Source organism: Paramormyrops kingsleyae, chromosome 24 (genome assembly GCF_048594095.1).
Source record: "Paramormyrops kingsleyae isolate MSU_618 chromosome 24, PKINGS_0.4, whole genome shotgun sequence".
Taxonomy (NCBI): Eukaryota; Metazoa; Chordata; class Actinopteri; order Osteoglossiformes; family Mormyridae; genus Paramormyrops; species Paramormyrops kingsleyae.
Genome location: NC_132820.1, coordinates 25698178 through 25769421, shown reverse-complemented (window position 1 = coordinate 25769421; position 71244 = coordinate 25698178). Strand labels below are relative to the sequence as shown.

The following is a 71244-nucleotide window of genomic DNA, read 5'->3' as shown; positions in this document are numbered from 1 at the left end:
TGGAGAAGGAACAAAGAAATTGATTTTCCTCTCAGCCAAATTCCCTCCTACTTAAACCATAGAAGATAACGCACAAGAACTATTTCTGTGGTTTTTGTTTTCTTGCCCTATTCATCACAATCGCGGTAGATAAAAATGAAAAATCTGTTAAGTCAAAAACAGTACTGTGTCATGCTATGCAAATATACATCCAGCACCATTGGTCTACAGGGGAGTGGGTGGTACCAGGAGCTGCACAGAAAAGGGTATCACAACTGCCCTAACACCTGTCCGCATATATTAATCATCCAAGGGCAGGACTGGCAATCAAACACAACCCCAACACCATTAAAATATATACCAATCAGGAGAATCATCCAATATGTTTCCAAGAGTTCTTCTGTCAATTTTTTTGATACCAACATGCTATAAAATCACATGTCAGCAGAAAAACCACCTGCACTACAGCTCTCTAATTACCAAGATCAGTTAGAACAGCAAAGCTTCAAAATGAAATAATAAAAAGCTGTAAGGTCCTTTTTGGTCAGAATCTTTCTCATGATGGTGGGTAAATCTGGGATGGCTCTTCTGATCCTCATAACTTCTTGTCCGCATATTACAATGGGGCAGATATGTGGAGGTGGAGACTCATTGACTTAACACCCGATGGCAAGGGTGTCAAACTGCAGTCCTGGAGGGTCAGAGCCCTGTGTAGCTTAGTTCTTTCCCTGTTCCACCATAAACGATTCAGCTCAAGAACTGTGTGGTAATTAGTACAAGGAGATAAATCAGGTGTGTTAAATGAGAGGAAACCCAAAAATGTGCAGGGCTCCGGCCCCCCAGGACTGGAGTTTGACACCTGTGTATTAGACTGACTACTTTAAGTTGAACTGACTTGAAAAAAATAAGTGTGAAAAAATGAAGTAATATTTTAAGTTGATCCAATGTTTCATTTTTTTCAGTGTATGTGCAGGATAGGTTGATTGATGAGTCTAAATTGACCCTGTAGTGTTTGCGGTGTCATTCACTAGTGTCGATCATCTGTGCTGGATGTGTTTTTAAGGTTGTGCTGTGGGGTGCTGTTATGATCGCAGGGCGAGCGAGCCGGAAAGCGGAGCCAGTAGGTAGGGCAAGACGAGGGTTTAATCAGGCGACAGGACTAACAGACTGGGAACAACGCATGACACTACAACGTCAATGACCGGACTGGGGATACAAACAGGAACGCGGACTAAATACACTGAACTAATGACAACAATCCGAAACAGCTGTAAAACACTGGGATTCCACATGAGGTTAACGAGGGGGCGTGGCACACATTAGGATCGGACGGAGCGGGGCATGACAGGTGCACCTGAGCGAACTCTGGGCAACTTGTTCTTTTGTTGGCTGTATTGGGGTGCAGCATATAGGTGTATGCCTTTTGAACAAACCCATGATTTATGTATTTTGATTGCTTAATAAAGTTAAAATATTTTTTATGTTTAACGTGTTATTTGGGGAACTTTCCTTAAGCTCTGACAAAATAAGGGTGGCCTAGTCTAATTGTGGCCTGCTAAAATTAGCTGAATATAACTTGGGCGCAGAAGATTAAAAAAAATATATATATATTTTTAAATTATGACCGCTTCGTAGGGTAACAAAATCTTCAGTTGTTTTTTACAGTACTCGGGGGCATTTTAACATTTTCGACCAATCAGCAAATATTATTTTGACATCATAGCTGGGAAACCAATGAAAAGTGAGACTCAACGTTCTAGATCTTTGGTTACGTAAACATCGGGTTGACACTCCCTATAAAAGAGCTGGGTACTGTTTCACTGCGTTCAGTTGGTGCTTCCAGCAGACATTATTATAATGTGCTGCTCTTGTTCCGTAAATTAAAATCCAAAGAAGAAAAAGAAAAACATCCAACGGAAAAAAAGAACATGCAAAGGGAAAAAAAAACAATCAAGGAAAAAAAAACATCATCCAAAGGAAAAAAAGGACCTGATATGGGTCTTCAGTAGAACTGAAGGGCAAACAAGGTAGGGGGAAATACAAATTTCGTTTGGCCAGAAGCCAAGGTAAGTGTTTTACCCGTTATTTTTTTAAAGCGGTTTTCAAAATGCTGCTTTATAATTGTTAGAGATAGTCAGTGTGACAATTAAGTGACCCAGTCAGCACAAGTACTGTATATCGGTGCGTGCTACGTCGCTGATACGTTAATTCTTGAAAGGTCGACATCTATAGTAGCATTTCAGGCTTTTGCACATTGGCACTGCTTAGCGGCGTTGAAACAGCTCCGTCCAGACGATGCGATCGCGACATTTTCCGTCTCAACAGCGATGAAAACGCTACATCTAAGTGAAACTCCGCGATGATTCCCCGACCCTCTTATTATCCTACGCGAAAATATCCCGACCCTCTTACTATCCTACGCAATGATTCCCCGACCCTCTTATTATCCTACGCGAAAATATCCCGACCCTCTTACTATCCTACGCGGTGATTCCCCGACCCTCTTATTATCCTACGCGAAAATATCCCGACCCTCTTATTATCCTACGCGATGATTCCCCGACCCTCTTACTATCCTACGCGGTGATTCCCCGACCCTCTTATTATCCTACGCGAAAATATCCCGACCCTCTTACTATCCTACGCGATGATTCCCCGACCCTCTTATTATCCTACGATTGCCAATAATTATTTCTACGTTTGCTTTAGTGTTGAACACGTATTAATACTAATATATTTTATTTATAATATATAAAAAATACAAAGGTGTTCGTTAAGAGTTTTTATTTAAAAAAACAAACAAAATATACAATGCACACGTTAAATAAAAAAAATACAGAAAAATAAAAATACTGAAAGAAAAGAACTATCGAACAGGCCTTGTCAGCATGTCACGAGCCACTCTGATGGTTGTTTCAGCTTCGGCCTCATTTGGACTAGACACCATTTATTATACAGTAAAACTGGTCCAAGTCGCCGGCTTGTAACTCGTCTAAGTCGACGCTCAAGCAAAAGTAAATCGGAGCGGCTGTGCGAGGTAATTAAGGGAGCTTCTCCCAGGGTGGCGATCAGGCAGACAGGTCAAGGAACAGCAGGCGATAATCGTGGTCGTGGTCCGTAAGCGAGGGGCGACAGCCGAGAGATCCGTCCGACGAGTGAACACAGGACAGGAGAACAAGCGGGGAGGAGGACAGGAGGAATCGGGCTCAGCAGGACCGGTAGGTCAGGATCGGGAGCTGGACTGAGGGAAGGCACAAAAGGTAAGGATCTTAGACAAGGTAAACTGGCAAGGCATGGGAGAGCAGGGAGACGGAGGACAGAGAAATGCTTGGTAAGGCTTCTTTTCATCAGCGCAATATTTCGCAGTTTGAAGTTCGCAGTTTGAAAATCGAGACTGGCCACTGATCCGTATAGGGCCGCCAGCACCACGTTTAAATCTAACCATGATGCATTGCATCAGGAGCAGAATGCATTGCTTTAAGCCAGCGCTGTAAACCCAAGGCAGAGTGTGGATGAACACTTTCAAACTGGGCTCTAAAACCATCAAAACTAAAGCGGCATATTGAAACAAAGCACCCAAACTTATCGGAAAGTCTTCACCCTGTAGGATTACAAATTTATAAAATGTTTAATCTAGCTTCCAATGTAATAGTATATAAACTAAAAGAGATAGGTACATTGGGTTTTGCATTTTGAGGTAAAGATGGTGACATTCTAAGAAGATCTAGTCTGGTAGCCCAGGTGTCTGAGACATTAACACCAAGTGATGTTGATTACAGCAGCTGCAGTGTTGTGTCAGGGAAGGAAAAGCTGGACTCATGTGTCACACTGTAAAGTTGTTCCCCCACCGGCAGGGATAGGATAGGACACACAGACCAGTGAGGAGCCCAGGGAAGAACCGATTGCAACAGGCATCGGGGCCCAAACCCTGCGGTGAAGATTCCCACATAGGCCTTCCCCATCTATTAGGCCATCCTTACCTCACTGTTCTTTAGGTGTCATGGGATTTAAGAGATAGGGAAAGAAGGAACAACAGTAGACACAGATCGAACAGAGGATACAACCCTAGTGTTTGCAAGTTTTGTACAACAGATCACTAGGACCTAAGGATATAGAGAGACTATCCCAGAGCTTACCCTCAGCACACACAAATTTTTCTGAATTCAGAAGAGCTTTGATCAGCAAAATGCATCAGGAAGGTGTACCATGGGTCAAAGCGCTGCTGGCGGTACTGTGTAGTATGAGAGCATCACCTAACAGATCAGTAGGACTGAGCCCTCATGAGATTATTACTGGACGCCCAATGCCAGGTGTGATTGATCTTAGAAATGCTGAGCTACACCTTGCTTCAGATGCCCTGATCGCTTACTGTGAAAACCTCACAAAGGCAGTACAAATTGCCAGAGAGAGAGTTGAGTCGTGTTGGCAGACTCCACCAGAAGGTGGACACACAATCATCCCTGGTCAGTGGGTCATGATAAAATCGTTTAGAAACAAACCATTAGAGCCTAAGTGGCACAGACCACATCAAGTGATGTTGATTACAGCAGCTGCAGTGTTGTGTCAGGGAAGGAAAAGCTGGACTCATGTGTCACACTGTAAAGTTGTTCCCCCACCGGCAGGGATAGGATAGGACACACGGACCAGTGAGGAGCCCAGGGAAGAACCGATTGCAACAGGCATCGGGGCCCAAACCCTGTGGTGAAGATTCCCACATAGGCCTTCCCCATGTACTAGGCCATCCTTACCTCACTGTTCTTTAGGTGTCACGGGATTTAAGAGATAGGGAAAGAAGGAACAACAGTAGACACAGATCGAACAGAGGATACAACCCTAGTGTTTGCAAGTTTTGTACAACAGATCACTAGGACCTAAGGATATAGAGAGACTATCCCAGAGCTTACCCTCAGCACACACAAATTTTTCTGAATTCAGAAGAGCTTTGATCAGCAAAATGCATCAGGAAGGTGTACCATGGGTCAAAGCGCTGCTGGCGGTACTGTGTAGTATGAGAGCATCACCTAACAGATCAGTAGGACTGAGCCCTCATGAGATTATTACTGGACGCCCAATGCCAGGTGTGATTGATCTTAGAAATGCTGAGCTACACCTTGCTTCAGATGCCCTGATCGCTTACTGTGAAAACCTCACAAAGGCAGTACAAATTGCCAGAGAGAGAGTTGAGTCGTGTTGGCAGACTCCACCAGAAGGTGGACACACAATCATCCCTGGTCAGTGGGTCATGATAAAATCGTTTAGAAACAAACCATTAGAGCCTAAGTGGCACAGACCACATCAAGTGATGTTGATTACAGCAGCTGCAGTGTTGTGTCAGGGAAGGAAAAGCTGGACTCATGTGTCACACTGTAAAGTTGTTCCCCCACCGGCAGGGATAGGATAGGACACACGGACCAGTGAGGAGCCCAGGGAAGAACCGATTGCAACAGGCATCGGGGCCCAAACCCTGTGGTGAAGATTCCCACATAGGCCTTCCCCATGTACTAGGCCATCCTTACCTCACTGTTCTTTAGGTGTCACGGGATTTAAGAGATAGGGAAAGAAGGAACAACAGTAGACACAGATCGAACAGAGGATACAACCCTAGTGTTTGCAAGTTTTGTACAACAGATACTGCTCTGTCGTCTTGTTTTCTTTCCCCAGCAGTGGGGAGCTCGTGCCCTGACCACTCCCTCACTTTTAATGCCCCACAGTTTTTAATTGCAGTTCATACACACACATTCATACACACCCACATGTACACACCTTACACATACACATATTGAGGTAGTCTGAGGGGGGGCCCCGTTTGATCCCCTCCCTATGGGCCAGCGCAGTGTGCCGGGTGTTGCGGGTGGTCCCGGAAGGGTCCGGAGAGTACCCGACACACCCACCGGGACCCTGACCCACAGTGGCACAACCGTAATGATAGTAAGTTGTAAATTTGTATTGTGCTGGTTGGTGTTGCGGTTTATTGTTATTGTTCTTATCACAGTTGCAGCTGCAGTTATCAGTTTTGTTGTTGCTGTTACTGTTGTTGCCGCTCGTTTGTTTTATTTTAGTTTCATTATTATTATTAATTTTTGTTTTTCTTTATTTGTTTTTGTGGTTTTTTTTTGTAATGGAAATTAAAAATAAAGCAGTCCTCCGCAGAGGGGGGGTGGTGGAGGGAATATATAAAAAAAAACTTAAAAATACATCCCAAGCATACCGTCTGCCAGTAGTGGGGTGACATGCCTTGCCTGCTCACCCAGTTTAAATGCACCTGACCATCTATTCCTTTTCTATTCCTCTGACAATACTGACCATCTAGTCCTTTTTTTTGGGGGGGGAATAGGGTGGGGCGTGCAGGATTCCTCCGTCTGCCCGCGGTGCCGAGCTCGTGTCCTGACCTGACTCGTGTTTAATTGCACACACTTCAGTTACACACACACACACATTCATACACACCCACCTGTGTTTTAAAATGATGTGAGGGGGCTATAGGGCTCTCGAAGAAACAAACAGGCACACTTAGGTTCACTCAAAAACCATTGGCATGGATGAGCAGTTAAACGTTTCTGTCTTTCAGAGAGAAGTACAATTGCCATGACTCAACCACCAGATTTGTTAGTCAAAGGTTTTGGACCTTGTACACTACTCATCATACCATGATGCACTTAGTTACTAGTGTTTTTTTTTCCTTTCGAAATGTATTGGAGTGTAATTGTCTTAATGTGCATGGAATACTGGAATTGTACAATGAGTTAAAGATGAAGGCAATATAATAAAAATGCTAACCTTGTATTTTTTCTTCTGTTTTAGTAATTGCTGTCTGATGGCTGTGAGGGATGGGTGGGGCGAGGAAGACTCAGGGACTGGAAGTGGGATTAAAACTGAGGATAACATGCTCATTCTTTTTTGTATTGTTTACAATTTTCCTTCCCTCAGAAAAGAGGAGTTTCCTGCTATATCTATAGAGATTCTGATGCTGCTATTTTTGTTAATAAGTTTGTTGTTCTTTACAAGTTGTATTGTGTTTTTGTTAAGTGTATATTTAAATTTACACAATTCTGTATTCAATAAATGCTAAGTTGAGAAATTTTGTGTATCGTTTGTCATTATTAGTGGGATATTTTAACATGCATATAAAGGGGAAAACGTCTAATTATCGGCCAAAAAAAATCGGCAGCATATTTCGGCCATCGCCTGACCCTGACTCCTAAATATTGGCATCAGCTATTGAAAAACCCATATCGGTCGACCTCCATGAGTCATAGTACATTCAGTCCAATTCATCCATCGAGTTAAGTCACACCCCCACACCCACTTGAGGGGGCACTCTGGCAGATGCGAGGATGGGAATGTTCTTTCCCCTATAACACCCCCTCCAGAAGTACATCTCACTCCAGTTCACATTTGCTCCTGTTCACAATGATGAAGCAGGATTTGTTGGCTGGACAAGTGAAGTTGTCCTGCTGCCGGGTCTCGGTGCTGTTTTTCCACCTAAGCTTGAAGGTGGAAATGTGTTCCATCTTGGTCCCTGGGACTGCAGCATAGCCGAACATCACCAGCAGTGTCGGCCACACCCACCACCAGAACCATCCTATACACATAAAGAAGAACTCACATGCACATTAGTTTTCTCATAACTAACATTTATTAACTGGGAGATGTCGGCAATTTTGGCGCCTGGCTCCATAACATCCACGGTGTTATCTTGTCCCATAGCTATAACTTCTGCAGGTTTAGGTGGTTCGTCTTATTGTTGAACCCACATACCTGTGTTTTTATTCTCTTTACTTATTTCCAGACTCGCTCCCATAATTCTTTACCGCAAACTTCCTTGTTCCTAATTTTCCAATTTTGATTTCTCCACGTAGGCATCCAAACAGGTATACCATTCGCTACTGACTGAGAATCAGTATACAAATAACAATCATAATATGAATTCTAGGTCATAGTAGGACATCGTGTCCTATTGTCATCTGTTCCATTTCTAATAATGTCCAATTACATGCCAGAAGTTGTTTTTTTTCAGATATCTCCTGCTACCCTCCGGAAATTCGGTATTGCTTCAATTTCACTACCTTGTTTGCAAGACATATAGGGAAAGGTTGCATTTTCACCTTCCCCACCAATACCGGTCACGCTGTCACTGTACCTCTGAATTTAAATTGTCCATCCCCCTCCTGCAGAGTGTGAATTACCCTCCATAATTGGGGGGTACTGCCTTCATGACACTTCTATGACCATTACGCTCCGCTACCGCGTCAATACGAATAGTCGCCACCAGGATCAATGTTAAGAGTGCAAGATGCGCTAGGGGTGTTTACTGACATGTATGTAACACACAGTCATGGTCTGGACATGCGACAAAATGAGAATCAATACAGAAGATCTCATTATCCTTATCCCTATCCAAAAGAACTTGGTTTTGATAACTCCCAGGAATTATCCTAGGAGAAGTATACTAGTAAAAGTAATAAGCCTATACATTTACAAACAGCCTGGTCTGGTCCAGCAGTCTGGTGTTATTCCTGCCCTCTCAGTCCCCCCAGCTCCAACAGCCTTCAGAAATACATATTTAAATGTTAGGCTAATATCTGTCTTGATGATGCAGTAGATCTTAAAGTGCAGCCTAATTTCTAACTCACCTCCTGCCATCTCCCTGCTACCTGCTCACTGTCCTCATCCTGCCATCTCCCTGCTACCTGCTCACTGTCCTCATCCTGCCATCTCCCTGCTACCTGCTCACTGTCCTCATCCTGCCATCTCCCTGCTACCTGCTCACTGTCCTCATCCTGCCATCTCCCTGCTACCTGCTCACTGTCCTCATCCTGCCATCTCCCTGCTACCTGCTCACTGTCCTCATCCTGCCATCTCCCTGCTACCTGCTCACTGTCCTCATCCTGCCATCTCCCTGCTACCTGCTCACTGTCCTCATCCTGCCATCTTCCTGCTGCCTGCACACTGTGCTCATCCTGCCATCTCCCTGCTACCTGCTCACTGTGCTCATCCTGCCATCTCCCTGCTACCTGCTCACTGTCCTCATCCTGCCATCTCCCTGCTACCTGCTCACTGTCCTCATCCTGCCATCTCCCTGCTGCCTGCTCACTGTCCTCATCCTGCCATCTCCCTGCTACCTGCTCACTGTCCTCATCCTGCCATCTCCCTGCTGCCTGCTCACTGTCCTCATCCTGCCATCTTCCTGCTGCCTGCTCACTGTCCTCATCCTGCCATCTCCCTGCTGTCTGCTCATATTCAATACTGGATTACTTTTTGCACTAATTCCTAAATTCTTGCTGCTACGTTAAGGAACCTCTACTGTTTCTCCACTACCTCAACTCATCACCTCAACACCATATTATTATGTTATGTTATGTCGTGTTTATCGCACTTTTGTTGTTGCTCTTGTTTGCACACTCGAACGTGCACTATGTTGTAAAATTATTTTGTCAATCTGTCTTGTCTCTGCTAGCCAGCTAACTAGGCCTCTTAGCTAGTTTTAGTTTTTCTGTTAATTTATGTTGTAAATCTATGTTGCATGTAGCACCTTGGTCCTGGAGGAACGTTGTTTCGTTTCACTGTGTACTACCTGTATATGGTTGAAGTGACAATAAAGCCTACTTGACTTGACTTGACTTGACATTTTGAACATTGGCTTTTGGTTCTCTTTCATTTTTCTCTACCTACAGTTTCTGAAAATCTGTAAAATTTAAAATACTTCACACTTTTTACTTGTTTTCAGTTTACATGATAAAGTTAAGCTTACAGATACAGTGGTACCTCAGAACTCGAATATAATCCGTTCAGAACTCCGGATCGAATCCTAAAAAGTTTGAGTTGTGATCGAATTTTCCCCATAAGAAATAATGGAAAACCAATTAATTGGTTCCCGGCCCCAAAAAATGACACCTAAATATGTTTTTTTTTTTTTTTTTTGCATTTAACCACAAAATAAACCAGATAAAACAAGAAGAGCATATACTGTACTAAACACATCATCTGTGTTAATCATTTGTAAAGTAAGAAAATAAATGTATCCAAACAATGTGTCCTGCCTCGATCGTCCCACGCCCCCTCATTAACCCCGTGTGGAATCCCCGTGTGATCAACTGTTTCTGGTTGTTGTCATTAGTCCTCTGTATTTTGTCCATGTTTCAGTTTGTTTTCCCAGCCCAGTCATTGTATTGTCCGTCTGCGGTTTGCCTGCCTTACCTGTAATTAAACCCCGTATTCCCTGATACCCTGACGTCTGTGCCTTTGTCTCCGTTCCATCCCCACTCTGCACAACAATGTTATTATAATTAAACGTATTAATGGTTTATTATCAATATTAAAATAATGAATAAGAAATCTTTATTTTTTTACAGTTTTTTTATTATATAATAATAATTACTGTTACTGTCTATCATTGTCTAAATGAATTTTTACTGTCTAAATACTTGTATTCAGCTAGTGTAAACATGCACGATGCTATCACAGCGAATGCGAGGCTGAGACTGAAACTTTACCCTTTGTTTCCGCTGAGAGACGTGAGGCGTGACTCATTTCCCCACGTGACTCATTTCCCCGCGCGTACAAGTTATCTTAGGTCGGCATTCACGGTTTGACTTCTGAGACTCAGATCGAGCTCTAGGTAATTTTTTTTCGAACTGGTTGGTTCGACTTTTAAGAAATTCGAGTTCTAATGAGTTCGAGAACTGAGGTACCACTGTATTCAGTTTACAATAGCCCAACATAAAGTTTGAAGTGTTTATTTTATTTCTGCAGTGTTTAAAATAAAGCCAGCTAGTTGGATTTTATTGCATGTTGAATCAGTTTTCCCTGCGTGGAACTGTCATAACAAAATACAAAATTGGTAGTTTCCTGATTTTATGCTTAAGATGGTATAATTGTAATTAACCTCATGTAATTTGAAGCACTAACCATTGAATTCTTATTTCTTTTGCAGGAGACTGTGATGAACACTTACAGTTTATCTGATGTTTCTGAATACACTGACTATAGTGATGCAGACTGTGTGCCAGATAGCGACGGAAGCTCCTCCGATGAGTCCAACCAAAGTAGTTCTCTATCTCCTGTTGTCAAGAAATCCCAAAGCGGCCAAAGATTTCCGGAATTATCAAGACAAAAAGAACAGATTCACAATGAGCCTACTAAGACGAGAAAGTCTTCTCAATTGTTAACCCAAGATTTCCCACATAGTGAAGAAAGTGTTTTTGCTTGTAACTCCATCAGCGTGTCATCATCTCAAAGTGTACAGGGCAAATACACCAAGAAGCAGTACTGCTTATTTTGTGGAAAACCATTTTCAAAAATCGCAAGACATTTAGAATCTGGCCATAGTTCTGAGAAAGAAGTTGCAAAAGTTTTACGATTTTCAAAGAATTCAAGAGAACGTCACATCCAGCTAAGCATTCTGAGGAAACGTGGCAATTTTACTCATAATGTAGATGCTGTCAGAGTAGGATCAGGAAACATGGTTGCTTGTTATCGTCCTACGAAGACCAGAAAAGCTAAAGATTACATACATTGCCTTCACTGTCAAGGTCTGTACTCTAAGGACACCCTTTGGAAACATATTAAAATCTGTCCGCAAAATCCAAATCCAGATCCATCGGAAGGTGGTAAAAAATATGTTCGATCATTATGTGCAATGTCTACACCAGTAGGTCTAGATGTTAACCAGAGCTTCAAGGACGTGCTTTGCAACATGGCATATAATGAAATTTCTTCCATAGTTAGGAGTGATAGATGTATCCTCCAGGTGGGACAGCATTTCTTCAATAAAATAGGATCAGACAAGGGCAAGCATGATTACATACGGCAGAAACTTAGAGAGATTGGTAGACTTCTGCAGGAAGCACGAAAGTGCACACCACTGCGCAAGATGGAAGATTTTGTTATACCGTCCAACTTCCCTCATGTGGTTAAAGCCATGAAAGTAGTAGCTGGCTACGATGAAGAAACACATTCATACCAAATTCCATCACTGGCTATGAAACTTGGTCATTCTCTTAAGAAAATTGCAAGCATTGTTGAGAGCAATGCCACAATTGTTGGAGATAATGATCTAGCAAAATCTGCTCGTCGTTACGTTCAAGTACATCAGTCTAAGTGGAGTGAGTGCATTTCTAGCTGTGCCTTAACTACACTAAGGGAAGCAAAGTGGAACACACCTCAGTTGCTGCCCTTTACTCAAGATGTGAAACTGTTGCACTCACACCTGGAAAAAAAGCAAGAAGAAATGCTTAGGCTACTTAAGATTTGTCCTTCACGAGACAGCTACACTGGACTAACCAAGGTTACCCTCACACAGGTCATCCTTTTCAACTGGAGAAGAGAGGGTGAGGTCTCAAAAATGCACATGTCCATCTTTGCATCAAGAAACAAAAAAGAACTTCATGATGATCTTGCCATCTGCATGTCGGACTTTGAAAGAACACTTTATGCGTCTTGAGATTAGGGGCAAGAGAGGTAGGAAGGTTCCTGTTCTTTTAAAACCTTCCATGGTTCATTCCATGGAGCTCCTGATGGAGTTTAGAGAACAATGTGGTGTTCCAACAGAAAACCCTTTTTTGTTTGCTCGACCGGGGGCACTTTTTGCATACCGTGGCAAGGACTGCATACAGCAGTTTGCCAAAGAATGCGGTGCTAAACAACCGGAAGCATTGTCATCCACTAAACTTTGCAAACACATTGCCATGATGTCCAAAGTTTAAAATCCTGAAGAAAATGAAGCAGACCAATTGGCTGACTTTTTGGGCCATGACATCCGTGTCCATAGGGAATATTACCGCTTGCCTGAAGGAACACTTCAGCTGGCAAAAATGAGCAAAGTGTTAATGGCAATGGAAAAAGGAACTCTTTCAGATTTCAAAGGGAAAAAATTGGATGAAATTGAAATCAACCTAGATGGTATGCTAGTATTGTTAAATGTATCTTTAAATGACTGTATAGTCATAAATATTTTTAAACTTAAAGATTTATTTAGAAAAGTTTATTAAATGTTTGTGTTTATAATTAGAAATATAAAGTATCTTTAAATAAGTATATTCAGAAATCTGTTTAAATTAAAAGGTTTATTAATACGTTTCTGAAATGTTTGTGATTATAAAATCGACCCAACAACCATTGATGACTCATCTAGTTCTGAGGAAGAGGAACCTGACAAACAGAATGATGGTCTGCCTGAAGATCATAGGTCTGGTGATGTACAGAATTTGTCTGTTGACTCTACTCTGTCTCACAGTGAAGATGTGGATGTTGGTTGTGGTGGCGGCAAAGCATCATCCAAGCGAACATGGAATGTTGAGGAAGTAAAAGCTGTTGAGAGACATATGATGAACTTCATGAGAATTTGTAGAGTTCCTGGAAAGAAAGAGTGTCTCCAGTGTCTCAGTGCAGAACCTGGAAAAGCAGAACATGGACTGGGGTTAAATTCTATGTAAAAAATAGAATAACAGCATTAAAGAGAAAAGGTATGATGTATTTCAAAGAACAAAAGAGTTTGTTAAGGTTGAATAATAATAGTCTTATTTTTTCAGAACAGTAGAGTTGAGAGCTATACGAGGCTTCATATGTTCACTCAGCCCTCACGTCTTTATATTTCAAACAGCAGCTATTTTTTTAAGTTTTAAAAGCAAGTTATGACTTTATGATTTTCAAATGTATATTCTTATGTCTTGTTTAATGAAAGATGCAATTTTATACCTGTGTGTATACTGTATATGTATACCTACATACGTACATATAGGATGGAAAAAACAGTAAATAAAAAGTTCTTGTTAGTCACAATTTTTTGTCCCTAGTTATCCATTTGTCACGATGGATAATAATAGACTGCTTATTTTCTGCAGCATTTCCATTGCACATTAACACTTCATTCTCCTGATCAGTTCTGTAGATTCATGTGTCCCCCCCCCGTGTTATGAATAGCAAACAACTTAAAAACTGTTCCTAACAATCACAAAATGCATTTGATGCTTCTTGCAAACTGTAAACAGTGAGAATTACATTTTATTGTCAGTTCTTCTTGACAACTGTTTTTTGTCCTCATTTGTGAAAAATGTCCTCAGATTAGTGCTGAACTGGACTTTGTGTGTGTGTGTCACTATGTCCTCAAAATTCACCTAAAAAATACATGACCTCATTTGCAAGGGTTTTTTTCATACTTTTAAAAATGGATTTTTTTGGAAATTTCAACTGATGGGCGTGTAGACGGCATGCGTATCAGCCGTATTTAGCAATAATTTTGGTTCCAAAGCACTGGGAAAACCTTGTCCCCAAGGTGAGGGTGTTCTGACATAGGTCCCCAAAAGTGATCTATGCGTGCGCGCGCGCGTATGTGTGTGTGTGTGTGTGTGTGTGTGTGATAAGGCAGTAGGACAGTGAGGTCAGTAGCAGGGAGGTGAGGTTGGTTCGGGGGTGTTTCTGGAAAGAGGCTTTTAAAAGTTTACAATTTTGAGAAACCTGCCTAACCTGATGTGGAAACCCCAGATATAAGGGGTGCTGCTTCAGCCTCCCACTTCAAACTGATTAGTTGATTAGACACTTTCCATTATGCCCGTGTTGTTTAAAGCCTCCTGCCTCCCCGTCTCCTCCTTTGCAGTGAGGGTCTAGCTGAAGGTGCCTGTCTGCTTTCTCCTGCTGAAGGCGCCTGTCTGCTTCCTGCTAAAGGTGCCTGTCTGCTTTCTCCTGCTGAAGGTGCCTGTCTGCTTTCTCCTGCTGAAGGCGCCTGTCTGCTTCCTCCTGCTGAAGGTGCCTGTCTGCTTCCTCCTGCTGAAGGTGCCTGTCTGCTTTCTCCTGCTGAAGGCGCCTGTCTGCTTCCTGCTAAAGGTGCCTGTCTGCTTTCTCCTGCTGAAGGCGCCTGTCTGCTTCCTCTTGCTGAAGGCGCCTGTCTGCTTCCTCCTGCTGAAGGTGCCTGTCTGCTTCCTCCTGCTGAAGGTGCCTGTCTGCTTTCTCCTGCTGAAGGCGCCTGTCTGCTTCCTGCTAAAGGTGTCTGTCTGCTTTCTCCTGCTGAAGGCGCCTGTCTGCTTCCTCCTGCTGAAGGCGCCTGTCTGCTTCCTGCTAAAGGCGCCTGTCTGCTTCCTCCTGCTGAAGGTGCCTGTCTGCTTTCTCCTGCTGAAGGCGCCTGTCTGCTTCCTGCTAAAGGTGCCTGTCTGCTATCTCCTGCTGAAGGTGCCTGTCTGCTTTCTCCTGCTGAAGGTGCCTGTCTGCTTCCTGCTGCTGAAGGTGCCTGTCTGCTTTCTCCTGCTGAAGGTGCCTGTCTGCTTCCTCCTGCTGAAGGTGCCTGTCTGCTTCCTGCTGCTGAAGGTGCCTGTCTGCTTCCTCCTGCTGAAGGTGCCTGTCTGCTTCCTCCTGCTGAAGGTGCCTGTCTGCTTTCTCCTGCTGAAGGTGCCTGTCTGCTTCCTCCTGCTGAAGGTGCCTGTCTGCTTCCTGCTGCTGAAGGTGCCTGTCTGCTTTCTCCTGCTGAAGGTGCCTGTCTGCTTCCTCCTGCTGAAGGTGCCTGTCTGCTTCCTGCTGCTGAAGGTGCCTGTCTGCTTCCTCCTGCTGAAGGTGCCTGTCTGCTTCCTGCTGCTGAAGGTGCCTGTCTGCTTCCTGCTGCTGAAGGTGCCTGTCTGCTTCCTGCTGCTGAAGGCGCCTGTCTGCTTCCTCCTGCTGAAGGTGCCTGTCTGCTTTCTCCTGCTGAAGGTGCCTGTCTGCTTCCTCCTGCTGAAGGTGCCTGTCTGCTTCCTGCTGCTGAAGGTGCCTGTCTGCTTCCTGCTGCTGAAGGCGCCTGTCTGCTTCCTCCTGCTGAAGGTGCCTGTCTGCTTCCTCCTGCTGAAGGTGCCTGTCTGCTTCCTGCTGCTGAAGGTGCCTGTCTGCTTCCTGCTGCTGAAGGTGCCTGTCTGCTTTCTGCTGCTGAAGGCTCCTGTCTGCTTTCTGCCGCTGAAGGTGCCTGTCTGCTTCCTCCTGCTGAAGGTGCCTGTCTGCTTCCTGCTGCTGAAGGTGCCTGTCTGCTTTCTGCTGCTGAAGGCTCCTGTCTGCTTTCTGCCGCTGAAGGTGCCTGTCTGCTTTCTCCTGCTGAAGGTGCCTGTCTGCTTCCTGCTGCTGAAGGTGCCTGTCTGCTTCCTCCTGCTGAAGGCTCCTGTCTGCTTCCTGCTGCTGAAGGCTCCTGTCTGCTTTCTGCCGCTGAAGGTGCCTGTCTGCTTCCTCCTGCTGAAGGTGCCTGTCTGCTTCCTGCTGCTGAAGGTGCCTGTCTGCTTCCTGCTGCTGAAGGTGCCTGTCTGCTTCCTGCTGCTGAAGGTGCCTGTCTGCTTTCTCCTGCTGAAGGTGCCTGTCTGCTTCCTGCTGCTGAAGGTGCCTGTCTGCTTCCTGCTGCTGAAGGTGCCTGTCTGCTTTCTGCTGCTGAAGGTGCCTGTCTGCTTTCTCCTGCTGAAGGTACCTGTCTGCTTCCTGCTGCTGAAGGCACCTGTCTGCTTTCTCCTGCTGAAGGTACCTGTCTGCTTCCTGCTGCTGAAGGTGCCTGTCTGCTTCCTGCTGCTGAAGGTACCTGTCTGCTTCCTGCTGCTGAAGGTGCCTGTCTGCTTTCTCCTGCTGAAGGTGCCTGTCTGCTTCCTGCTGCTGAAGGTGCCTGTCTGCTTTCTCCTGTTGAAGGTGCCTGTCTGCTTTCTCCTGTTGAAGGTACCTGTCTGCTTCCTGCTGCTGAAGGTGCCTGTCTGCTTTCTCCTGTTGAAGGTGCCTGTCTGCTTTCTCCTGTTGAAGGTGCCTGTCTGCTTTCTCCTGCTGAAGGTGCCTGTCTGCTTTCTCCTGTTGAAGGTACCTGTCTGCTTCCTGCTGCTGAAGGTGCCTGTCTGCTATCTCCTGCTGAAGGTGCCTGTCTGCTATCTCCTGCTGAAGGTACCTGTCTGCTTCCTGCTGCTGAAGGTACCTGTCTGCTTCCTGCTGCTGAAGGTGCCTGTCTGCTTCCTGCTGAAGGTGCCTGTCTGCTTCCTGCTGAAGGTGCCTGTCTGCTTCCTCCTGCTGAAGGCGCCTGTCTGCTTCCTGCTAAAGGCACCTGTCTGCTTCCTCCTGCTGAAGGTGCCTGTCTGCTTCCTGCTGAAGGTGCCTGTCTGCTTCCTCCTGCTGAAGGTGCCTGTCTGCTTCCTGCTGAAGGTGCCTGTCTGCTTCCTCCTGCTGAAGGTGCCTGTCTGCTTCCTCCTGCTGAAGGCGCCTGTCTGCTTCCTCCTGCTGAAGGTGCCTGTCTGCTATCTCCTGCTGAAGGTGCCTGTCTGCTTCCTGCTGAAGGTGCCTGTCTGCTATCTCCTGCTGAAGGTGCCTGTCTGCTTCCTGCTGCTGAAGGTGCCTGTCTGCTTCCTGCTGAAGGTGCCTGTCTGCTATCTCCTGCTGAAGGTGCCTGTCTGCTTCCTGCTGAAGGTGCCTGTCTGCTATCTCCTGCTGAAGGTGCCTGTCTGCTTCCTGCTGCTGAAGGTGCCTGTCTGCTTCCTGCTGAAGGTGCCTGTCTGCTATCTCCTGCTGAAGGTGCCTGTCTGCTTCCTGCTGCTGAAGGTGCCTGTCTGCTTTCTCCTGCTGAAGGCACCTGTCTGCTTTCTGCTGCTGAAGGTGCCTGTCTGCTTTCTGCTGAAGGTGCCTGTCTGCCTTCTGCTGCTGAAGGCGCCTGTCTGCTTTCTCCTGCTGAAGGTGCCTGTCTGCTTTCTCCTGCTGCTGAAGGTGCCTGTCTGCTTTCTGCCGCTGAAGGTGCCTGTCTGCTTCCTCCTGCTGAAGGTGCCTGTCTGCTTTCTGCTGCTGAAGGTGCCTGTCTGCTTTCTCCTGCTGAAGGTACCTGTCTGCTTCCTGCTGCTGAAGGCACCTGTCTGCTTTCTCCTGCTGAAGGTGCCTGTCTGCTTTCTGCTGCTGAAGGTGCCTGTCTGCTTTCTCCTGCTGAAGGTACCTGTCTGCTTCCTGCTGCTGAAGGCACCTGTCTGCTTTCTCCTGCTGAAGGTACCTGTCTGCTTCCTGCTGCTGAAGGTGCCTGTCTGCTTTCTCCTGCTGAAGGTGCCTGTCTGCTTTCTCCTGCTGAAGGTACCTGTCTGCTTTCTGCTGCTGAAGGTGCCTGTCTGCTTCCTGCTGCTGAAGGTGCCTGTCTGCTTTCTCCTGCTGAAGGTACCTGTCTGCTTCCTGCTGCTGAAGGTGCCTGTCTGCTTTCTCCTGCTGAAGGTACCTGTCTGCTTCCTGCTGCTGAAGGTGCCTGTCTGCTTCCTGCTGCTGAAGGTGCCTGTCTGCTTTCTCCTGCTGAAGGTGCCTGTCTGCTTTCTCCTGTTGAAGGTGCCTGTCTGCTTTCTCCTGCTGAAGGTGCCTGTCTGCTTTCTCCTGCTGAAGGTGCCTGTCTGCTTTCTCCTGCTGAAGGTGCCTGTCTGCTTTCTCCTGCTGAAGGTGCCTGTCTGCTTTCTCCTGCTGAAGGTACCTGTCTGCTTCCTGCTGCTGAAGGTGCCTGTCTGCTTCCTGCTGCTGAAGGTGCCTGTCTGCTTTCTCCTGCTGAAGGTGCCTGTCTGCTTTCTCCTGTTGAAGGTGCCTGTCTGCTTTCTCCTGTTGAAGGTGCCTGTCTGCTTCCTGCTGCTGAAGGTGCCTGTCTGCTTTCTCCTGCTGAAGGTGCCTGTCTGATTTCTCCTGCTGAAGGTGCCTGTCTGCTTTCTCCTGCTGAAGGTGCCTGTCTGCTATCTCCTGCTGAAGGTACCTGTCTGCTATCTCCTGCTGAAGGTGCCTGTCTGCTATCTCCTGCTGAAGGTGCCTGTCTGCTATCTCCTGCTGAAGGTACCTGTCTGCTTCCTGCTGCTGAAGGTGCCTGTCTGCTTTCTGCTGCTGAAGGTGCCTGTCTGCTTTCTCCTGCTGAAGGTGCCTGTCTGCTTTCTGCTGCTGAAGGTACCTGTCTGCTTTCTGCTGCTGAAGGTGCCTGTCTGCTTCCTGCTGCTGAAGGCACCTGTCTGCTTCCTGCTGCTGAAGGTGCCTGTCTGCTTCCTGCTGCTGAAGGTGCCTGTCTGCTTCCTGCTGAAGGTGCCTGTCTGCTTTCTCCTGCTGAAGGTGCCTGTCTGCTTCCTGCTGCTGAAGGTGCCTGTCTGCTTCCTGCTGCTGAAGGTGCCTGTCTGCTTCCTGCTGAAGGTGCCTGTCTGCTTTCTCCTGCTGAAGGTGCCTGTCTGCTTTCTCCTGCTGAAGGCGCCTGTCTGCTTCCTGCTGCTGAAGGTGCCTGTCTGCTTCCTGCAGAAGGTGCCTGTCTGCTTTCTCCTGCTGAAGGCGCCTGTCTGCTTTCTCCTGCTCAAGGTGCATGTCTGCTTCGTGCTGCATCTGCTTGTGCTGCATCTCCTTCACGCACACTTTCAGCATGCCCCAAGTCTTCTGTGGCACCTCGGACATGACCAGTAACCATAACTTTGAGGGCTACATGAAAGGAGAGTCTATATAACAATTTTCTTTGCCAGTTTAATCCCATCTGTTTAAAATTATGATTTCTGCAGTTTCTTTGTTTTATTATGAGTTGGATGGTAGTCTCAACGTACCCATGATACATTGTTTTTATGGGCAGCAAAATTAAAATGTTTATAAGACTTCCGGTCGATAGGGGGATGTGAAAGGAACAAGGTAGAGGAGCTCCCGCTAACTTTTTCAAAATCCCCACTCCTCAATCTTTCAATCCATAACTAAAGTGTTATATTTTGCTCGGTTTAATTTTTTTCTTCTTTTATTCTCGGTTTTTGTTTTTTAATTGCGCTTAAATGACCTCAAAACGCGTCAAAGCGGGGGAAAAGGAGAACGCGACACCTGGCTTAAATATGGCGGCCATCACCTTGCTTTTAGAGGAGCACAGAGAAACACTAGCGACCGAGTTCAGAACGTCTTTTAGTTCAATGGAAACTAAACTCGACGAAGTTCGGTCTGCAGTGCAAGACCATGGGCAACGGCTCGGGTCTCTCGAGCTTGTCTCGGAGGATCTAAGCCAGCGTGTTAAAGAACTAGAGAATGTTTGCTCCGGCCTCAGCGACAGCAATACTAAACTACTGGCCAAAGTTACCGATTTGGAGAGCCGAAGCAGACGACAAAACTTGCGCATCTTGGGGCTGGCGGAATCTGAAGGTGGCGTCCTACAGAGTTTTTTGCGGGTCTACTGTGCGACGTTTTTGGAAATGGTACGCTACCCACCCCGCCGGAGATTGATAGAGCCCATCGGTCACCTGTAGCAAAGCCGGATCCAGGACGGAGACCACCGCCTGTTATCATCCGCCTCCATCGCTATCAGACAAAGGATACTCTGATCCGAGAAGCCCGACGGAGGGGGAAGCTCGAGTACCATGGTCAGCAGATCCGCATCGTGGAGGACTATTGCCCGGAGGTTTTGGGTCAACGCGTAGAATACAGAGAAGTAATGGCCGAGTTGTATAAACGCGGACTCAAACCTGCCTTGTTGTACCCTGCACAACTCCGCATCACCCTTCTCAACGGTGACAGGAAGTGGCTACGCTCGGTTGCCGAGGCGAGGAAATTTGTGGATGGCCTACCTACTACGTTGGAATCTTCGTGAACGTCTGCTTGGATCGTATTAAACTGAATATTACTGCCTTCTTCGTGTTTGCCTTTATGGTACAGAATTTGGATGTCTATGGCGGACTCGCTCAGATTGCTGTGGTGGCTACCACGTTTATCCGCATGGTAGTTACGTGAGCACTTCACTCTGCCTGAATTTATTTACTTTTTTTTTCTTTCTCTCCCTGTTGTTTTCGGATTGTGCAAAGATGCTTATAGGCAGTCTTGAACCTAATGGTTTGTATTTCTGTTATTTTGGTACATTGTTAATATACTTTGCCAATTTTCAGCAGTATGTAAACTTGGTAATATATTTTGCGTTGGTTTTGTTATGGATATGTTTTTTCAAGAAGTTCATAGTTAACCTTGGAGTGTATTTGAGTACCCAAAATTTATTTGGGAGCTGGAGATTTTTTGAGCGAGACAGGAAGAGTTTCTTTGTGAGGGTACACAATAGGTGTCTTGGTGAACTTGCTGCTAGTTTTTTTGGCAGCCTTCCTGTTGATGGGTAGGGGGGTGGGGGGTGGGTAGTGGGTGCGGGGGGGGGGGACATCCTCTAGTGCCAGTCAAATCTCAGGAGATCGTTTTGGTTATGTCAGGACTATTTTGTTATCCATATCTGGAACCTTGTCTTTCAATGTACATGTTAACCTGCTTTTTTAAGATGAAGAATGGGTAGTCATTTAAACTTGGTGAGTTGGAATGTCAAGGGTTTAAACCACCCCGTTAAAAGAAGGAAGGTGTTCTCACACCTCAAACACTATATAACACCAAAGTAATACTGGCCAATGTATATGCCCCCAATGCTGATAATGTAGATTTTTTTGAGCGTGTTTTCTCTCTACTACCGGATCTGAGCTCATACTCTCTCATACTTGGTGGTGATTTTAACTGTTGGCTGGAACCTGTGCTAGATCGATCTTCTGCTAACCCTGTTACAATTAGTAAATCTGCTTCATTTATTCAGTCCTTTTTATCTAATTATGGTGTCTCTGATGTATGGCGTTTTCTCCATCCTAATGATAGAGGGTACTCGTTCTTCTCACAGGTCCACCATACTTATTCTAGGATTGATTATTTCCTAATTGATAGTCAGTTGATCTCACTAGTTCTCTCTTGTGATTACCGGGGCATAGTAATATCTGATCATGCCCCTGTTGTGTTATCCATGAACTTTCCCGATGTCTCCCGATACAAGAGACATCTCAACTCTCCTGACAGATAAGAACTTTTTGAAATTCATGGCAGAGCAAATAATATTCTTTTACCAAACAAATTCTACACCTGGGATCTCCACCCTGGTAATATGGGATACATTAAAAGCCTACCTTAGGGGACAAATTATTTCTTATACCGTTAACCTGAAGAAAAAGGCACATGCAGAGCGGCTTGAGTTGGCCAGTCAAATTAAAGAAATAGATCAGCTTTATGCTAAGTTCAAAAATCCTGAGCTGTATGATAAACGAGTGGAGCTCCAGGCTAAATTTGACCTCCTCTCGACATATTCAATTGAACGCCAGCTTTTGAGGAGTAAGAGTTTGTTTTATATTCATAGTGATAAATCGGGCAAGATGCTAGCCAACCAGCTGAAAGGTGTCCAGGCAAAACGGCATATCACAAAAATTCGATTGGATAATGGTAACATCACTTCTGACTATTCTAAAATTAATGATACTTTCCGGACTTTCTACTCTCAACTCTATACTTCTGAAGCTCCACAAGATAGTACTCTGATGGAGAATTTTTTAAACTCTTTGAATATTCCTATGCTTTCCTCTGACAATAGGATGAGATTAGATTAACCTATTTCACAGGAGGAAATAGAGGCAGCCATTTCTTCTCTGCAGTCTGGTAAATCCCCAGGATCTGACGGTTTTCCTGTTGAATTTTTTAAAGCATTTTCATCGCTGCTATCACCTCAATTATGTTTAGTTTTGACTGATTCCCTTATGTGTGGTAAACTGCCTTCATCTTTTAATGAGGCATGCATCACCCTTGTCCCAAAAAAAGGTAAAGATCCTGTTGAATGTTCGTCATATAGGCCAATTTCCTTGTTAAATGTTGACGTTAAAATTTTAGCCAAAGTTTTAGCCCGTAGGCTGGAAAATATTATACCCTCAATTATATCTGAGGATCAAACCGGCTTTATAAAAAATCGTTATTCCTATTTTAATATGCGTCGTTTATTTGATATATTATATTCCCCTTCCGGTCAGACTCCTGAATGTATCCTCTGTCTAGATGCAGAAAAGGCATTTGATCGTGTGGAATGGGAATATTTATTTGCAACTTTAGAAAAATTCAATTTCGGATCTAAATTTATCTCATGGATAAAGCTATTATATCTGTGCCCGTATGCTTCTGTTCTTACTAATTCACAACAGTCACAACCCTTTAATCTTCAACGGGGAACACGTCAAGGGTGCCCCTTAAGTCTATTGCTTTTTGATCTGGCTATAGAGCCACTTGCTATTGCACTTCGAAGCTGTGGGGATGTTTCAGGTATCTGGAGGAGAGGAGTTGAGCATAAAGTATCCCTGTACGCAGACGACTTGTTGATTTATGTGTCAAACCCGAGAATATCTCTGCCTTCCATGATTTCAATATTTACTCAATTTGGTAGTTTTTCAGGATATAAATTGAACTTGCACAAAAGTGAGTTGTTCCCTGTGGATGGAGCACCAATTTCTGAATATTCTAATTTCCCATTTAAAATGGCACAGGACCAATTTACTTACCTGGGTATAACAGTTACAAGGAAGCACAAATGGCTCTTTAAAGAAAATTTTCTTACGCTATTGAATCATACAAAACAGTCCTTGACACAATGGTCCCCTCTTTCTGTATCTTTAGTGGGGAGAATTAATTCCGTTAAAATGAACGTACTACCTAAATTTTTGTATCTGTTCCAGTCAATACCTACCTTTATTCCTAAATCTTTTTTTGTTTCTTTAGGTTTCTTTAGGGCAGCGTGTGGCTCAGTGGGCTAAGCCTGTGTGCCTGTAATCACAAGGTCACCGGTTCAAACCCAGCCTCAGCACATCTGTGGGTCCTTGAGCAAGGCCCTTAACCCCCAGCTCCCTGGGCACCCCAACAGGTGGCTGCCCTTCACAGACAACTTACTCTATGAAAAAGAGCAAGTTGAGGGAGGCGTAAAAACAATTTCCCCACGGGGATCAATAAAGTATCAATTATTATTATTATTCAGATATATCCTCTTATATATGGAGAGGAAGGCATCCCCGTTTGAATAAAGCTCATCTCCAGAAATCTAGGCGTTATGCAGGCCTGGCTTTGCCTAATTTCCATTATTACTATTGGGCAGCTAATATACGCTGTATTGCGTTTTGCTTCTATTCCCAAAACAGATAATTCTCCATCCTGGGTGTCATTGGAATTGAATTCAGCTAAAGAATCTTCTGTTTTGGCACTTCTTGGATCCTCACTTCCTTTAGCCCGAAACAAGTCAATTGATAATCCGGTTGTCTGGCATACTGTGAGAGTATGGGCTCAGATGAGAAAACACTTCAATTTAACTGGTTTTTCTCTTTTGAGTCCAATTTTATCAAATCATCTTTTTCAGCCCTCCTTATCCGACCCTGTATTTTATGATTGGCATAGAAAGGGAATTGTGTGTTTTAATGATTTGTTTTTCAACAATAGCTTCGCATCTTTTACTCAACTTTCTGATAGATTTGATCTCCCAAATACTCATTTTTTTAGATATCTGCAGATTAGACACTTTCTCAAATCTCTAATTCGGACTTTCCCTGAGTCACCAGTTATGAATGCAGCTGATATGTTTCTTACTTTGCAACCAACGCGCAAAGGGTTAATATCCGTTATTTATGACAAACTGGCTGGTATGAAATGTCCCTCTATTAATAGAATCAAAACTGCTTGGGAACAGGATTTTAACGTGTCATTGAGTGAGGACACTTGGGACTCAATATTTAAGTTGGTTAATTCAACATCTTTATGTGCCCGCCATTGTCTTTTACAGTTTAAAGTTGTGCACAGAGTTCAAATGTCCAAAGTCAAACTATCGCGTATTTACCCGAATGTGGATCCCCGCTGTGACAAGTGTGGAAATGAGGATGCTTCGCTTAATCACATGTACCGGTCGTGTCCTAGTCTTGAAGAATACTGGAGGGGGATATTTCAAACCCTGTCCTTAGTCCTCAAACAGCCTATACACCCCGACCCTTTAATCGCGCTCTTTGGCCTCAGTGATGCTGATACATGTCTGACCCCGGTGAAACGCCGGACACTATCCTTTGCTTCCCTTCTAGCCAGACGTGCAGTCTTACTCAGATGGAAAGGTGCTGCTCCACCCACCCATGCTCAATGGATGAGGGACCTTATGTCCTGTTTAAGCCTCGAAAAGATACGCTACTCGATTAGTGATACCAGTAAAGAATGTCAGAAGGTATGGGGGCCCTTCCTGGAGTATTTTTCAAGTCTTCGGTCTCAGACTCCGTCAATTAGTAATACCCAGTAAGGTTCCAGAAACAATATTGTCGTCGTGTTCTTTTTAATTAGTCAATCTGGCAAGAGGATGGGGTTATTATGTGGTAAGGTTTTTGGGTTTAGAGTTGCACACCTTGTTATCATTACTGTTTTTTGAATATGTCTAAATTATCTTTTTTTTCTATAATACTCTACTGCAATGTTATCTGATTTCTTCATGCAACCCTTTCAGAATTGACTTATTTAGTGAGGTCATATTTAGTGAGGTCAAATTTAGTGAGGTCATATTTAGTGAGGTCTTTTGAAATAACGTGTGTGCTTTTTGTTTTGTTGCTGGTGTCTTTCTCAGGTTTAAAATCAATAAAAATATCTTTGAGAAAAAAAAAATGTTTATAATTCATTGCTAAATATGGTAAGCAGAACAATCTTTCCACAGAATAAAAAACAATGTATCAACTTGCATACAGTTTTTTAAATTTTTACTTACATAGTATTACATAGCATAGTAATGTAGTAGATTTCCAACCATTAGGAATACTGGGGATGGAGAATATAATGAAAGTATTTCTGAGTGTTTACTTATGAATTGTAACTTTTTTATTACTATAGCTACATGGGTTAGCTATAGTAATATTTCATGGGAGATCTGAAAATGTGTTATTAAACTGTGCCGTTACTCAATAAGAAATGCTTCCAGTTACTTGATATGAAAATAAATGACAAAGGCAAACCTGTCTGGATGTAGGAAAAATGAAGTTACTCATTAGACCATATTACTTTTTTCCGTTGCTCAGGGATCCAGGTTTTGTGCTCCGGGCAGCAGCTGATGCATCTAGCACTTTTAAAATTATTACAGCTCTTCAGCAGAGATTGTTATTCCAAATGACCTGCTCTTCACCCTTTTGTGCAGATGAATGAGTCTTGAGAAAAGGCCTTTAATCACAGGTTCATCACTGTCGTGTTTTCTGCATCTAAGGAGTCGGGGAGGAAGCGTTGCTGAGATCCACAGGCAGCCACACTGTGGGGGATTAATGTGCTTCACCACTTCTGCTCCTTCAGATATCAGGGCAGTGCTGCGTAAGGTAGCCCTCAAAGCTCAAAGTGAAGCACAGGAAGGTGGCGGAGCAGCACGGGGACGTCTATGTGGTGAAGACCCTCAGCCACCTGAGGGACTATTCCTTCTGCTTCAGGCTGAATGAGGAGTTTGAGGAGTTCACCAAGGGACTGGATGAAAGGCATTGCAAGGTATGGGAGAGAGCAGCCAACAGACACGATTTATTTCAGAATTGTTTGTACTGTAATGCTATCCACACCTTCTGATTAACAGCTAAAGCCATGAAAGTGAATGCGAAAGTTCAAACAAGGAGACCTAATGAACGCCAGCGTGTCCAATCACAGCGGTCCAGGTTTTATATAAAGAGTAAATCTAACCCACTTCTTTAACTCCTTTACAGCTATTCGTTCTCCCGCCTCCTCCCCTCCACCTCCTTCGCCTCCTGCCTGGTCGCCCGGCCAGATCTGTCAGCTTCTGAGTCGATGGAACCAACGATCAAGAGACGGGCTTCGCCAAATCACTGTTCACATGCTCATTTAAATTTGTTCAACAAATAAACACTTGTCAACTATCTATTGAGGTCTCCTTGGTTGAAATCACAGGTGCCTTAGATATGCTGTTTGCTGCTTCTTGCCTAAACGGTAACTAATAGCTTTGCTCGGGCTTCGTCCGGCACTCATCAATGCAGTCGCCATGATGCAGGCAAAGCACATGATCATTTGCTGACCTGTTCCTGTCCATCCTCGCAGTCAGTGGTAAGATGGGAGAGTAACACGCTGGTTTGCATACAAACGGGTGAGAAGATGAACCGTGGCTGGGCCCACTGGATCCAGGATGATAGACTTCACCTGGTAACAGCAACAGTCTTTGTAATGCCATTAGTAATGCAATAAAGCAATACTGAAAGCAGCATTTCTGCTAATTTAAATGTATCAGATTTAACCAACAAGCACACAATTACTATTGCAGAGATATTTTTTTAAAACATTATTCAGTGGATAGCACTGTCGTTTCACACCTTCAGGAACAGTTTGAATCTTGGCTCCACAACATGTGTGTAGAGTTTCCCCATCACAACCCTGTCCAGAATGAGTGATTGAAAATGGATAGGTGATTTACAAATGTATTCCCCTGTATTACACTGTAGGTTGGCCATGAATGCAGGTGAAGAATATTTGTTTGCTGGGTTTAAGTACTGACTCAGATATATTATGATGTTTTTTCAGTGATGAAGGGAACATTAATGTAGGCATGGCCTTCAGAGCCACATGTGTTGTATTTTTACTAGACAGCAACAGGTATGTATATCATATTTCAAATGAATTGAATATAACTTTTAGTAGTTTTCTCTTATTTTTTTTTCCTGAAACTCAGATTAACACTTCGAACAGCTGTGTCACATATGAATAGATCTGTCTTTTTCCTTTCCAGGAACTGTTCTGTGAAGATCAAGTCTGCAAACAAGTTTTCAGAAAGAATGCTTCATCATGCACTGAAATGTATGAGGCATTTTTTAAAGCACCATAGAAAATAGAAAAAGAAAATAGTCATCATTATATAGAATTTGTTTAAAGAGTATTTTTTCCTGTCCATTCCTCAAATTGTCAGCTAAAAGTCTTGTTTGGTTAATATAAGCATTATTGTGTTTCCAGTCTTTGGATTATTTCAGTACATTCGGCGTCTGACCACCTTGTGTTTCCCATTTGCGTTTCTGCTTTAGTGCTCCTTGGGTGTCTGTTATAGACCGTCTCAGGACGGGCAATAAAGTGCGTGTCTTCTCTGGCAAGCAAGTCTCAGTGTCTCTGCTCCATCGGTGCCTCGATCCGCCCAGCACCGAAATGTGTTTTCATCTCGCCGTCAGTGTGCCTCTTTTGCTCAGAATCAGCATCGCAGTTGAGTGTCACGCATCCACTTTGTTTTATGGTCCAAAAAGACCACCTATTCTACAGTTAATGCTTTAAACAGATTCTTTGAGTAGGGTGAACTATGCAAAAGTGGGACACTTTTCGGCAAATGATTTAGAAAAATGTCTTGAAAACCATTTGTGTGGACATTTAGACAATCTATAATCAATATTTAAGAGTTAAATGGGATAAAACATAAAGGGGCGCTTCCCATTTCTTGATGAGCTTGTTTAGGTAAAGTGGGACAGTGGTGTTTTTATATAGAGGCAACATATTCTTTAATTGCACAAAGCAATATTGACCAAACCATAAATAAAATCATTGTCTTTAAATCCCCTTGAAACATTGCTTGGTATATTTTGCCGACAAAAATTAATATATATTTTTTTGAAGAATGTGCTTTATTTTTTAAAGACTATTTCCAGCTGTCTTTTACTAAAAACCAACATCTTAAACAATATAACCCATTATATGCTTCTAGAGCCTTATCTTTCGAAAGAGTTATTTTGTTTGTCGGTCCACTTGCCGTGCGGTCGCGCTACACATTGAAATTCTGAGAACATCCATCATAAACATCTCACACAAATGAAGACAGTTGGTGAAGACCAAGCCCCATTGTAGCATCATACACTGTTTGTTTTCTTAAGTTGTTGATTTCTTTAAAGTAGCATAGGGCAAAGCTTAAATGTCCCACTTTACCTGATGTCCCACTTTTGCTTAACTCACCCTATTATTATACAGACGTACAGGTAAAATGCATGCAACCTATTTTGAGACTATTTGACTTGGTTTATTAATTACTAGTAGGCTAATTAAGTAGCAATTATAATTAAGTAGTAGTGCACGAAAGCTCACAATTAAGTTGTAATGGAACTACTTCGAAGTTCACCTGTTGTCCATAAAAAAAAAAAAGTCGACTGCGACCTCGTTTGACCCTATTTTAAATGTTTTTGTATGTGAGATTCGTAATATCGTTTTCACCGAGGTGATCTGAGTAAGTTTGTGTGGGTAATTCAGCAACCAGCAATATCCATCAATATGTCCGTTAACATCAGTGGTACCTGGGACATGGTCATTAATGTTAATTTTGATGCCTATATGGTTTCACTCGGTGAGTATGACGAGTTGAACTACTTTTCCCTGAAATGTAATTTTCTGACTTCGGGTTCCAGAATGGAGTCTTCTTGCACATTTAGCTGTCGCCTGGCTGGTTCTGTGTAGCTGCAGTGTTTAATAGACCTAATATTGGATGTCACTAGTAACCAGGTCTTATGGAATATAACCCTAAATGTGTCGCCACTAAGTGGGTCACGTAACAAGGGATCCACACCAGTCCTACTGATTTGTGGCCATTTTTGTGCTTCACAAGAAAAAAAAATGGCAGCCACTCTGTACACACCGGTCCACTCATACACGCAAACATACACACAGTCTGAAAACACAGTGTCCGAGGGGGCGAGCAAAAGAGTAATCCAGTAAACAGGCAGGAGATCAAAAACCAGAAATACAATCAAACCAAAGCAAAAGTACAAAAGGGCAAAAATCAGAAAAGCAATAACCAAAACTGTCAAAGTCAAACTGAACTTTATTGTCATCTTTCCGTATACAAGTATACGGAATATATACAGTAGAGATTCTGTGCAAGACAAGAAGAGTGCAAATGAACTGAGAAGCATTTTAAGTGCAGTAAACGCTAACAGCTTTCTGGCGCAGAAGCAAAGTGCAAAGTAAGATTGTTTGTGCAAAATGATTTTTTGTGCAAGTACGGTATGAATAAAATATATCTATGTGCAAATACAGTATAAATACAGTACGATACATGTGAAAATACAGTATAACAACGTATAAGTATAATATCAGAGGGCATATATGTAGCAGCAGGGTCAGTTTAAAATGTAAATTTTTTTTAAAAAAAAATAGGAAAACAGTGTAGGTCAGGTGGGTTACGAGAGGGTTGAGGTAGATTGGAGGACCCTGGGGGGTAGCATGGTGTTGAGAAGCCTGACAGCCTGAGGATAAAAACTGTCGTGCAGCCTGGCTGTGATGCTGCAGATTCTCCTCCTGGATGGCAGCAGGGTAAACGGTTCATGTGAGGGTGTGAGGAGTCCTGCACAATGCTGCAGGCTTTTCGAACTGTCCTTGTGGTGAATGTGTCTTGTAGTGAGGGCAGTGGCACCCCGATGATATTCTCAGCTCTTCTAACTATCCTCTGCAGGTACTTGCGATCGGAAACGTTGCCGTTTCTGTATCAGACGGTGATGCAGCTGGTTAGAACGCTCTCAATGGTGCTTCTATAGAACGTAGTGAGGATGGGAGGGGAAGGCTCGCTCATTTCAGCCGCCGCAGGAAGTGTTGTCTCTGCTAGGCTTTCTTGGTGAGGGAGGTGCTGTTGGTCGTCCATGCAAGTTCCTCGGTGATGTGCACCCCAAGGAACTTGGTGCTCTCCACAATCTCCACAGCTGAGCCACTGACGTTAAGTGGAGAATGTGCAGGACGTGTCTGTCATACACCATAATCAAACCAATAAAGTAAACCAATAATAATCAAGCAATGAGCAGAGCTCTCGAATTGTCTTCGGCTTTTCAGGTCAAGGAGCCGGAAATGACGGAGGGTGCATTGGTAAGTCCTGGGCGGAGCAAAGGCCAAACGGAGGGCGTGCTGCAGACGAGACCTGTGGGCGGAGCCAAGCTTGCAGCGGCGCGTAACAGGAGATCCCAAACAAATGGGAAGGTAGAAATGGCAATATGACGAGGCTACAGACGGGCAGAGTGGCAGTGGGGGGGCTGGCCTCAGTCATGCTTCCCTGCATGTTTCTGCAGAGGAGCCGACATAACATCTGCGTTCCTCTGCTCATTCTCAGCGGTGTAGAGGCGCCGCTGCCGGATGTAGCTGAGGACCGGTTGAGGCAGCAGGTTCTGCACAGTCTGACCACACTGCAGCATGCGGGGGATGTCTGCGCTCGACTCCTTGACCGTCGACTCGCACACCATGTGGATGTTGTGGAAATGTGGCCGGAGGTCGTCGGAGCCCTGAATAATGGCCTCCAGGTCGGATCCATCGTCGGTGATGCACACCAGTCCAAAGTTTTTGATGATCTCCTCGATGTGCTCGGGCTTCCACAGCCCCGGCACCACAAAGGAGTTCAGCATGTCAGCACCACAGAGAAGCATCAACCGTGGCTCGTCACGAAGACAGGAAGCATCGACAGACATAGACATGGATAATTCACTTGGCAGTGGATAACTGAAACTAAATTCCACCAGCTTGTGATCTGAGATTCCAACGAATGAACCAGATGTACCGTCATGGTTCTGGACGGCACGGGAACGGGAACGAGGCATGGTGCACAAAGAAGGGGCGGACGACCCACTTGCGGCTCCAGCAAACAAAACAGGGTTTATTAAACAAAACTGAAAACACTATAAACACAACTAAACCAAAAAGACCACAAGGGGTCAAAAACAGAAAGGGGAATAAACAAGACTAAATAACAAAAACCGAATACACGCAGAACACTGAAAATATCAAAACCATCAACCAACGATAATCATAAACATAGACACGACGCGACGAACCAGCGGGGAACAGAACAAAAGGCAGGAACTAATATACTACAAGGGTAACGAGACTAACACAGGACAGGTGAGGCTAATTAACAAAACCAAGGAAACAGGGCACAGGTGAAACCAATAAACTCAAAAGGAACTGAAAACAGGGAAACTAGGAACTGACCAAGGAAACGGAAACTAAACACTGGAATTAAACATGTAAAGACACAATCAGGGGCACAAGGAACATAACCAAAACCAACTACAAAATCAGACATAAGAACTAAAGGAACTCAAATGAAACACTAGGGAGCCAAAATACCAAAATAGGAGGTGGGATTCAAACACACGACAGAAGGATACTCAGAACAGAAGGGTATACAGACAACCACATGCTCAACACATTGAGCCACAAGACCAGACAGGTAACAGGGGAAACTCAAAGACAAAACATGAAGGACGGGATGACCAGCAATGCCTGCTGGTCAAACGGGGAAGGGACACGGAAGGAGCACAGCAGGGGCCGACCCTGACATGTACATACATTCTGTACACCGGTGGAACAAACAAGATCCAAGGTATGACCCTTATCATGCGTTGGAAAATCAATATGCTGCACAAAACTGAAAGAATTCAGTACTGAACACAGCTCACTAGCCGATGGACAGTCAGTATCCACATGAATATTAAAATCACCAAGCAAAATCACAGCGGTAGACATGCCACAAACAAGACTAAGCATCTCATTGAGATCAAGGAAAAAATTAGGGTGAGGCTTCGGAGGTCTGTAGATTAATATGACGTGCAACGGAGCCTTTCCAGCAATTTTACAAGCCAGATATTCAAAGGATGTAATCCCATGAAACTAAACAATTGCGGTTTTAACACAGTCACGGTGTATCACGGCTAGACCACCACCCCTGCCCGTCAGACGGGGTTTACATAGAAAACTATAACCCAGAGGTGTAAGTCGATTTAGGTGCAAGTTATCTTCTGGTTTCTGCCATGTTTCCACAAGCAGCAACATGTCCAGATTTTTAGCAACAGTCAGGTCGTTGAGGAAAGCAGTCTTATCCGTCAGCGACCTACAGTTCAGGAGCGCACAGCGGAGAGTGTGTAGTCCTTCGTTATGCCAGTCTAGTTCCTGGGAGAGCAGTTCCTGCCGGTGATGCCTGGGAGCAGATGTTAAAGATCAGTTCAGCCAACAGGGGGTGTAATAGTCAAAGGAAAGGACTCATAGTTGAAAGATGGGGCCCTTCTTTCACCCTTAGGGCGAGCTCACCTTAGCACTTTGACTGTCTCCAGCCATTCGGCCTGCCTGCTCTCCCAGCTGTCCACCTCAATCCAGCTGTGGTTCTCTACCGCCAGCTTGGCCATTTCCACCCGATGGCTGGCCTCGATCAGGCCCTTCTCGTTGTAGCCATCGCCCACTGGTGATGTGATCCCCTTCACAACTTCATAATGTCCTGGGGAAGCCAAGCACAGCACAGGTGTCCTTTGTTGAGTATGGTTCATACTTTTTAACAAAGTAAGTTTCACATTTAAACTCTGTGGAGCTAAAAGTTAACACGCTATGAACCAGCAAAGAGGCTGGGTATGTCATACTTAATGTTCCCAAAAAATTACAACTTTTTATATAAAAAATCAAGTTGGCATAAGCATTTTGTTAGTAGCTTATGACAGGCCAGTGCGCCGTGTATGAAGGCTAGCAGGCGGAGTACCTTTGATCTGCAGGTGCTCACGTGCCAGTTCAAACATGCGCAAGTGCATGTTTGTGACTGGGTTGTAGGAGCCACAAGACAGCAGCACCACATTGGTTTTCTTTGGTACCTGCAGAAAATGCATTGGGAAACATTACAAAATTACACTACATGTAGTCACATGCAGTTTTCTGAATGGGCAGAAGGACAGGGTCCAGTGACAGCACCAGTCTGCTAGTGACCTTCCAACTATCAGCCTAAGGTCTTAACCCAGTGAGTGATACACCAAAACAAGCCAGATGCTTCAGCTTCTTACTCCAACTTCTTAGTTTTATAATAATGTTTCAGTACTTAATCCAACAATAATCCGTAATACTCCATTGAATATTTCCCTCAACAGAATTCTGAAAGTGATTTCCATAACAGAAATCTGTTTATAGATAAGGACATAATGCACCACACTACTGAGCAACCTTAAATTATGCATTTCAGTTGCGATCCAAATTACAGCACAAGTGACACTTTTTGTGATTTTCAAAGTGATCACCCAGAGGAAAAGAAAATTAGAAAAGAGCTCTCAAATATATTTCCTTTATTTCTCCTAGACAAGTATGAGGTCTGTGAGAAACCATAACGAGACTATGGCTTATTTCTCCTGTTTCTCATTTTATTCTCCTGAGCAAAAAGATGCACAAAATCTCAAATTAGACTCCTTTTAAGTTTCAAATGAGATTTCATCAAGGTCTAAAATAATTCTCATATTTTCTCAGCTTTTGTGTCTCTTTTTGATCTCAGGCAGAGAAAACCAAGAGTGCTCCCTATGAACTTATTCCATTCTCATCCCAACTTCTTTCCTATGTCTCGATCATACTAATTTCTCTGCCTTTAATGCATATATAATAATATCTTAAGTTGATCTCATTATCCTCCACACAATTTGTTTATAATTTTTAATATTCTGTTATAGGCTGAATGAATTCAAAATGACTTTATATGCTGCAAAGCTGGTATTGGTATAGTTATTGGTAATAACTATATTTTCTGTAAGTATCCCATGAGACATAATTCAGTTATGTTTCATGGACCACCTCATAAAACAGAGTTTAAGGCTACATTCACACTGCCAGCCACATTGTTCAATTCCGATTTTTTGCTCAGATCGGATTTGTCTATCTTGACGGTTCACATTCATAAGTACATGTGAACTGTATCATGAACGCATCAGTCCTCCGAAACGTCACGCATGCGCACATTGATACGTTTTTACACGACTTTTTACACGGGTAAAAAGCTGGTCGTAAAATTGGCACGTTGTGCGGCCGTGACCGCTGAGCTAATTCGAGTCTTTTGCCTCTTTAAACTTTGACTTCAGGCTCTTTATTTTTCTTTGGCATTGTAGCCACGTGGCAATTATTTCAAATACTACTATATTACGATAGGTTCCTTCCATTTTAGTTTGAACAGATTCATTTCCCCAAATAGTTTCATTTGCGTGTCCACACAGCCCTGAAAAGATCAGGGGTGAGTTTCCCGAAGCGTTCTTAACGCTACGTCGTTCTTAAGTTCTGTGTTAAAAGATATAACTAACGAACGACGTACTGTAGTGTTAAGAAGGCTTCGGGAAACTCACCCCAGATCTGTGTCACATTAAGGCAAAAAATCCGATTTGAGTTACTTCAGCATGGCAGTGTGAACGTAGCCTTAGACTCATTTGTCAGTGCGATATAATTACTATTTCAACGCAGTGCAATTTCAAAATAAAATCCGTTCTTATATATTTTTTTAACCTCCTGGTTGGCTCTCACTTAAAGTTTTCTATATGAAAATGTCTTCCATTTTGCCACCTTGAATCCTCACACAACATAGGCCTGTTACGCAATCATTAACAACAATAATAATTTGTAAGAAGATATGTTTAGTGTTCAAATGGCCTTACTTTTTGAGAGGAGGGGTGGATTGTGTTCGGAGAGGGGAGAGGGGCAGGCACAGTTTTGCAAGAGACGGACAGGGTGAGGAGAAACAGGCGGATTAGCGGCTCTACGAGTATAATTTTAAAGCAACTTTAACTATATCGATATAAACGATATTGTCTCATCATATATCCCGTATGAAAACATATCGACATATCGTAAAAAGTCGATATATTGCCCAGCCTTAGTCAATAGTCTATACAGTATATGTGTTTAAAAAAAAGACTTATCCCACTACCATTGAAATTCAATATTTGTCCCTGAAATCTAGTCGAATTAGATGTGCCATGAAATAAAAATACTGAACTAAAGTAAAAGTATCTTAGAATTGTACTTAAGTACTTGAGTAAATGTACTTATAATTAGCCTACTTATATGTACATACCATCTTCCCACTGATTCACCAGTCGCAGATACTTTTTCCTACCTCTGAGTACAATCGAATTCAACATACCTACACTTGCGTACTACTACAAAAATTTAATTATTCATTCTTGGGTAAAAGTAATATTTAATGGCTTTATATCCACTTACCGCTTTCTGAAGTTGTACAAACTTGGCGCAAAAAGCTCTGAACTGTGAACCTTCTGGCTGATGTACTGTATAGGCACAATGTCAGAATTAGAAAATGTCATTGGTGAAGAGCGCTATCTATTACACATGGTGCATCGTGATTGGTTAATTTACAAATTAGGCTGACTTAAGCTGTGACCGTTAAGTGAGCGCGAAAGATGCGAGGGACGAAGGAGAGAGGTACTGCCTCGTAAAAGAAAGAAAGATAATTTTTTGTTGAATATAATTTGAGTGAAGTTTTGTATTTATGTTGGTTACAATACTTTTTGAAATCTGGTCGGCATGTGCGGCAAATAGTAATTACTGCAGGCTGTCTTCTGAAGACTGCGGGAAGCCGACGACTTCGGCCGAAATACTCTATTTTAATGGAGGTTGTAGCTTTTCAGTTATAGCTGTAACTTAATCATTAGAATCCGACATATGCAAGATGCGTTGATTTTCGCACCCATTAATCACAGGTTTGTAACTTTGGATAGGTGTACAGTACGTACGCCTAGCTCTCAGTTGGTCGCGAGCCCTGCTGAGATAAATAGGGTCGCTGGCTTATTCGCGTATTAATCCGTTAATGACGTTAAAACTACGGTAGAAATTTTAAGAAGCGTCAAGATTTTATTGTTAAATAGATGAGAAATTAGTTTTTGTCTTGTTTCAAAACTGGAATTACAATTGCGTATTAAGACTAACGAATTAATTTAGCCATCAATGTAGGGCTGCACATATTGAAAAATTACATCGCAGTATTTCATAATGTGATTAGGCCTGCAATTAAATGCTAATTGGAAAAGTAAAATCCTTAATACTGTAGATTTATCAAGGTAATAATTATGAAAATCGAGCCGGCCCAGCAAATATGTTGTTATAGAGCTAAATAGAGTTAGAATCAATAAAACATAATCGCCATTTGAGCTAAAAATGTGACTTTGTCGAGGTAAAATAATAAAGGTTAAGAGAACGTCACTATCTATCTGAATATGCATTTCTAATCTAACATGTTTGTTATATGTAAACGATTTTTGTTAATTAAAAATCTTTTTAAAAAATTCGTAGACGTATTTTGTATAAGTAATAATATTAGGTATGTTACAATCCCCGCGATCGGCGGCGGCCTTTTTCTCCAGCTGCACCTGCTGGGCGCTTGATACGTTGCTCATGGGCTTCCCCCAAAAACTCGGCTGTGGATTGACTGTTTTTGGGTATTCCATGGTGATTCCCTCTTATGGTGTAGAGGAGAAACCCCTTTCCTGGCTCGTTTTCGAATTTGTAATTTATGTTGAGATTTTCGTGCTTTCCCGTCGTTTCAAAAAATTTGGTCCACTTTGACGTGCTACAACTACTCATCGGATGAATGGACACTGATATAATGTCAATGTCTTTTCTGTTATAATATGGTTAAATTCAGTTCCAAAACTGTGTAGCAAATGGTATCAACCAAAAATTGCTGCAACAACTTATGAGATGTACTTTTAATATTAAATTAAAAGAATTGAAGCTGAATTAACATAAGAACCACTTTAAAATTGAAATACTGTACTGTTATTCACAGATTGGAATGCCTGCCAGGGGAAAAAGATTTGCCCAAAAGAGCACGCTACCCACCAAAGAAGATGAGACTTTATGAACAAAATCCTGGCTCATCCAAAGATGACCAAGATGGTAATTGAATTATTCTTACATTACTGCACAACTCTTTTATACTATTTCTTAAAATCTTTTTATTTTAACTTTTAATTTTGGTGATATGGCAACCAAAATCTTAGATGATACCTAGTATCTAGGGTGGGGGCCACAGTGGACTGAGTGCACTCTACCTGGTAGCATACATGAATTATAAATAAACATAAGAAGCTGTTTCATTTGCAGCATATTAAATCATTGTAACATTATATACTGAAATAACAGACCCAAAGCCAACTAACATGGACATGCCCATATTCATATGATTTGGGCTATGATAAAACACTGTTTCATACAACATTGTCTGACAACAGGCACAGAAATATGCTAATGGAACCAACTATATTGTGAATTTGGCTGCAACAAAACCATAAAAGTAATGATGGAGAGCAGGAGGTTGAATGCTGAGTAATAGGCTCTGGCTGCAGTGAATTGGGTCTGTATCGCACAGGAAAGACGGCAGCTTTCTGTTGATTTTAACTTTTATTGTGAACACTGGTTTTCCTCAGTACTCTGTATACTACCTATCTCCCCATACTCTGAGATGATGCCATCGTTCATCACGTTGTTTCATTTTGAACATTGTGATATGACAGTTCATTAGGCATCACCCTACCCTGTTTTGAGTAGTTTATAAATTAAGATGTAGTAAAATCTCCATTATTCACTCTGTCTTCATTTTAAGGTCTTTTTGTGTTTTTGACATTTGAGGATGGATACACTACAAAAATTTTTAAGGCTTTTTAAGAATTTTTTAAGGTGATATATTACAGAAAGATGATAAACCCATTGCTTGCTTCAGAGATCTGAAGCCAGGAGATGTAGTACTGGCAAGATGGTCTGACAACAAGTTCTACAGTGCCACAGTGGACTATATTGGAACAGCTGACAAGACGGTGGATGCTAAGAAGGGCACAAGGAAGGACATAAAAACAAAAGATGCTGCTGCTGAGAGATTCTACAACCTCCCATCACTGCCTCAGGTAGTTCAATCCACCTCTGCACAGCAATACCCAATTTCTGTGGCGTACAGTGTCAACCAGCCTCCACCTATTCAGTCACCTCTGCCTTATAAGCTACAGTCCCAGCCTCCACCTGCTCAGTCATCTCCTTCTACCCACCCACAGTATCAGCCTCAACCTACACGGTCATTGCCTGTTACTCAGCCATTGTACCAGCCTCAATGTTCTCAGGCAATACCAATGACCCACACACAATACCAGTGGGTGGGTTCTGTATTTGGTAGGATTTGGAGCGTTTGCATTGTAGTGATGGACACTAAATTTGTGGTAATATGCTATTCATCTGTTAAAAATTAATGTGCCAATGTGCAAAGTGTTGTAAACTTGGCTGTTTTAATAAAGGCCTTAATTGTTTCAGCATTTATAAAAGTGTCCATTACTGTAATATTGATTTTGTGTGTATGTGTGGGTGTGGGGATTTGTTTCTCCGTAGTGGCTCTAGTACTGCTCATTTTCTTTTACTAAGGAGAAAAAATGAGCCATTAATAAGACTGAGTTGAGTTTAGTGAGCCATCTCCCTTAAGTCTCAAGTATGACTCCTGTTGCTAGTTGTCCTGTCTCATCTATTTCTCCTAGTGAATTTTAGGAGAAACATATCAGAAACAAACCACACAAAATGGAAACTAAAATGAGGCTGAAATCAGAATCTCAATTTTGTTTCCTGAGCTGTAGAAGAGCAAGCTTTGAGCAGCAAATTTTTGCTCTGGGACGACTGCCTATCCTAATTCGAAGTTATTGTGAACATGAATAGAACAGACGTAGTTTCATCGCATATCTCATATAAAACAAAATAAAAACTCTAACGCTTTACTACCAGAACATCAATCAAAGCGGAAGATAATAGGTCTTGTTGGCTTTTTGCCCAAACGAGATACAATCCCAAATGAACCGATCATCTCCATTTGTAATCAACACATGTACAGCACTCCGTGTATTTAAGCACTCGGGCAACAAAATACCTCATCAAAGCTCCGTGCAGTGTCAGCGCACTTAGCGCTAGCGATGGGACGTTTCCGAGACATTGTACTTGACCAGCAGTTACAATGTGACTGAGGACACTGGAAGCTTCGAACGCGTGCATGCACTTTTGAACCCAGCTCCAGTAAACCACGCCCACAGTCGTGTGACGAACTTAACTGCGTGTGCGGACGAATCAAAAAGACGGAAAGCAATTGCCATGTGACTGACGTTGGAAGCTTCGAAGTTCTACAACTTGTTTTTGCTATTTCGTATGGAAGACCAACGAGGGCAAAAATGACATCAAATTTGCACGCCTTTAGATGCAAAAAAATCAACATGTCGATTTTACATATGCAAAAAATCAACATGTCGATTTCGATTTTCCCTGGTAGCTGGTTTTAAGTTTGGTATGTAATATATCGACTGAGTTCCTTGTACCTCGTTTATTTCTATCATTAAATATTATTATAAAACTAAGAAGTTGGAGTAAGAAGCTGAAGCATCTGGCTGATAGTTGGAAGGTCACTAGCAGACTGGTGCTGTCACTGGACCCTGTCCTTCTGCCCATTCAGAAAACTGCATGTGACTACATGTAGTGTAATTTTGTAATGTTTCCCAATGCATTTTCTGCAGGTACCAAAGAAAACCAATGTGGTGCTGCTGTCTTGTGGCTCCTACAACCCAGTCACAAACATGCACTTGCGCATGTTTGAACTGGCACGTGAGCACCTGCAGATCAAAGGTACTCCGCCTGCTAGCCTTCATACACGGCGCACTGGCCTGTCATAAGCTACTAACAAAATGCTTATGCCAACTTGATTTTTTATATAAAAAGTTGTAATTTTTTGGGAACATTAAGTATGACATACCCAGCCTCTTTGCTGGTTCATAGCGTGTTAACTTTTAGCTCCACAGAGTTTAAATGTGAAACTTACTTTGTTAAAAAGTATGAACCATACTCAACATAGGACACCTGTGCTGTGCTTGGCTTCCCCAGGACATTATGAAGTTGTGAAGGGGATCATATCACCAGTGGGCGATGGCTACAACGAGAAGGGCCTGATCGAGGCCAGCCATCGGGTGGAAATGGCCAAGCTGGCGGTAGAGAACCACAGCTGGATTGAGGTGGACAGCTGGGAGAGCAGGCAGGCCGAATGGCTGGAGACAGTCAAAGTGCTAAGGTGAGCTCGCCCTAAGGGTGAAAGAAGGGCCCCATCTTTCAACTATGAGTCCTTTCCTTTGACTATTACACCCCCTGTTGGCTGAACTGATCTTTAACATCTGCTCCCAGGCATCACCGGCAGGAACTGCTCTCCCAGGAACTAGACTGGCATAACGAAGGACTACACACTCTCCGCTGTGCGCTCCTGAACTGTAGGTCGCTGACGGATAAGACTGCTTTCCTCAACGACCTGACTGTTGCTAAAAATCTGGACATGTTGCTGCTTGTGGAAACATGGCAGAAACCAGAAGATAACTTGCACCTAAATCGACTTACACCTCTGGGTTATAGTTTTCTTTGTAAACCCCGTCTGACGGGCAGGGGTGGTGGTCTAGCCGTGATACACCGTGACTGTGTTAAAACCGCAATTGTTGAGTTTCATGGGATTACATCCTTTGAATATCTGGCTTGTAAAATTGCTGGAAAGGCTCCGTTGCACGTCATATTAATCTACAGACCTCCGAAGCCTCACCCTAATTTTTTCCTTGATCTCAATGAGATGCTTAGTCTTGTTTGTGGCATGTCTACCGCTGTGATTTTGCTTGGTGATTTTAATATTCATGTGGATACTGACTGTCCATCGGCTAGTGAGCTGTGTTCAGTACTGAATTCTTTCAGTTTTGTGCAGCATATTGATTTTCCAACGCATGATAAGGGTCATACCTTGGATCTTGTTTGTTCCACCGGTGTACAGAATGTATGTACATGTCAGGGTCGGCCCCTGCTGTGCTCCTTCCGTGTCCCTTCCCCGTTTGACCAGCAGGCATTGCTGGTCATCCCGTCCTTCATGTTTTGTCTTTGAGTTTCCCCTGTTACCTGTCTGGTCTTGTGGCTCAATGTGTTGCGCATGTGGTTGTCTGTATACCCTTCTGTTCTGAGTATCCTTCTGTCGTGTGTTTGAATCCCACCTCCTATTTTGGTATTTTGGCTCCCTAGTGTTTCATTTGAGTTCCTTTAGTTCTTATGTCTGATTTTGTAGTTGGTTTTGGTTATGTTCCTTGTGCCCCTGATTGTGTGCCCCATGTTTAATTCCAGTGTTTAGTTTCCGTTTCCTTGGTCAGTTCCTAGTTTCCCTGTTTTCAGTTCCTTTTGAGTTTATTGGTTTCACCTGTGCCCTGTTTCCTTGGTTTTGTTAATTAGCCTCACCTGTCCTGTGTTAGTCTCGTTACCCTTGTAGTATATTAGTTCCTGCCTTTTGTTCTGTTCCCCGCTGGTTCATCGCGTCGCGTCGCGTCTATGTGTATGATTATCGTTGGTTGATGGTTTTGATATTTTCAGTGTTCTGTGTGTATTCGGTTTTTGTTATTTAGTCTTGTTTATTCCCCTTTCTGTTTTTGACCCCTTGTGGTCTTTTTGGTTTAGTTGTGTTTATAGTGTTTTCAGTTTTGTTTAATAAACCCTGTTTTGTTTGCTGGAGCCGTAAGTGGGTCGTCCGCCCCTTCTTTGTGCACCATGCCTCGTTCCCGTTCCCGTGCCGTCCAGAACCATGACGGTACATCTGGTTCATTCGTTGGAATCTCAGATCACAAGCTGGTGGAATTTAGTTTGTTATCCACTGCCAAGTGAATTATCCATGTGTATGTCTGTCGATGCTTCCTGTCTTCGTGACGGGCCACGGTTGATGCTTCTCTGTGGTGCTGACATGCTGAACTCCTTTGTGGTGCCGGGGCTGTGGAAGCTCGAGCACATCGAGGAGATCATCAAAAACTTTGGACTGGTGTGCATCACCGACGATGGATCCGACCTGGAGGCCATTATTCAGGGCTCCGACGACCTCCGGCCACATTTCCACAACATCCACATGGTGTGCGAGTCGACGGTCAAGGAGTCGAGCGCAGACATCCCCCGCATGCTGCAGTGTGGTCAGACTGTGCAGAACCTGCTGCCTCAACCGGTCCTCAGCTACATCCGGCAGCGGCGCCTCTACACCGCTGAGAATGAGCAGAGGAACGCAGATGTTATGTCGGCTCCTCTGCAGAAACATGCAGGGAAGCATGACTGAGGCCAGCCCCCCCACTGCCACTCTGCCCGTCTGTAGCCTCGTCATCTTGCCATTTCTTTTTTTTTTTTTTTTTTTTTTTTTTTTTTTTTTTTTTTTTTAATATTGCCCACCACCCCCCCCCCTCTTCGGAGGACAACTTTATTTTACATTACATTCAAGAGTAAAGATTGTGGCCGCTCCGAACTCACCAGTACCGTGGAAAAGGAGAAAAACAGGGGGGGTACAAAAACAACAAGCGTAACAATAACAGACATCAATCACCATGGGGAGAGGGGGAGAGAGGAAAAAAAAAAAAAAAGGTATACAGAAATAACACTAATAATGTAGGCGGGATGGAAAAAAGATGAAGTATAGGGGAATACAGAATACAAACAACCATAAGAAACATAACACTCATCAAACAACAAGAATTATAACAACATCAGTGATACTAATAATAATTAATACAAATCGGTATTATACATATGTAGCATACACACACGTAATCGTACCGTTATATATGTATATTTCAATTCCTAAATCTATAACATACCCTAAAAAGTAATAATAATAATGATATTGATCGCTCAACCAGTCTTGTATGCATGTGCAAGTGTAGGTGTGACCTGATTTGTCATTGGATGTGCTGGCATTTAATGCCGTCAGGGGAGGCGGCAGCACCCCCCCCAGGCCCAAGGCGAAGGCAGGAGAACCAGGCAACCGAAGCCACCCTGCTGCCCCCCCGGCACAAGGGCCCACAGCCACGCATCCCAGAGACAACCACCCGCCCAACCCGAGAGGGAGCCCGCGAGGGACTAAGGGGGCGCCAACCCCCGCACAGGGAGGCCCGCAGAGGGAGGACGGGCGGCGAGCCCCCCAGCCCCACCCGCAACCACCCCACCGGGGCAGGCGGGTCCAGGGCCGAAGGGCCCCACCCACCGGGACCACCCCCCCCACCCCCCGGCGGACGGCCCCCCACACACCGGGGGAGCCCCAGCCCCCCCAGCCCGTCCCCCGGGAGGACGGGCCGCCGCCCACCGCAGCGACCCGGCACGCCTCCCCCCCAACACTGCAGGATGATCCAAGGGGGGCCCATACAAAGAGCCCCCCCCCCACCCGGGAGCGGACCCGCGGCGACCAGGGAGCGGCAGACACCCCGCCCAGCCCAGACCGAACCCCCCAATCCGCCTAGCAGGGCCCAGAGTGTCCCAAGATTCCCCGGACCGCCCGCCAGGGCCCCACCACGGCGCAGCAGAGCCAAGCACCACCCGGCCCGCGGCCCAAGAGAGGAGGCCGCCCATACCCGCCAGGGCCACCCGAACCCCCCCATGATGGGTCTTCCCCCCGGCGGGCCACCCCACCAGCACAGGGCCAGAGACAGAGAGTTAGGGGGGGCCCCTCAGCCCCCATCCCCTCCCTGACCCATGTTGGTGTGAAGTGTGCATGTACATGTGTGAGAGAGTTGTGTGTTTATGTCTACAATGCATTAAAATTAGTGGGTGCAGTTCGGGTATGAGGGCCCCACCACTGGCAGATGGCAGAGTCCCCCATCCCCCTCCCCGCACCCCCAAGGCCCTAATGTAATATGGACTGCGTATATGACTAAGGTGCAAAAAGTGGGCGAGCAGTTGAGGCATGGGCACCCCACCGCTGGCAGACGGCAGAGCCCCACCTGCCTCAACCCACCTCCTCAGCCCTAGTGTCATGTGGTGTCTAACATGTAAGTAAAAATTGAGGGGCAGTGTCTCGGCGCACCTCCCCACCGCCCCTCAAGGCCCTAGTGTTGTGTGAAATGTGGTGTTGGACCCAGGGGAGCAATAAGGGCGTGCCAGGAGTGGGCCCCCCCCGGCACCGGGGCCAGATCCCCGACTGGCCCCGATTAGTCCCCATCCCTGACCCCGCACAGCCGGCAGGGACGGCCAACCGAGGTGTTCAGGGGCGGCACAGGCAGCCCAGCAGCAGGGAACGCCCCCCCCCCCCCAGGCGCAGACCGGGAGAGACCCACCCCACCACGCCCGATGAGACCCCAGCTAGCGGCCAAGGACGGGACAACCCCAGACCCCCCCGGCAAACGGGGAGCCGGACCAGCCAGGCGGGGTGACCCCCGCCCCCCGGCCACCCCAGCCCCCCCCCCAGGCGAGGCAGAGGCTCCCCCCACCGCCCCCCCCAAACCACCCCACAGTGCCCGAGGGCCCCGCGCCGGAATCGCCAACGGCAGACAACGACCCGTCCCCACCAGGCAACGGGCCCGGGCAGACCAGGCCCCCCAGCATGCGGGCGACCACCCGCCCGGGAGCCGGAGCAGCGGCCCCAGCAGATAGAGCCCACGCCCCCAAACCCACGCACCCCAGCGCAGCGGCCCAGGCGGAACCCAGAGGCCCCACCCCCCGATCCCCCCCCAGCGCGCCACCCACCCCGCGGGGGCAGAACCCCCGCACCGCCCCCACCAGGCCAGGCCAGCGGCCACCCAGAGACACTGACCACGCGCCCTCAGCCAAGAGAAACACCAGAGGACCCCAACAACCCAGCCCCCCCACCCCCAGCCCCCAACCCGGGACGGTGACGGCAAGGCCCCACCACCCCTGACGACATTACGTTAAAAAATTCATTATTGGAGTCCAACTGTCTTCAAAATCGATCAATTGATTTTTCTTACAGGCAGACATCCTCTCCATGGAAACATAATCCCAGAGTAGATTTTTGAACAGATTTATGTTTAAATTCTCTTTTGACTTCCAGTTCAGAAGGATTGTTTTCTTAGCAATGGTTAGTACTGTGAGAAGCATGCAAGATTTATTCATGTCCATATTAGTGTCAGTGAGGTCCCCAAGCAGGCAGAGTGAGGGGGAGGGTGGGATGGGATGCCCTAGGTGTGTCGATAAGTCTTCACAAATCCTTTGCCAGAATTCGTTGACCGGTGTGCAATACCAGAAAGCATGCAGGTAATTATCTGGTGCATCCGTCTTACAAGTTAGGCATATGTCAGTATCTCTGATACCCATCTGGAACATCCTCTGCCCTGTGTAGTGTGTTCTGTGTAAAATTTTGTATTGTAAAAGCTGCAGGTTGGAGTTCCGATTCATTCGAAAGGTATTCAAGCAAATTTGCCTCCAGAAGTTAGTGTCTTGATTGATAAGTAAATCCCTTTCCCATTTGTGGGTAGGGAGTGAGAGCGTTGTATCAGATTCTGCTAGATGCACGTAAATCCTAGACAGTAGTTTTTTAGTTGGAGTTATTAAGAAGTTTGCTATTTTAGGTGAAAGCTCCAGATCTAATTGCTTACGGCACCATCTATTGTGTATTATTGATTTAAGTTGAAGATATTCTAAGTATTTGTTTTTCTCAATGTTATAAGTTTCTGTAATTTTGTCAAATGATATCATGCAATTGTCTTGGATTATATGTTCGAGGCGCTTGATTCCTTTATTATGCCAAGCCAGGAAGTTTATCACTTTTTTATTTAACAGGATGTCAGGGTTGTTCCAGATGGGTGTCAGTTTGCATGGGACCACTGAAGTTTGGTTTATTCTAAGAAATTCCCACCAGGCTGTCAGCGATGTGCTGATGTTGATGCTCTTAAAACAGCAATGTCGTTTAAGTATATGGCTGATAAATGGCAGGTCCTCGACTCGAATATCATTACAGAAAGTTTGCTCAATATCCAACCAGTTAAGGTCTAAGTTATTTTGCGTAGTCCATTTTAGGACATATATCAATCTATTGGCAAGAAAGTAGTTGTAGAAATTGGGAAGCTCCAAACCCCCACAGTTTTTGGATTTCTGTAAAGTTTTTAAACTTATTCGTGGTGGTTTGGATTTCCATAGATATTTTGAAACTAAGGAGTCCAATGATTTAAACCAAGTCCGCGGAGGTTGACTCGGAACCATTGAGAACATGTAGTTAATTTTTGGTAGGATCATCATTTTGATTGTAGCTACTCTTCCCAGAAGTGATGTGGGTAGATTGTTCCACCGTGCAAGGTCATCTTCTATCTTTTTAAGCAGCGGACTATAATTTAATCGCGTCAGATCTGACAGCTTGGCAGAAATGTTAATACCCAGATATCTAATGTTCCCAGATTGAAGTGGGATAGTTGGATTGGACTGGAAGTCACAAGATATTGGAAGAGTAGTCGACTTGTCCCAATTAATAGAGTAATCTGATATGGAGGAGAATTTATCTATAAGTCTTATCGTCTCCGTGAGGGAACCCTGTGTATTTTGAAGAAAAAGTAATACATCATCTGCATAAAGACTAATTTTATGGGTTATACTTGCTGTTTGAATACCTTTGATATTATTATTATTCCGAATTGCTGCTGCCAATGGTTCAATAAATATAGAAAATAGTGATGGAGAAAGTGGACAACCTTGCCTAGTGCCCCTTCTGAGAGTGAAGCTTGGGGAGATTTGATCATTCGTTTTTACACAGGCTTTAGGTGAACTGTATAAAATTTTAATCCAGGTTACGAAGTTCTCACGAAATCCAAATTTTAGTAAGGTTGCCATTAGAAATTTCCAGTTGACCCTGTCAAAAGCCTTTTCTGCGTCCAATGACATGATTATGGCTTCCTTATTTTGAATGTTGCAGTAGTCTATTACGCCAATTAGTCTCCTCATGTTGTTAGTGGACTGTCTGCCTTTAATGAAACTCGTTTGATCTGGATGTATTATATAAGGTGTCACTTTTTCAATTCTACTAGCCAGTGCCTTGCTGATGATTTTAAGGTCCGCATTTATAAGTGATATTGGTCGATAGCTAGAGGGGAGAGCAGGATCTTTGTCAGGTTTGAGGAGCAGGTTAATGTCTGCACAATTCATATTTGGAGGGATGCTGCCAGTTTCTTTAATTTCTATAACCATTCTATGGAAGAGTGGTGCTAGCAGAGGCCAAAATGTTTTGTAGAATTCTGCTGGAAATCCATCTGGACCTGGGGCTTTCCCGTTAGGCATACATTGTAGTGCATCATGAAGTTCCACTATTGAGAGAGGTAACTCTAATGCCGTTATTTGTTCATTATTTAATATTGGTAGGTCGATGTTATTTAAGAACTCTTCTATTTCAGAATTGGTTGGATTAATATCAGGTGAGTATAATTTTTTATAGAAGTCCCTAAATATCCTATTTATCTCTCCTAGGCTATGAGTTGCCTTCCCATTGGGGTCTGTAACTGAAGAGATTGCTGCCTTCTCCTTATTCTGTTTTAGTTGGTTTGCTAAAAATTTACTTGATTTATTACTATGTTCAAAATTGTCCAAGCGTAATCTCTGTATGTAAAACTGAGTTTTTTTGTCTCTTAATTCTTGCAATTTAATTTTATTTTTTCTCAGGTCATTGAGAAGGTGTTTTTCTTGGGAGGCAACATGTGCTGATTCCAAAGTTTTAATTTTCTGTTCTAGTTCAGTTTCGAGTGCTTTTTCTTTCTTCTTTTTATGTACTGAATATGAAATTATTCTGCCTCGTATTACAGCCTTTGCTGTCTCCCAGAGAATGCACGCAGAGATACCTGGCAGGTCATTTGTTTCAATAAATGTTGTCCAGTCTTTTTTAATAACTTCTAGAAACTCTGAGTCCGTTAGTAATGATGTATTCAGTCTCCACCGTTTAAAAGGTGGTGCACTGACTTTTACAGTGACCGTCATAGTGACAGGTGCGTGGTCACTGATTGTTATAGGGTGAATTTGTGTGTCAGATATATCTTTCATAACTGTATTGCTCGTAAGAAAAAAGTCTATCCGGGAGTAAGAATGATGGACTGGTGAGAAAAACGTGTATTCTCTGAGCGTGGTGTGAAAAGTACGCCAGACATCGCATAGGCCGAAATCATTCATATATTGTTTTACTGTTTCAGATGATTGGCAAGTACGGTAACTAGCTGCTGTACTACGTCTGTCAGATTCTGGGTTAAGTACTAAGTTGAAGTCCCCTCCCAGTATAAGTTCTGTGTCTGAGTGCGATGATATTTCAGCAAAAAGGTGGTGGAAGAAGGAGGAGTCATCACTATTTGGACCGTATATATTGGCAATACATATCTCTTTGTTATATGCTGAAATTTTAATAATTATGAATCTACCTTCTGGGTCTGCGATAGTGTCTTTACAGTTGAAACATATTCTTTTGTTGATTAAAATTGCTACACCTCTCTGTTTTGAATTATAACTAGCTAAGTATACGTGTGGAAATTCTGGTGAATTTAATGTACACTGTCCTGTTTTGGCTAAGTGAGTTTCCTGCAGTAGGACAATGTCTGCCTGTAATGTTGTTAGATATTCTAAGATTTTATGTCTCTTAGCAATTGAGCCAATACCACGCACGTTCCAAGTGACAAAGCGTAGTGAATTCATGCTGTCCTAACTTAGACCCCCTGAGTGCAATCTAATGTTAAAACGGATGGATGTGTGTGTATGTGAAAGACTCTGTGTGAATGAGTCTGAATATGTCAGGATTAGTGTGTGTGCAAATATCAATGTGTGAATGCCTCCATGTGTGTTATTAAGGTGAGGAGATCTGTCTGAGCTTGAGTGGGCATGTGTATATGTGAGTGTATGAATGCATACATGTGTGATGTTAAGATGAGGGGGTGCGTGTATGTTTGAGTGGGCATCTATGCATGCGAGTGTGTGACTACCTACGTGTCGGTGTGGGTGTATAGTATCTGGTAGACTGCTTCCAGATAAAACATTTTTGAGCGTCAATATCGATATGCAACAATTAACATAACAACCAAATTGACAATGATGGCCATAACAATAACAACAACAACAACAACTGCGACTGTAGTGAGACATTAAACAAGGGGGTTGAGGAACAGTAAGGGATATAAAGTGAACCAGCCTTAATAGTCTTTAGACAAAGCCGTCTAGTGTGCGGCGTGCGCTAAAAACCTGTATTAACTGCCAAACTTTAAAGTCAGTTTGTTAAATGCGTGTTACCTTAGTCGGAAGTGGTTTCAGTAGAGCCAAGCAGTGGTGTTCTGGTCGCGAAATAGTTGTCCATTAACATACAGTCTGTCTACCGCGATGACAGCTCGGGCTCCCTCCGCAATGAATTTTTTCCTGAGCTGGAACAGGATTCTGCGACGATCCAGGATTTCTTTGGGAAATTGGTCGTTGACGCTGAAGTCCGTTCCTCTGAGCTCCCTGCCTCGGCTTTTCACCAGTTCCTTTTGCTTGAAATGTTCAAACTTGGCCACGATAGGTCTTGGACGCTGAGCTTCTTTCCTCACCCCTCCTATGTGGTGGACCCGATGAAACGTGATGTTGTTGACGGTGTCCCGAGGAAGTTTAAGTTCTTGTTGCATGAAGTTTCTGATGGTAGCTTCTGCGTCTTCCTCTGCGCGCTCCGGAATTCCGGCGAACACTAAATTGTCCCGCATACTTCTTGCTTGAATATCAAGCAGGGACTCTTTCATGCGCTTATTTTCTGTGGAGAGTTTCGCCATACCTTCCGTGAGGGATGTTACGGAGTCTCTGAGAATCTTGTTTTCAGATGCTAGCGATTCTACCTGTTGTTGACTGTACTCCAGAGATTCCCGTAATGCTTGAAATTCCTTGTGTAGGATTTCTACAAGTGCCAGTCGGGCGTCAAAACTGGAAAGTTTGTTGTTAATGGACTCTAGGATATCTCCGTATTCCTTATCAGGCGATGAAGGGCTACTTGAGGGGCTGTTTGAGGTACAGTCCGAGCGTGTTCTCTTCGTGGACGGAGTCGCTTGGTTCTTCTTCATGATGAGTCGTTCGTAACACTCGTCCACGTAATCCTGTAAATCTTCCAAGCTTTCTTCGTCCAGGATGTAAATGAGTGAACTTATTTATCCGATAAAGTACTATAAATACTATTATTAATATTTTGGCTTGGTTAAGTTGGCTATCGAAGTAAGTTTTGTTTTGTTTTTTTTTAGTAGGACGCTGCCATGTTGGATTACGCACAGCTCTCGCGAGATCTCACAGCATTACTGCCACCTCTTGCCATTTCTACCTTCCCATTTGTTTGGGATCTCCTGTTACGCGCCGCTGCAAGCTTGGCTCCGCCCACAGGTCTCGTCTGCAGCACGCCCTCCGTTTGGCCTTTGCTCCGCCCAGGACTTACCAATGCACCCTCCGTCATTTCCGGCTCCTTGACCTGAAAAGCCGAAGACAATTCGAGAGCTCTGCTCATTGCTTGATTATTATTGGTTTACTTTATTGGTTTGATTATGGTGTATGACAGACACGTCCTGCACATTCTCCACTTAACGTCAGTGGCTCAGCTGTGGAGATTGTGGAGAGCACCAAGTTCCTTGGGGTGCACATCACCGAGGAACTTGCATGGACGACCAACAGCACCTCCCTCACCAAGAAAGCCTAGCAGAGACAACACTTCCTGCGGCGGCTGAAATGAGCGAGCCTTCCCCTCCCATCCTCACTACGTTCTATAGAAGCACCATTGAGAGCGTTCTAACCAGCTGCATCACCGTCTGATACAGAAACGGCAACGTTTCCGATCGCAAGTACCTGCAGAGGATAGTTAGAAGAGCTGAGAATATCATCGGGGTGCCACTGCCCTCACTACGAGACACATTCACCACAAGGACAGTTCGAAAAGCCTGCAGCATTGTGCAGGACTCCTCACACCCTCACATGAACCGTTTACCCTGCTGCCATCCAGGAGGAGAATCTGCAGCATCACAGCCAGGCTGCACGACAGTTTTTATCCTCAGGCTGTCAGGCTTCTCAACACCATGCTACCCCCCAGGGTCCTCCAATCTACCTCAACCCTCTCGTAACCCACCTGACCTACACTGTTTTCCTATTTTTTAAAAAAAAAATTTACATTTTAAACTGACCCTGCTGCTACATATATGCCCTCTGATATTATACTTATACGTTGTTATACTGTATTTTCACATGTATCGTACTGTATTTATACTGTATTTGCACATAGATATATTTTATTCATACCGTACTTGCACAAAAAATCATTTTGCACAAACAATCTTACTTTGCACTTTGCTTCTGCGCCAGAAAGCTGTTAGCGTTTACTGCACTTTACTTAAAATGCTTCTCAGTTCATTTGCACTCTTCTTGTCTTGCACAGAATCTCTACTGTATATATTCCGTATACTTGTATACGGAAAGATGACAATAAAGTTCAGTTTGACTTTGACAGTTTTGGTTATTGCTTTTCTGATTTTTGCTTTTGCCCTTTTGTACTTTTGCTTTGGTTTGATTGTATTTCTGGTTTTTGATCTCCTGCCTGTTTACTGGATTACTCTTTTGCTCGCCCCCTCGGACACTGTGTTTTCAGACTGTGTGTATGTTTGCGTGTATGAGTGGACCGGTGTGTACAGAGTGGCTGCCATTTTTTTTTCTTGTGAAGCACAAAAATGGCCACAAATCAGTAGGACTGGTGTGGATCCCTTGTTACGTGACCCACTTAGTGGCGACACATTTAGGGTTATATTCCATAAGACCTGGTTACTAGTGACATCCAATATTAGGTCTATTAAACACTGCAGCTACACAGAAACAGCCAGGCGACAGCTAAATGTGCAAGAAGACTCCATTCTGGAACCCGAAGTTTCAGGTCATCAAGAAAATTACATTTCAGGGAAAAGTAGTTCAACTCGTCATACTCACCGAGTGAAACCATATAGGCATCAAAATTAACATTAATGACCATGTCCCAGGTACCACTGATGTTAACGGACATATTGATGGATATTGCTGGTTGCTGAATTACCCACACAAACTTACTCAGATCACCTCGGTGAAAACGATATTACGAATCTCACATACAAAAACATTTAAAATAGGGTCAAACGAGGTCGCAGTCGACTTTTTTTTTTTTATGGACAACAGGTGAACTTCGAAGTAGTTCCATTACAACTTAATTGTGAGCTTTCGTGCACTACTACTTCATTATAATTGCTACTTAATTAGCCTACTAGTAATTAATAAACCAAGTCAAATAGTCTCAAAATAGGTTGCATGCATTTTACCTGTACGTCTGTATAATAATAGGGTGAGTTAAGCAAAAGTGGGACATCAGGTAAAGTGGGACATTTAAGCTTTGCCCTATGCTACTTTAAAGAAATCAACAACTTAAGAAAACAAACAGTGTATGATGCTACAATGGGGCTTGGTCTTCACCAACTGTCTTCATTTGTGTGAGATGTTTATGATGGATGTTCTCAGAATTTCAAAGTGTAGCGCGACCGCACGGCAAGTGGACCGACAAACAAAATAACTCTTTCGAAAGATAAGGCTCTAGAAGCATATAATGGGTTATATTGTTTAAGATGTTGGTTTTTAGTAAAAGACAGCTGGAAATAGTCTTTAAAAAATAAAGCACATTCTTCAAAAAAATATATATTAATTTTTGTCGGCAAAATATACCAAGCAATGTTTCAAGGGGATTTAAAGACAATGATTTTATTTATGGTTTGGTCAATATTGCTTTGTGCAATTAAAGAATATGTTGCCTCTATATAAAAACACCACTGTCCCACTTTACCTAAACAAGCTCATCAAGAAATGGGAAGCGCCCCTTTATGTTTTATCCCATTTAACTCTTAAATATTGATTATAGATTGTCTAAATGTCCACACAAATGGTTTTCAAGACATTTTTCTAAATCATTTGCCGAAAAGTGTCCCACTTTTGCATAGTTCACCCTACTCAAAGAATCTGTTTAAAGCATTAACTGTAGAATAGGTGGTCTTTTTGGACCATAAAACAAAGTGGATGCGTGACACTCAACTGCGATGCTGATTCTGAGCAAAAGAGGCACACTGACGGCGAGATGAAAACACATTTCGGTGCTGGGCGGATCGAGGCACCGATGGAGCAGAGACACTGAGACTTGCTTGCCAGAGAAGACACGCACTTTATTGCCCGTCCTGAGACGGTCTATAACAGACACCCAAGGAGCACTAAAGCAGAAACGCAAATGGGAAACACAAGGTGGTCAGACGCCGAATGTACTGAAATAATCCAAAGACTGGAAACACAATAATGCTTATATTAACCAAACAAGACTTTTAGCTGACAATTTGAGGAATGGACAGGAAAAAATACTCTTTAAACAAATTCTATATAATGATGACTATTTTCTTTTTCTATTTTCTATGGTGCTTTAAAAAATGCCTCATACATTTCAGTGCATGATGAAGCATTCTTTCTGAAAACTTGTTTGCAGACTTGATCTTCACAGAACAGTTCCTGGAAAGGAAAAAGACAGATCTATTCATATATGTGACACAGCTGTTCGAAGTGTTAATCTGAGTTTCAGGAAAAAAAAATAAGAGAAAACTACTAAAAGTTATATTCAATTCATTTGAAATATGATATACATACCTGTTGCTGTCTAGTAAAAATACAACACATGTGGCTCTGAAGGCCACAGCGGGGATCCACATTCGGGTAAATACGCGATAGTTTGACTTTGGACATTTGAACTCTGTGCACAACTTTAAACTGTAAAAGACAATGGCGGGCACATAAAGATGTTGAATTAACCAACTTAAATATTGAGTCCCAAGTGTCCTCACTCAATGACACGTTAAAATCCTGTTCCCAAGCAGTTTTGATTCTATTAATAGAGGGACATTTCATACCAGCCAGTTTGTCATAAATAACGGATATTAACCCTTTGCGCGTTGGTTGCAAAGTAAGAAACATATCAGCTGCATTCATAACTGGTGACTCAGGGAAAGTCCGAATTAGAGATTTGAGAAAGTGTCTAATCTGCAGATATCTAAAAAAATGAGTATTTGGGAGATCAAATCTATCAGAAAGTTGAGTAAAAGATGCGAAGCTATTGTTGAAAAACAAATCATTAAAACACACAATTCCCTTTCTATGCCAATCATAAAATACAGGGTCGGATAAGGAGGGCTGAAAAAGATGATTTGATAAAATTGGACTCAAAAGAGAAAAACCAGTTAAATTGAAGTGTTTTCTCATCTGAGCCCATACTCTCACAGTATGCCAGACAACCGGATTATCAATTGACTTGTTTCGGGCTAAAGGAAGTGAGGATCCAAGAAGTGCCAAAACAGAAGATTCTTTAGCTGAATTCAATTCCAATGACACCCAGGATGGAGAATTATCTGTTTTGGGAATAGAAGCAAAACGCAATACAGCGTATATTAGCTGCCCAATAGTAATAATGGAAATTAGGCAAAGCCAGGCCTGCATAACGCCTAGATTTCTGGAGATGAGCTTTATTCAAACGGGGATGCCTTCCTCTCCATATATAAGAGGATATATCTGAATAATAATAATAATTGATACTTTATTGATCCCCGTGGGGAAATTGTTTTTACGCCTCCCTCAACTTGCTCTTTTTCATAGAGTAAGTTGTCCGTGAAGGGCAGCCACCTGTTGGGGCACCCAGGGAGCTGGGGGTTAAGGGCCTTGCTCAAGGACCCACAGATGTGCTGAGGCTGGGTTTGAACCGGTGACCTTGTGATTATAAGCACACAGGCTTAGCCCACTGAGCCACACGCTGCCCTAAAGAAATCTAAAGAAACAAAAAAAGATTTAGGAATAAAGGTAGGTATTGACTGGAACAGATACAAAAATTTAGGTAGTAAGTTCATTTTAAAGGAATTAATTCTCCCCACTAAAGATACAGAAAGAGGAGACCATTGTGTCAAGGACTGTTTTGTATGATTCAATAGCGTAAGAAAATTTTCTTTAAAGAGCCATTTGTGCTTCCTTGTAACTGTTATACCCAGGTAAGTAAATCGGTCCTGTGCCATTTTAAATGGGAAATTAGAATATTCAGAAATTGGTGCTCCATCCACAGGGAACAACTCACTTTTGTGCAAGTTCAATTTATATCCTGAAAAACTACCAAATTGAGTAAATATTGAAATCATGGAAGGCAGAGATATTCTCGGGTTTGACACATAAATCAACAAGTCGTCTGCGTACAGGGATACTTTATGCTCAACTCCTCTCCTCCAGATACCTGAAACATCCCCACAGCTTCGAAGTGCAATAGCAAGTGGCTCTATAGCCAGATCAAAAAGCAATAGACTTAAGGGGCACCCTTGACGTGTTCCCCGTTGAAGATTAAAGGGTTGTGACTGTTGTGAATTAGTAAGAACAGAAGCGTACGGGCACAGATATAATAGCTTTATCCATGAGATAAATTTAGATCCGAAATTGAATTTTTCTAAAGTTGCAAATAAATATTCCCATTCCACACGATCAAATGCCTTTTCTGCATCTAGACAGAGGATACATTCAGGAGTCTGACCGGAAGGGGAATATAATATATCAAATAAACGACGCATATTAAAATAGGAATAACGATTTTTTATAAAGCCGGTTTGATCCTCAGATATAATTGAGGGTATAATATTTTCCAGCCTACGGGCTAAAACTTTGGCTAAAATTTTAACGTCAACATTTAACAAGGAAATTGGCCTATATGACGAACATTCAACAGGATCTTTACCTTTTTTTGGGACAAGGGTGATGCATGCCTCATTAAAAGATGAAGGCAGTTTACCACACATAAGGGAATCAGTCAAAACTAAACATAATTGAGGTGATAGCAGCGATGAAAATGCTTTAAAAAATTCAACAGGAAAACCGTCAGATCCTGGGGATTTACCAGACTGCAGAGAAGAAATGGCTGCCTCTATTTCCTCCTGTGAAATAGGTTCATCTAATCTCATCCTATTGTCAGAGGAAAGCATAGGAATATTCAAAGAGTTTAAAAAATTCTCCATCAGAGTACTATCTTGTGGAGCTTCAGAAGTATAGAGTTGAGAGTAGAAAGTCCGGAAAGTATCATTAATTTTAGAATAGTCAGAAGTGATGTTACCATTATCCAATCGAATTTTTGTGATATGCCGTTTTGCCTGGACACCTTTCAGCTGGTTGGCTAGCATCTTGCCCGATTTATCACTATGAATATAAAACAAACTCTTACTCCTCAAAAGCTGGCGTTCAATTGAATATGTCGAGAGGAGGTCAAATTTAGCCTGGAGCTCCACTCGTTTATCATACAGCTCAGGATTTTTGAACTTAGCATAAAGCTGATCTATTTCTTTAATTTGACTGGCCAACTCAAGCCGCTCTGCATGTGCCTTTTTCTTCAGGTTAACGGTATAAGAAATAATTTGTCCCCTAAGGTAGGCTTTTAATGTATCCCATATTACCAGGGTGGAGATCCCAGGTGTAGAATTTGTTTGGTAAAAGAATATTATTTGCTCTGCCATGAATTTCAAAAAGTTCTTATCTGTCAGGAGAGTTGAGATGTCTCTTGTATCGGGAGACATCGGGAAAGGTCATGGATAACACAACAGGGGCATGATCAGATATTACTATGCCCCGGTAATCACAAGAGAGAACTAGTGAGATCAACTGACTATCAATTAGGAAATAATCAATCCTAGAATAAGTATGGTGGACCTGTGAGAAGAACGAGTACCCTCTATCATTAGGATGGAGAAAACGCCATACATCAGAGACACCATAATTAGATAAAAAGGACTGAATAAATGAAGCAGATTTACTAATTGTAACAGGGTTAGCAGAAGATCGATCTAGCACAGGATCCAGCCAACAGTTAAAATCACCACCAAGTATGAGAGAGTATGAGCTCAGATCCGGTAGTAGAGAGAAAACACGCTCAAAAAAATCTACATTATCAGCATTGGGGGCATATACATTGGCCAGTATTACTTTGGTGTTATATAGTGTTTGAGGTGTGAGAACACCTTCCTTCTTTTAACGGGGTGGTTTAAACCCTTGACATTCCAACTCACCAAGTTTAAATGACTACCCATTCTTCATCTTAAAAAAGCAGGTTAACATGTACATTGAAAGACAAGGTTCCAGATATGGATAACAAAATAGTCCTGACATAACCAAAACGATCTCCTGAGATTTGACTGGCACTAGAGGATGTCCCCCCCCCCCCCGCACCCACTACCCACCCCCCTACCCATCAACAGGAAGGCTGCCAAAAAAACTAGCAGCAAGTTCACCAAGACACCTATTGTGTACCCTCACAAAGAAACTCTTCCTGTCTCGCTCAAAAAATCTCCAGCTCCCAAATAAATTTTGGGTACTCAAATACACTCCAAGGTTAACTATGAACTTCTTGAAAAAACATATCCATAACAAAACCAACGCAAAATATATTACCAAGTTTACATACTGCTGAAAATTGGCAAAGTATATTAACAATGTACCAAAATAACAGAAATACAAACCATTAGGTTCAAGACTGCCTATAAGCATCTTTGCACAATCCGAAAACAACAGGGAGAGAAAGAAAAAAAAAGTAAATAAATTCAGGCAGAGTGAAGTGCTCACGTAACTACCATGCGGATAAACGTGGTAGCCACCACAGCAATCTGAGCGAGTCCGCCATAGACATCCAAATTCTGTACCATAAAGGCAAACACGAAGAAGGCAGTAATATTCAGTTTAATACGATCCAAGCAGACGTTCACGAAGATTCCAACGTAGTAGGTAGGCCATCCACAAATTTCCTCGCCTCGGCGACCGAGCGTAGCCACTTCCTGTCACCGTTGAGAAGGGTGATGCGGAGTTGTGCAGGGTACAACAAGGCAGGTTTGAGTCCGCGTTTATACAACTCGGCCATCACTTCTCTGTATTCTACGCGTTGACCCAAAACCTCCGGGCAATAGTCCTCCACGATGCGGATCTGCTGACCATGGTACTTGAGCTTCCCCCTCCGTCGGGCTTCTCGGATCAGAGTATCCTTTGTCTGATAGCGATGGAGGCGGATGATAACAGGCGGTGGTCTCCGTCCTGGATCCGGCTTTGCTACAGGTGACCGATGGGCTCTATCAATCTCCGGCGGGGTGGGTAGCGTACCATTTCCAAAAACGTCGCACAGTAGACCCGCAAAAAACTCTGTAGGACGCCACCTTCAGATTCCGCCAGCCCCAAGATGCGCAAGTTTTGTCGTCTGCTTCGGCTCTCCAAATCGGTAACTTTGGCCAGTAGTTTAGTATTGCTGTCGCTGAGGCCGGAGCAAACATTCTCTAGTTCTTTAACACGCTGGCTTAGATCCTCCGAGACAAGCTCGAGAGACCCGAGCCGTTGCCCATGGTCTTGCACTGCAGACCGAACTTCGTCGAGTTTAGTTTCCATTGAACTAAAAGACGTTCTGAACTCGGTCGCTAGTGTTTCTCTGTGCTCCTCTAAAAGTAAGGTGATGGCCGCCATATTTAAGCCAGGTGTCGCGTTCTCCTTTTCCCCCGCTTTGACGCGTTTTGAGGTCATTTAAGCGCAATTAAAAAACAAAAACCGAGAATAAAAGAAGAAAAAAATGAAACCGAGCAAAATATAACACTTTAGTTATGGATTGAAAGATTGAGGAGTGGGGATTTTGAAAAAGTTAGCGGGAGCTCCTCTACCTTGTTCCTTTCACATCCCCCTATCGACCGGAAGTCTTATAAACATTTTAATTTTGCTGCCCATAAAAACAATGTATCATGGGTACGTTGAGACTACCATCCAACCCATAATAAAACAAAGAAACTGCAGAAATCATAATTTTAAACAGATGGGATTAAACTGGCAAAGAAAATTGTTATATAGACTCTCCTTTCATGTAGCCCACAAAGTTATGGTTACTGGTCATGTCCGAGGTGCCACAGAAGACTTGGGGCATGCTGAAAGTGTGCGTGAAGGAGATGCAGCACAAGCAGATGCAGCACGAAGCAGACATGCACCTTGAGCAGGAGAAAGCAGACAGGCGCCTTCAGCAGGAGATAGCAGACAGGCACCTTCAGCAGGAAGCAGACAGGCACCTTCAGCAGGAGAAAGCAGACAGGCACCTTCAGCAGCAGGAAGCAGACAGGCACCTTCAGCAGGAGAAAGCAGACAGGCACCTTCAGCAGGAAGCAGACAGGCACCTTCAGCGGCAGAAAGCAGACAGGCGCCTTCAGCAGGAGATAGAAGACAGGCACCTTCAGCAGGAGAAAGCAGACAGGCACCTTCAGCAGCAGGAAGCAGACAGGCACCTTCAGCAGCAGGAAGCAGACAGGCGCCTTCAGCAGGAGATAGAAGACAGGCACCTTCAGCAGCAGGAAGCAGACAGGCACCTTTAGCAGCAGGAAGCAGACAGGCACCTTCAGCAGGAGAAAGCAGACAGGCACCTTCAGCAGGAAGCAGACAGGCACCTTCAGCAGCAGGAAGCAGACAGGCACCTTCAGCAGGAGAAAGCAGACAGGCACCTTAAGCAGGAAGCAGACAGGCACCTTCAGCAGGAGGAAGCAGACAGGTACCTTCAGCAGGAGAAAGCAGACAGGCACCTTCAGCAGGAGGAAGCAGACAGGCACCTTCAGCAGGAGGAAGCAGACAGGTACCTTCAGCAGGAGAAAGCAGACAGGTACCTTCAGCAGGAGAAAGCAGACAGGCACCTTCAGCAGCAGGAAGCAGACAGGCACCTTCAGCAGCAGGAAGCAGACAGGCGCCTTCAGCAGGAGAAAGCAGACAGGCACCTTCAGCAGCAGGAAGCAGACAGGCACCTTCAGCAGGAGAAAGCAGACAGGCACCTTCAGCGGCAGAAAGCAGACAGGCACCTTCAGCAGGAGGAAGCAGACAGGTACCTTCAGCAGGAGAAAGCAGACAGGCACCTTCAGCAGCAGGAAGCAGACAGGCACCTTCAGCAGCAGGAAGCAGACAGGCACCAACAGCAGCAGGAAGCAGACAGGCGCCTTCAGCAGGAGAAAGCAGACAGGCACCTTCAGCAGGAGAAAGCAGACAGGCACCTTCAGCGGCAGAAAGCAGACAGGCACCTTCAGCGGCAGAAAGCAGACAGGCACCTTCAGCAGCAGGAAGCAGACAGGTACCTTCAACAGGAGAAAGCAGACAGGCACCTTCAGCAGCAGGAAGCAGACAGGCACCTTCAGCAGGAGAAAGCAGACAGGCGCCTTCAGCAGGAGAAAGCAGACAGACACCTTCAGCAGGAGAAAGCAGACAGGCACCTTCAGCAGGAGAAAGCAGACAGGCGCCTTCAGCAGGAGAAAGCAGACAGGCACCTTCAGCAGGAGAAAGCAGACAGGCGCCTTCAGCAGGAGAAAGCAGACAGGCACCTTCAGCAGCAGGAAGCAGACAGGCACCTTCAGCAGGAGAAAGCAGACAGGCACCTTCAGCAGCAGGAAGCAGACAGGTACCTTCAGCAGCAGAAAGCAGACAGGCACCTTCAGCAGCAGAAAGCAGACAGGCACCTTCAGCAGCAGAAAGCAGACAGGCACCTTCAGCAGGAGAAAGCAGACAGGCACCTTCAGCGGCAGGAAGCAGACAGGCACCTTCAGCAGCAGGAAGCAGACAGGCACCTTCAGCAGCAGGAAGCAGACAGGCACCTTCAGCAGGAGATAGCAGACAGGCACCTTCAGCAGGAGATAGCAGACAGGCACCTTCAGCGGCAGAAAGCAGACAGACACCTTCAGCGGCAGGAAGCAGACAGGCACCTTCAGCAGGAGAAAGCAGACAGGCACCTTCAGCAGGAGAAAGCAGACAGGCACCTTCAGCAGCAGAAAGCAGACAGGCACCTTCAGCAGGAGAAAGCAGACAGGCACCTTCAGCAGGAGAAAGCAGACAGGCACCTTCAGCAGCAGGAAGCAGACAGGTACCTTCAACAGGAGAAAGCAGAAAGGCACCTTCAGCAGCAGAAAGCAGACAGGTACCATCAGCAGGAGAAAGCAGACAGGCACCTTCAGCAGCAGGAAGCAGACAGGTACCTTCAACAGGAGAAAGCAGACAGGCACCTTCAGCAGGAGAAAGCAGACAGGCACCTTCAGCAGCAGGAAGCAGACAGGTACCTTCAGCAGCAGGAAGCAGACAGGCACCTTCAGCAGGAGAAAGCAGACAGGCACCTTCAGCGGCAGAAAGCAGACAGGCACCTTCAGCGGCAGGAAGCAGACAGGCACCTTCAGCGGCAGGAAGCAGACAGGCACCTTCAGCAGCAGGAAGCAGACAGGCACCTTCAGCAGGAGAAAGCAGACAGGTACCTTCAACAGGAGAAAGCAGACAGGCACCTTCAGCAGCAGAAAGCAGACAGGTACCTTCAGCAGGAGAAAGCAGACAGGCACCTTCAGCAGCAGGAAGCAGACAGGTACCTTCAACAGGAGAAAGCAGACAGGCACCTTCAGCAGGAGGAAGCAGACAGGTACCTTCAGCAGGAGAAAGCAGACAGGTACCTTCAGCAGGAGAAAGCAGACAGGCACCTTCAGCAGCAGGAAGCAGACAGGCGCCTTCAGCAGCAGGAAGCAGACAGGTGCCTTCAGCAGGAGAAAGCAGACAGGCACCTTTAGCAGGAAGCAGACAGGCGCCTTCAGCAGGAGAAAGCAGACAGGCACCTTCAGCAGGAGGAAGCAGACAGGCACCTTCAGCAGGAGATAGCAGACAGGCACCTTTAGCAGGAAGCAGACAGGCACCTTCAGCAGGAGGAAGCAGACAGGCGCCTTTAGCAGGAAGCAGACAGGCACCTTCAGCAGGAGAAAGCAGACAGGCACCTTCAGCAGGAGAAAGCAGACAGGCGCCTTCAACAGGAGAAAGCAGACAGGCACCTTCAGCAGCAGAAAGCAGACAGGCACCTTCAGCAGCAGAAAGCAGACAGGCACCTTCAGCAGCAGAAAGCAGACAGGCACCTTCAGCAGGAGAAAGCAGACAGGCACCTTCAGCGGCAGGAAGCAGACAGGCACCTTCAGCAGCAGGAAGCAGACAGGCACCTTCAGCAGCAGGAAGCAGACAGGCACCTTCAGCAGGAGATAGCAGACAGGCACCTTCAGCAGGAGATAGCAGACAGGCACCTTCAGCGGCAGAAAGCAGACAGACACCTTCAGCGGCAGGAAGCAGACAGGCACCTTCAGCAGGAGAAAGCAGACAGGCACCTTCAGCAGGAGAAAGCAGACAGGCACCTTCAGCAGCAGAAAGCAGACAGGCACCTTCAGCAGGAGAAAGCAGACAGGCACCTTCAGCAGCAGGAAGCAGACAGGTACCTTCAACAGGAGAAAGCAGAAAGGCACCTTCAGCAGCAGAAAGCAGACAGGTACCATCAGCAGGAGAAAGCAGACAGGCACCTTCAGCAGCAGGAAGCAGACAGGTACCTTCAACAGGAGAAAGCAGACAGGCACCTTCAGCAGGAGAAAGCAGACAGGCACCTTCAGCAGCAGGAAGCAGACAGGTACCTTCAGCAGCAGGAAGCAGACAGGCACCTTCAGCAGGAGAAAGCAGACAGGCACCTTCAGCGGCAGAAAGCAGACAGGCACCTTCAGCGGCAGGAAGCAGACAGGCACCTTCAGCAGCAGGAAGCAGACAGGCACCTTCAGCAGCAGGAAGCAGACAGGCACCTTCAACAGGAGAAAGCAGACAGGCACCTTCAGCAGCAGGAAGCAGACAGGCACCTTCAGCAGGAGAAAGCAGACAGGCACCTTCAGCAGCAGGAAGCAGACAGGTACCTTCAGCAGCAGGAAGCAGACAGGTACCTTCAGCAGCAGAAAGCAGACAGGTACCTTCAGCAGCAGGAAGCAGACAGGCACCTTCAGCAGGAGAAAGCAGACAGGCACCTTCAGCGGCAGAAAGCAGACAGGCACCTTCAGCGGCAGGAAGCAGACAGGCACCTTCAGCGGCAGGAAGCAGACAGGCACCTTCAGCGGCAGGAAGCAGACAGGCACCTTCAGCGGCAGGAAGCAGACAGGTACCTTCAGCAGGAGAAAGCAGACAGGCACCTTCAGCAGCAGAAAGCAGACAGGCACCTTCAGCAGGAGAAAGCAGACAGGCACCTTCAGCAGCAGGAAGCAGACAGGCACCTTCAGCAGCAGGAAGCAGACAGGCACCTTCAGCAGCAGGAAGCAGACAGGTACCTTCAACAGGAGAAAGCAGACAGGCACCTTCAGCAGCAGAAAGCAGACAGGTACCTTCAGCAGGAGAAAGCAGACAGGCACCTTCAGCAGCAGGAAGCAGACAGGTACCTTCAACAGGAGAAAGCAGACAGGCACCTTCAGCAGGAGGAAGCAGACAGGTACCTTCAGCAGGAGAAAGCAGACAGACACCTTCAGCGGCAGGAAGCAGACAGGCACCTTCAGCGGCAGGAAGCAGACAGGCACCTTCAGCGGCAGGAAGCAGACAGGTACCTTCAGCAGGAGAAAGCAGACAGGCACCTTCAGCAGCAGAAAGCAGACAGGCACCTTCAGCAGGAGAAAGCAGACAGGCACCTTCAGCAGCAGGAAGCAGACAGGCACCTTCAGCAGCAGGAAGCAGACAGGCACCTTCAGCAGCAGGAAGCAGACAGGTACCTTCAACAGGAGAAAGCAGACAGGCACCTTCAGCAGCAGAAAGCAGACAGGCACCTTCAGCGGCAGGAAGCAGACAGGCACCTTCAGCGGCAGGAAGCAGACAGGCACCTTCAGCAGCAGGAAGCAGACAGGTACCTTCAACAGGAGAAAGCAGACAGGCACCTTCAGCAGCAGGAAGCAGACAGGCACCTTCAGCAGGAGAAAGCAGACAGGCACCTTCAGCAGCAGGAAGCAGACAGGCACCTTCAGCAGCAGAAAGCAGACAGGTACCTTCAGCAGCAGGAAGCAGACAGGTACCTTCAGCAGCAGGAAGCAGACAGGCACCTTCAGCAGCAGGAAGCAGACAGGTACCTTCAGCAGCAGGAAGCAGACAGGCACCTTCAGCAGGAGAAAGCAGACAGGCGCCTTTAGCAGGAAGCAGACAGGTGCCTTCAGCAGGAGAAAGCAGACAGGCACCTTTAGCAGGAGGCAGACAGGCACCTTCAGCAGGAGAAAGCAGACAGGCACCTTCAGCAGGAGGAAGCAGACAGGCACCTTCAGCAGGAGAAAGCAGACAGGCACCTTCAGCAGGAGATAGCAGACAGACACCTTCAACAGGAGAAAGCAGACAGGCACCTTCAGCAGAAGGCAGACAGGCACCTTCAGCAGCAGGAAGCAGACAGGCGCCTTCAGCAGGAGATAGCAGACAGGCACCTTCAGCAGAAGGCAGACAGGCACCTTCAGCAGCAGGAAGCAGACAGGCGCCTTCAGCAGGAGATAGCAGACAGGCACCTTCAGCAGGAGAAAGCAGACATGCACCTTCAGCAGGAAGCAGACAGGCACCTTCAGCAGGAGAAAGCAGACAGGCGCCTTCAGCAGGAGAAAGCAGACAGGCACCTTCAGCAGGAGAAAGCAGACAGGCGCCTTCAGGAGGAGAAAGCAGACAGGCGCCTTCAGCAGGAGAAAGCAGACAGGCGCCTTCAGCAGGAGAAAGCAGACAGACACCTTCAGCAGGAGAAAGCAGACAGGCACCTTCAGCAGGAGAAAGCAGACAGGCACCTTCAGCAGGAGAAAGCAGACAGGCGCCTTCAGCAGGAGAAAGCAGACAGGCACCTTCAGCAGCAGGAAGCAGACAGGTACCTTCAGCAGCAGAAGGCAGACAGGCACCTTCAGCAGCAGGAAGCAGACAGGCGCCTTCAGCAGGAGATAGCAGACAGGCACCTTCAGCAGGAGAAAGCAGACATGCACCTTCAGCAGGAAGCAGACAGGCACCTTCAGCAGGAGAAAGCAGACAGGCGCCTTCAGCAGGAAGCAGACAGGCACCTTCAGCAGGAGAAAGCAGACAGGCACCTTCAGCAGGAAGCAGACATGCACCTTCAGCAGGAGAAAGCAGACAGGCACCTTCAGCAGGAAGCAGACAGGCACCTTCAGCAGGAGAAAGCAGACAGGCACCTTCAGCAGGAGAAAGCAGACAGGCACCTTCAGCAGGAAGCAGACATGCACCTTCAGCAGCAGGAAGCAGACAGGCGCCTTCAGCAGGAGAAAGCAGACAGGCACCTTCAGCAGGAAGCAGACAGGCGCCTTCAGCAGGAGGAAGCAGACAGGCACCTTCAGCAGGAGAAATCAGACAGGCACCTTCAGCAGGAGAAATCAGACAGGCACCTTCAGCAGGAGAAAGCAGACAGGCACCTTCAGCAGGAAGCAGACAGGCACCTTCAGCAGGAGAAATCAGACAGGCACCTTCAGCAGGAGAAATCAGACAGGCACCTTCAGCAGGAGAAAGCAGACAGGCACCTTCAGCAGGAAGCAGACAGGCACCTTCAGCAGGAGAAATCAGACAGGCACCTTCAGCAGGAGAAAGCAGACAGGCACCTTCAGCAGGAGAAAGCAGACAGGCACCTTCAGCAGGAAGCAGACAGGCACCTTCAGCAGGAGGAAGCAGACAGGCACCTTCAGCAGGAGAAATCAGACAGGCACCTTCTGCAGGAAGCAGACAGGCACCTTCAGCAGGAGAAAGCAGACAGGCGCCTTCAGCAGGAGAAAGCAGACAGGCACCTTCAGCAGGAAGCAGACAGGCACCTTCAGCAGGAGAAAGCAGACAGGCACCTTCAGCAGGAGAAAGCAGACAGGCACCTTCTGCAGGAGAAATCAGACAGGCACCTTCTGCAGGAAGCAGACAGGCACCTTCAGCAGGAGAAAGCAGACAGGCACCTTCTGCAGGAAGCAGACAGGCACCTTCAGCAGGAGAAAGCAGACAGGCACCTTCAACAGGAGAAAGCAGACAGGCACCTTCAGCAGGAAGCAGAAAGGCACCTTCAGCAGCAGGAAGCAGACAGGCGCCTTCAGCAGGAGAAAGCAGACAGGCACCTTCAGCAGGAGGAAGCAGACAGGCGCCTTTAGCAGGAAGCAGACAGGCGCCTTCAGCAGGAGAAAGCAGACAGGCACCTTTAGCAGGAGGCAGACAGGCGCCTTCAGCAGGAGAAAGCAGACAGGCACCTTCAGCAGGAGGAAGCAGACAGGCACCTTCAGCAGGAGAAAGCAGACAGGCACCTTCAGCAGGAGGAAGCAGACAGGCACCTTCAGCAGGAGAAAGCAGACAGGCACCTTCAGCAGGAGGAAGCAGACAGGCACCTTCAGCAGGAGAAAGCAGACAGGCACCTTCAGCAGGAGATAGCAGACAGACACCTTCAACCGGAGAAAGCAGACAGGCAACTTCTGCAGGAAGCAGACAGGCGCCTTCAACAGGAGAAAGCAGACAGGCACCTTCAGCAGGAGAAAGCAGACAGGCGCCTTCAACAGGAGAAAGCAGACTGGCACCTTCAGCAGGAGAAAGCAGACAGGCGCCTTCAACAGGAGAAAGCAGACAGGCGCCTTCAGCAGGAGAAAGCAGACAGGCGCCTTCCGCAGCAGAAGGCAGACGGGAGCCTTCAGCAGGAGAAAGCAGACAGGCACCTTCAGCAGGAGAAAGCAGACAGGCGCCTTCAACAGGAGAAAGCAGACAGGAGCCTTCAGCAGGAGAAAGCAGACAGGCACCTTCAGCAGGAGAAAGCAGACAGCCACCTTCAGCGGCAGAAAGCAGACAGGCACCTTCAGCGGCAGAAAGCAGACAGGCGCCTTCAGCAGGAGAAAGCAGACAGGCGCCTTCAGCAGGAGAAAGCAGACAGGCACCTTCAGCAGAAGGCAGACAGGCACCTTCAGCAGCAGGAAGCAGACAGGCGCCTTCAGCAGGAGATAGCAGACAGGCACCTTCAGCAGGAGAAAGCAGACATGCACCTTCAGCAGGAAGCAGACAGGCACCTTCAGCAGGAGAAAGCAGACAGGCGCCTTCAGCAGGAGAAAGCAGACAGGCGCCTTCAGCAGGAGAAAGCAGACAGGCACCTTCAGCAGGAGAAAGCAGACAGGCACCTTCAGCAGGAAGCAGACAGGCACCTTCAGCAGGAGAAAGCAGACAGGCGCCTTCAGCAGGAGAAAGCAGACAGACACCTTCAGCAGGAGAAAGCAGACAGGCGCCTTCAGCAGGAGAAAGCAGACAGGCGCCTTCAGCAGGAGATAGCAGACAGGCGCCTTCAGCAGGATAAAGCAGACAGGCGCCTTCAGCAGGAGAAAGCAGACAGGCACCTTCAGCAGGAGAAAGCAGACAGGCACCTTCAGCAGCAGGAAGCAGACAGGCACCTTCAGCAGCAGGAAGCAGACAGGCACCTTCAGCAGGAGAAAGCAGACAGGCGCCTTCAGCAGGAGAAAGCAGACAGGCGCCTTCAGCAGGAGATAGCAGACAGGCACCTTCAGCAGGAAGCAGACAGGCACCTTCAGCAGGAGAAAGCAGACAGGCACCTTCAGCAGGAAGCAGACATGCACCTTCAGCAGGAGAAAGCAGACAGGCACCTTCAGCAGGAAGCAGACAGGCACCTTCAGCAGGAAGCAGACAGGCACCTTCAGCAGGAGAAAGCAGACAGGCGCCTTCAGCAGGAGAAAGCAGACAGGCACCTTCAGCAGGAGAAAGCAGACAGGCACCTTCAGCAGGAAGCAGACAGACACCTTCAGCAGGAGAAAGCAGACAGGCGCCTTCAGCAGGAGAAAGCAGACAGGCACCTTCAGCAGGAGAAAGCAGACAGGCGCCTTCAGCAGGAGATAGCAGACAGGCACCTTCAGCAGGAGAAAGCAGACAGGCACCTTCAGCAGGAGAAAGCAGACAGGCACCTTCAGCAGGAAGCAGACAGGCGCCTTCAGCAGGAGAAAGCAGACAGGCGCCTTCAGCAGGAGAAAGCAGACAGGCGCCTTCAGCAGGAGAAAGCAGACAGGGACCTTCAGCAGGAAGCAGACAGGCACCTTCAGCAGCAGGAAGCAGACAGGCACCTTCAGCAGGAGAAAGCAGACAGGCGCCTTCAGCAGGAGAAAGCAGACTGGCACCTTCAGCAGGAGATAGCAGACAGGCGCCTTCAGCAGGAAGCAGACAGGCACCTTCAGCAGGAGAAAGCAGACAGGCACCTTCAGCAGGAGAAAGCAGACAGGCACCTTCAGCAGGAGATAGCAGACAGGCGCCTTCAGCAGGAAGCAGACAGGCGCCTTCAGCAGGAGATAGCAGACAGGCGCCTTCAGCAGGAAGCAGACAGGCACCTTCAGCAGGAGAAAGCAGACAGGCACCTTCAGCAGGAGAAAGCAGACAGGCACCTTCAGCAGGAGAAAGCAGACAGGCACCTTCAGCAGGAAGCAGACAGGCACCTTCAGCAGGAAGCAGACATGCACCTTCAGCAGCAGGAAGCAGACAGGCGCCTTCAGCAGGAGAAAGCAGACAGGCACCTTCAGCAGGAAGCAGACAGGCGCCTTCAGCAGGAGGAAGCAGACAGGCACCTTCAGCAGGAGAAATCAGACAGGCACCTTCAGCAGGAGAAATCAGACAGGCACCTTCAGCAGGAGAAAGCAGACAGGCACCTTCAGCAGGAAGCAGACAGGCACCTTCAGCAGGAGAAATCAGACAGGCACCTTCAGCAGGAGAAATCAGACAGGCACCTTCAGCAGGAGAAAGCAGACAGGCACCTTCAGCAGGAGGAAGCAGACAGGCACCTTCAGCGGCAGAAAGCAGACAGGCACCTTCAGCAGGAGAAAGCAGACAGGCACCTTCAGCAGGAGAAAGCAGACAGGCGCCTTCAGCAGCAGAAGGCAGACAGGCGCCTTCAGCAGGAGAAAGCAGACAGGCACCTTCAGCAGGAGAAAGCAGACAGGCACCTTCAGCAGAAGGCAGACAGGCACCTTCAGCAGCAGGAAGCAGACAGGCGCCTTCAGCAGGAGATAGCAGACAGGCACCTTCAGCAGGAGAAAGCAGACATGCACCTTCAGCAGGAAGCAGACAGGCACCTTCAGCAGGAGAAAGCAGACAGGCGCCTTCAGCAGGAGAAAGCAGACAGGCGCCTTCAGCAGGAGAAAGCAGACAGGCACCTTCAGCAGGAGAAAGCAGACAGGTACCTTCAGCAGCAGGAAGCAGACAGGCACCTTCAGCAGGAGAAAGCAGACAGGCACCTTCAGCAGGAGAAAGCAGACAGGTACCTTCAGCAGCAGGAAGCAGACAGGCACCTTCAGCAGGAGAAAGCAGACAGGCGCCTTCAGCAGGAGAAAGCAGACAGGCACCTTCAGCAGGAGAAAGCAGACAGGCACCTTCAGCAGAAGGCAGACAGGCACCTTCAGCAGCAGGAAGCAGACAGGCGCCTTCAGCAGGAGATAGCAGACAGGCACCTTCAGCAGGAGAAAGCAGACATGCACCTTCAGCAGGAAGCAGACAGGCACCTTCAGCAGGAGAAAGCAGACAGGCACCTTCAGCAGGAGAAAGCAGACAGGCGCCTTCAGCAGGAGAAAGCAGACAGGCACCTTCAGCAGGAGAAAGCAGACAGGCACCTTCAGCAGGAAGCAGACAGGCACCTTCAGCAGGAGAAAGCAGACAGGCACCTTCAGCAGCAGGAAGCAGACAGGTACCTTCAGCAGCAGAAAGCAGACAGGCACCTTCAGCAGCAGAAAGCAGACAGGCACCTTCAGCAGCAGGAAGCAGACAGGCACCTTCAGCAGGAGAAAGCAGACAGGCACCTTCAGCAGCAGGAAGCAGACAGGTACCTTCAGCAGCAGAAAGCAGACAGGCACCTTCAGCAGCAGAAAGCAGACAGGCACCTTCAGCAGCAGAAAGCAGACAGGCGCCTTCAGCAGGAGAAAGCAGACAGGCGCCTTCAGCAGGAGAAAGCAGACAGGCGCCTTCAGCAGGAGAAAGCAGACAGGCGCCTTCAGCAGGAGAAAGCAGACAGACACCTTCAGCAGGAGAAAGCAGACAGGCACCTTCAGCAGGAGAAAGCAGACAGGCGCCTTCAACAGGAGAAAGCAGACAGGCACCTTCAGCAGGAGAAAGCAGACAGGCGCCTTCAGCAGCAGGAAGCAGACAGGTACCTTCAACAGGAGAAAGCAGAAAGGCACCTTCAGCAGCAGAAAGCAGACAGGTACCATCAGCAGGAGAAAGCAGACAGGCACCTTCAGCAGGAGGAAGCAGACAGGCACCTTCAGCAGGAGATAGCAGACAGGCACCTTTAGCAGGAAGCAGACAGGCACCTTCAGCGGCAGAAAGCAGACAGACACCTTCAGCGGCAGGAAGCAGACAGGCACCTTCAGCAGGAGAAAGCAGACAGGCACCTTCAGCAGGAGAAAGCAGACAGGCACCTTCAGCAGCAGAAAGCAGACAGGCACCTTCAGCAGGAGAAAGCAGACAGGCACCTTCAGCAGCAGGAAGCAGACAGGTACCTTCAACAGGAGAAAGCAGAAAGGCACCTTCAGCAGCAGAAAGCAGACAGGTACCATCAGCAGGAGAAAGCAGACAGGCACCTTCAGCAGCAGGAAGCAGACAGGTACCTTCAACAGGAGAAAGCAGACAGGCACCTTCAGCAGGAGAAAGCAGACAGGCACCTTCAGCAGCAGGAAGCAGACAGGTACCTTCAGCAGCAGGAAGCAGACAGGCACCTTCAGCAGGAGAAAGCAGACAGGCACCTTCAGCGGCAGAAAGCAGACAGGCACCTTCAGCGGCAGGAAGCAGACAGGCACCTTCAGCAGCAGGAAGCAGACAGGCACCTTCAGCAGCAGGAAGCAGACAGGCACCTTCAACAGGAGAAAGCAGACAGGCACCTTCAGCAGCAGGAAGCAGACAGGCACCTTCAGCAGGAGAAAGCAGACAGGCACCTTCAGCAGCAGGAAGCAGACAGGTACCTTCAGCAGCAGGAAGCAGACAGGTACCTTCAGCAGCAGAAAGCAGACAGGTACCTTCAGCAGCAGGAAGCAGACAGGCACCTTCAGCAGGAGAAAGCAGACAGGCACCTTCAGCGGCAGAAAGCAGACAGGCACCTTCAGCGGCAGGAAGCAGACAGGCACCTTCAGCGGCAGGAAGCAGACA

The 71244-nt window shown here is 45.8% G+C and overlaps 2 protein-coding genes and 1 long non-coding RNA gene across 3 annotated transcripts; 2 read left to right on the top strand and 1 right to left on the bottom strand.

The window, feature by feature from the left end:
• Positions 1–25388: 25388 nt before the first annotated feature.
• Positions 25389–28012, top strand: LOC140582384 (uncharacterized). Its single transcript, XR_011985325.1, has 4 exons — positions 25389–26208; positions 26418–26868; positions 27244–27315; positions 27449–28012. It is a non-coding gene; the product is annotated as an uncharacterized lncRNA (long non-coding RNA).
• Positions 28013–29488: 1476 nt separating this feature from the next.
• On the bottom strand, positions 29489–35986 carry LOC140582239 (nicotinamide/nicotinic acid mononucleotide adenylyltransferase 1-like). The gene is made up of 5 exons (XM_072706464.1): positions 35525–35986; positions 33191–33299; positions 32752–32935; positions 32347–32641; positions 29489–31337 (listed from the first exon to the last, which is right to left on the bottom strand). Exons 1-5 carry the CDS (start codon positions 35525–35527, stop codon positions 30711–30713), a joined length of 1218 nt encoding a protein of 405 aa, XP_072562565.1. The 5' UTR covers positions 35528–35986; the 3' UTR covers positions 29489–30710.
• LOC140582238 (nicotinamide/nicotinic acid mononucleotide adenylyltransferase 3-like) lies at positions 35871–42635 on the top strand. The gene is made up of 6 exons (XM_072706463.1): positions 35871–35892; positions 38146–38369; positions 40002–40110; positions 40366–40549; positions 40660–40727; positions 42135–42635. Exons 1-6 carry the CDS (start codon positions 35871–35873, stop codon positions 42590–42592), a joined length of 1065 nt encoding a protein of 354 aa, XP_072562564.1. The 3' UTR covers positions 42593–42635.
• Positions 42636–71244: the final 28609 nt, after the last annotated feature.

Excerpts from the sequence above, each read along its gene's own strand:
- LOC140582239 (XM_072706464.1), bottom strand. Across the intron at positions 32,936-33,190 it reads TGAGCACCTGCAGATCAAAG|GACATTATGAAGTTGTGAAG; the intron begins GTACTCCGCCTG and ends TGGCTTCCCCAG. Across the intron at positions 32,642-32,751 it reads GAGACAGTCAAAGTGCTAAG|GCATCACCGGCAGGAACTGC; the intron begins GTGAGCTCGCCC and ends ATCTGCTCCCAG.
- LOC140582238 (XM_072706463.1), top strand. The coding sequence starts at position 35,871 with ATGCGAGGGACGAAGGAGAGAG. Across the intron at positions 38,370-40,001 it reads ACCTCCCATCACTGCCTCAG|GTACCAAAGAAAACCAATGT; the intron begins GTAGTTCAATCC and ends CATTTTCTGCAG. Across the intron at positions 40,550-40,659 it reads GAGACAGTCAAAGTGCTAAG|GCATCACCGGCAGGAACTGC; the intron begins GTGAGCTCGCCC and ends ATCTGCTCCCAG.